The sequence below is a fragment of the Ipomoea nil genome, unplaced genomic scaffold (assembly GCF_001879475.1).
Source record: "Ipomoea nil cultivar Tokyo-kokei standard unplaced genomic scaffold, Asagao_1.1 scaffold0482, whole genome shotgun sequence".
In the NCBI taxonomy this organism is placed as follows: domain Eukaryota; kingdom Viridiplantae; phylum Streptophyta; class Magnoliopsida; order Solanales; family Convolvulaceae; genus Ipomoea; species Ipomoea nil.
In genome coordinates this window covers 1,007,197-1,069,282 of record NW_017616910.1, presented here as the reverse complement: position 1 = coordinate 1,069,282, position 62,086 = coordinate 1,007,197, and the positions used below count along the sequence as shown (strand labels likewise).

General features: G+C 34.1%; 8 protein-coding genes across 10 annotated transcripts; 5 read left to right on the top strand and 3 right to left on the bottom strand.

Moving 5' to 3' along the window:
- The first annotated feature begins 3,175 nt into the window (after nt 1–3,175).
- LOC109173495 lies at nt 3,176–7,102 on the top strand. Its single transcript, XM_019322733.1, has 3 exons — nt 3,176–4,878; nt 4,969–6,280; nt 6,545–7,102. Exons 1-3 carry the CDS (start codon nt 3,176–3,178, stop codon nt 7,100–7,102), a joined length of 3,573 nt encoding a protein of 1,190 aa, XP_019178278.1.
- Nucleotides 7,103–7,457: 355 nt separating this feature from the next.
- Nucleotides 7,458–20,002, top strand: LOC109173718 (tetraspanin-18-like). 2 transcript variants are annotated; one of them, XM_019323006.1, is made up of 6 exons: nt 7,458–7,940; nt 8,098–8,197; nt 8,961–9,041; nt 9,152–9,256; nt 9,475–9,675; nt 19,624–20,002. In XM_019323006.1, the coding sequence occupies exons 1-6, from the start codon at nt 7,645–7,647 to the stop codon at nt 19,666–19,668; spliced, it is 828 nt and encodes a 275-aa protein (XP_019178551.1). In that variant the 5' UTR covers nt 7,458–7,644; the 3' UTR covers nt 19,669–20,002. The 2 variants fall into 2 exon arrangements, with proteins under 2 accessions (XP_019178551.1, XP_019178550.1); XM_019323005.1 differs by lacking the exon at nt 19,624–20,002 and adding an exon at nt 10,293–10,664.
- Nucleotides 20,003–21,310: 1,308 nt separating this feature from the next.
- LOC109173494 (polyadenylate-binding protein 6-like) lies at nt 21,311–23,114 on the top strand. Its single transcript, XM_019322732.1, has 4 exons — nt 21,311–21,539; nt 21,740–22,061; nt 22,535–22,797; nt 22,921–23,114. The coding sequence occupies exons 1-4, from the start codon at nt 21,311–21,313 to the stop codon at nt 23,112–23,114; spliced, it is 1,008 nt and encodes a 335-aa protein (XP_019178277.1).
- A 2,965-nt stretch (nt 23,115–26,079) lies between these two features.
- LOC109173493 (polyadenylate-binding protein 6-like) lies at nt 26,080–27,459 on the top strand. Its single transcript, XM_019322731.1, has 5 exons — nt 26,080–26,296; nt 26,745–26,874; nt 26,991–27,067; nt 27,168–27,254; nt 27,368–27,459. Exons 1-5 carry the CDS (start codon nt 26,080–26,082, stop codon nt 27,457–27,459), a joined length of 603 nt encoding a protein of 200 aa, XP_019178276.1.
- A 963-nt stretch (nt 27,460–28,422) lies between these two features.
- LOC109173720 (photosystem I reaction center subunit IV B, chloroplastic-like) lies at nt 28,423–29,676 on the top strand. The gene is made up of 3 exons (XM_019323008.1): nt 28,423–28,774; nt 29,091–29,156; nt 29,451–29,676. Exons 1-3 carry the CDS (start codon nt 28,514–28,516, stop codon nt 29,553–29,555), a joined length of 432 nt encoding a protein of 143 aa, XP_019178553.1. The 5' UTR covers nt 28,423–28,513; the 3' UTR covers nt 29,556–29,676.
- A 394-nt stretch (nt 29,677–30,070) lies between these two features.
- LOC109173717 (protein LOW PSII ACCUMULATION 1, chloroplastic) lies at nt 30,071–33,008 on the bottom strand. 2 transcript variants are annotated; one of them, XM_019323004.1, is made up of 5 exons: nt 32,623–33,008; nt 31,086–31,658; nt 30,889–30,939; nt 30,409–30,583; nt 30,071–30,377 (listed from the first exon to the last, which is right to left on the bottom strand). In XM_019323004.1, exons 1-4 carry the CDS (start codon nt 32,856–32,858, stop codon nt 30,442–30,444), a joined length of 1,002 nt encoding a protein of 333 aa, XP_019178549.1. In that variant the 5' UTR covers nt 32,859–33,008; the 3' UTR covers nt 30,071–30,377; nt 30,409–30,441. The 2 variants fall into 2 exon arrangements, with proteins under 2 accessions (XP_019178549.1, XP_019178548.1); XM_019323003.1 differs by having other exon boundaries at nt 30,071–30,583.
- Nucleotides 33,009–36,972: 3,964 nt separating this feature from the next.
- LOC109173719 (monothiol glutaredoxin-S10-like) lies at nt 36,973–39,863 on the bottom strand. The gene is made up of 5 exons (XM_019323007.1): nt 39,368–39,863; nt 39,171–39,244; nt 38,296–38,370; nt 37,926–37,952; nt 36,973–37,343 (listed from the first exon to the last, which is right to left on the bottom strand). Exons 1-5 carry the CDS (start codon nt 39,670–39,672, stop codon nt 37,267–37,269), a joined length of 558 nt encoding a protein of 185 aa, XP_019178552.1. The 5' UTR covers nt 39,673–39,863; the 3' UTR covers nt 36,973–37,266.
- Nucleotides 39,864–48,792: 8,929 nt separating this feature from the next.
- LOC109173595 (probable indole-3-pyruvate monooxygenase YUCCA5) lies at nt 48,793–50,781 on the bottom strand. The gene is made up of 3 exons (XM_019322839.1): nt 49,980–50,781; nt 49,495–49,866; nt 48,793–49,385 (listed from the first exon to the last, which is right to left on the bottom strand). The coding sequence occupies exons 1-3, from the start codon at nt 50,640–50,642 to the stop codon at nt 49,161–49,163; spliced, it is 1,260 nt and encodes a 419-aa protein (XP_019178384.1). The 5' UTR covers nt 50,643–50,781; the 3' UTR covers nt 48,793–49,160.
- Nucleotides 50,782–62,086: the final 11,305 nt, after the last annotated feature.

The following is a 62,086-nucleotide window of genomic DNA, read 5'->3' as shown; positions in this document are numbered from 1 at the left end:
AAGGTAATTGCATCTATTTATTTACTATAATGTGTATTGCGCGATTAAATTTATGCCTAAAGATAAAATTTAAAATAAATAAATACTTAATATAATTTTTAAATATTAAATACTTAAATATAAAATAAAAATAATTATTTTTAATATAGTCAAAATGTGTATTTTTCAAATTGTAATAAAAATAGTAGTAAAGATGACTATTGTTGTACATAATTATAATCGATAATAAAAATGATGTCCTAACAATTTTTATATTAAAATAAATTAAGTATTTTAATGCGGCATTGATAAGTCAATAAAACTTAACTTATTTGTGTTAAAAGCACTACTAGGATTTAATCCTATGAACACCCATTTGAAAAGTAACTGATATGTCATTATACTACATAGTAGTTAGCTACCGCAATAAATAATGTTTGATTTAAGTAAAAAACGAGAAGACAATGCATTCCTATAATACCTTTCACTTTTTTTTTTTTTTTTTTTTTTAAATATAGTTGAAAGAAACAAATCAAATTAAGTAAATATTATTATATTTTAATTTTTATTTTATCATACAGAATAAAAGAGTTGAAAAAATAAAAAAAAAAATACAACAAATTGATATTAGTTCTTAGAGCTTTGTTTTCCTGTTAGTTACTAAATTATCTGATATCCAATTCTTATTGGTTTTTAAATTATTTTATTTTTCAAGTTGTTTTACTAGTTTGGCTTACTTTATTATGAATTGATATTTGGAGTTGTTTTGTTTTGTTTATGTTTTTTTTTAAAACAATATTTTTGGAGTTATTTTTACTTTTGATTCCACGAGTATGAGACTATTTTCACATTTGGTCTCCGACTATTAAAATATTTAAATTTAATCCTACAACTTTTAAATCATTTTTACATTTTGTCATCGACTATTAAAATTTTTATATTTGACCATACGACTTTTAAATTAGTGCCACATTTGGTCTCCGACTATAAAAATTTTCAATTTTGATCCCACTACTTATAAAATTTTTGCCACATTTAGTTTTCGATTATTAAAATTTCAGATTTGCTAGGGTGATTCTCTAATCTCAAAATTAACACCTAATATCCCTTATAATTAAATAATTTTTATTTTTTAACATTATTGACGTTTATATTTAATATTTTATTCTGTAATCATAATATCATTAATTCCACATCATATTAACTTATAAAGTTGATAAAAATCTATGGTTTATAACTTTATTTAGTTCCATTAGGGAAAAGAATGAAGAAAGTGATTTGGGAGGAAAACAATAAGTTCAAGAAAAATGTATTAGAAAAAGAACGATTTTACCCTTAAGATAATTTACTTGTCTGAAATTTTATCATTTATAACTAAAATTTAAGTTGGATGGATCAAATGTGACAATGATTTAAAAGTTGTGGGACTAAATTTAAAAAGTTTAATAGATAGGGACCAAATATGACAATGATTAAAAAGTTATAGAACAAAATCTTAAAATTTTAATAGTCATGGATCAAATGTTACAATAATTTATAAGTCATGAAATCAAATTTTAAAATTTTAATAGTTGAAGACCAAATATGAAAATAGTCACATACTCCTGAAATCAAAAGTGGAAATACCTCTCTAAAAAAATAAAATTTTCATGGACTTTCAAAAACATACTCCCAATTTGTACTCTCACTTGTATTCAAATTTGATTGGAAAAAAAAAAACAAATAACGAATAAATATCACTACTCCCTATTAAATTAAGTAATTAGATATGCCAATCTTGTCCTATGTTGGGGTCGTGGTGGACCAATGCAGGACTTCTATGTCATTACTTAATCGTTGCTCGTTAAATTATATTTCTAGGCAGGTTAATTTACATGCTTATATCTTTTGCCCCCCCCCCCCCCCCTCCCCCTCCCAACAATAAAAAAATTCTCTCTCTAGGGTAAAACTAGGGTTTCAGCATTCTCTCTAGGGAAACCTAGTTTTCTTGCGTTTTCCGGTCGTTTTCTCTATGGCGTGTGGCGTCGGATTTCTATGACGAGGAGCGCTGGCTGCTTTCTGACGTGGAGCGAGGCAGACAGAACGTAGCAGGCATGGCGGAGGAAAACAGTGACGTCGAGAGGTTGACAGCACGGTGGGAGGGTTTTGATTTGGAGGATGAACATGATGAGTTTGTGCCGGAGGGGGAAGGAGTCGGTGAACTCCAGGTTGATGACGAGGAGACGTGGGCTGTTGTCGGCAGGTTCCTAACTACAAAGCTGGTTAAATTGGAGTTCACGAAGCAGGTTATGGCATCCGTATGGCAACCGGTGAGGGGGGTGCAGGTTACGGAGATTCAACCGGGACTTTTCTTGTTTGTCTTTTATCATAAGATGGACATAGATTACGTCTTGGATGGGGGTCCATGGGGTTTCGAGAATAATACCTTGGTATGTCGGGAGGTGGTGGCCGGAGCGGTGCTGGGGGAGGTGGAGCTGAATTCAATTGATATGTGGGTTCAGTTGCATGGATTGCCGATGGGATATACGTCGGATACAGTACTTGAGCAGGCTGGGAACTTTATAGGCAAGTTTGTGAAGCATGATGAGAGGTTCGCGGGGGCACCATGGCTCACGTTATACCGAATTCGTGTGTCTATTGTGGTAGGGAAGCCGTTGAGGCGTGGCATGAAGTTGGTGAAACGAGATAAGTCGGTAAGTTGGATAACTTTTCGGTATGAACGTCTGCACAAACACTGTTCGTTTTGTGGGATGTTGGGTCATGTTCACATGTTCTGTCTGAAAGCACGTGAGAGGCCGACACCAGTTGAGATACACCCGTTTGTAGGGTTACGGGCGGGAGGAAGTAGGGGAGCGCCAAGGGCGGTGGGGGAAAATTGGCTAGTGCCGGTTGGGGGGAAACCGAAACCTAGGGTGAGGGAGGAGGTGGGGGAGGGTGTGGAAGGCGGCGGTGCAGGGGGGCGGGAAGAGGGGGAGTTAAGGGAGGGTAGTATGGGGGTTGGGGAGAGGGTGGAGGGAGTTGTGGCAAGTGTCAAGCGCCGCCGAGGGGCTGGGGGTGAAGGAGAGGATGTGGCTATGACCGATGTGTCAAAAAACTTGCGACCGGCGGGAACTGGAGCCCAGTCCCGCCCATCATCATGAGTACGATAAGTTGGAACTGTCGTGGCTTGGGCAATCCACGTACAGTTCGAGAGATTATGGACCTTGTGTCCGGTAAGAAGCCTGATTTTGTATTTCTAATGGAAACAATGGTGAAACGAGATCATGCGGAGAGGCTCCGTGTCAGGATAGGTTTTGAAGGTTTGTTTTATGTGGATAATGTGAGGAATGGTGGGGGACTGGCTTTGTTGTGGAAGAAGAATAATACAGCTACACTTCTAGGCTATTCGAAAAACCATGTGGATATTGAGGTCCGTATGTCATCAGGTGAGACATGGCGTATGACGTGTTTCTATGGCTTCCCTAAGAGTAGTCAAAGGCGAGAATCATGGGAGTTGCTGAAATCATTGATAGAGAAATCTCTGCTTCCGTGGGTTGTAATAGGAGATTTTAATGATCTCTTATTCCAGCATGAGAAAAGGGGAACCAATCCACATCCAGATAACTTTCTCCGGGGTTTTAGTGAAGCTGTGGATGAGTGTGGATTGCATCAGTTGCCTATGAGGGGATATCAGTTCACATGGGAGAAATATAGTGGAACGGATCAATGGTTGGATGAGAGATTAGATAAGGTGATGGCAACGATGGAGTGGTGTGATGTGCATGGAGGGGCGGGTGTGGAGAACATAATTACTAGTAACTCGGATCATTCAGCTCTGTTTCTTGATATGAATGCACGAAGAAGGGGAGGAAGAAGGGTTCCGAGGAGTTTCAGGTTTGAAATGGCATGGCTGCTGGATGAGGGGTGTAGAGAAGTGGTGGAAACTGCCTGGCAAGGGGGGAGGACAGAGGGGTGGTTGAATTGTCAGCAACGATGTGGGGATAGACTAATGCGCTGGGGCGATGACCATTTTCATAAGTTTGGAGAGCATATCCGGCGACTCCGCAAGGAGCAGGGGCGGATCCGTGGTAGGAGGGATCCGGCATCTTTGGCTCAGCTCCAGCTGTTGAATAATCAGATCTCCCAGTTAGAAGCCCAGGAGGATGTCTTTTGGAGGCAGAGAGCGAAGCAGGATTGGCTTCGTGGCGCAGATGCGAATACGAAGTATTATCACAGGTATGCTTCTGCTAGAAAGAAAAAGAATTTTATTTCTAAGCTGTTGAATGAGAATGGGGTATGGGTGGAGGGACAGGATATGAATAATGTAGTAATCAACTATTTCAGTATAATTTTTGCTACTAGTAATCCTGTGTGTGAGGACCCTTTATTTGATGAGTTTGGGCCCCGTGTGACGACTGAACAGAATGAGGCATTGTTGTGTCCCTATGATGTGGCCGAGGTCAAAACTGCTATATTTGCCATGTATCCTGACAAGGCACCGGGACCGGATGGAATGAATCCGGGATTTTATCAGCGTTTTTGGGATATAGTTGGAGAGGATGTGTCTGCTTTTGTTGTTAATTGTTTGAATTCAGGCGAAATTCCGAGTGATTTGAATGCTACCAATATTGTTTTGATCCCGAAAAAGAATGATCCTACAACTGTGGCGGATTTGAGGCTTTTTGCCCTGAGCAATGTCTTGTATAGGATTATGGCAAAAATGATTGCCAACAGGTTGAAACCTATGTTGGGGGATCTAATCTCAGAATCTCAGAGTGTCTTCATCCCAGGTAGGCTTATAACGGATAATATACTTGTGGCGGCGGAGGTGGGCCACTTTTTGAATCGTAAACAATGTGGAATGGCTGGGTGGGGAGCGCTTAAACTGGATATGGCGAAAACCTATGATAGAATGGAGTGGCCATTCTTGAAAAGGATGTTGGAGGTAATGGGTTTTGATGAAAGGTGGATTAAGCTGATAATGACATGTGTTACCACTGTATCATACAGTGTTATGGTGAATGGCGTGAGTGGAGGCCAGGTGCAACCAACAAGGGGTCTCAGACAGGGAGATCCACTTTCACCTTTCTTATTTATTATTTGTGCTGAAGGTTTATCCATGCTTTTACAAAAGGAGCAGGCAGTAGGATCTATTCACGGTTGTAGAGTGGCTAGGGGAGCCCCCCCAATATCACACCTCTTTTTTGCTGATGATAGTTTGTTTTTCTTTAAAGCAAATGTCCAGGAAGCTATGGTGGTCAAGCAGTGTTTGGAAAGGTATGTGGAGTTATCTGGTCAGTTGGTAAACTATCATAAGTCTAATATATGCTACAGTAAGAATACTGGGGAACAAATGAGAAAGGAAGTAGCGGACTGTCTGGGCGTGGAACGGGCGAGGAACTTTGGAAAATATCTGGGGCTACCCTCTTTTATAGGGAGAAATAAAATGGTTGTTTTCTCTTATGTAGAAGATAAAATCAGACAAAGAGTTTTCTCGTGGAACAAGAAATTGTTATCACAGGCTGGTAAAGAAGTGCTCTTGAAAAGTGTGGTTCAGTCTATGCCCACATTTTCAATGAGTGTTTTTTTGCTCCCTGAATCAGTTTGCGAGTCAATACAAAGGGCCATGAATAGGTATTGGTGGGGGAAAGGGCCAAACAGAGGAATCCACTGGAAAGCATGGAATAAATTGTGTATCCCTAAAAAGTTTGGTGGATTGGAGTTTAAAGATCTAAGGAATTTTAATCTTGCGATGTTGGGTAAACAGGCATGGCGTTTCTTAACAAATCCGGGATCTCTGGCAGCACGAATATATAAAGCAAGATATTACCCTAAAACTTCTTTTGTTGATGCAACGGTGGGAAATAATCCCTGTTTTTGTTGGCGAAGTATTATGGCTGCTCATGATTTTGTTATTGCCCACGTCCGCAGGAGAATTGGAAATGGCCAGGAAACTTTGATATGGGGTCATCCGTGGTTGCAGGATAATCCTAGTCCACTTGTTCAAACAGTGATGCCTGAACCATTAAGGGATGCAGTTGTGGCAGGTTTAATAGATCAGCAAACAAAAACATGGGATCCCCATATTTTAACGGATCTATTTGAACCTGAGGATGTGGATCGTATTTTGAAAATACCTGTGAGCCCAGACTATAAAGACACATGGTATTGGCATAATGACCCGAATGGTTGCTACACTGTAAAGGATGCTTATAGGCGTCTAATGGGGGAGTTTAATCACACTTTGGGAGAGTTTGATAGATGGATTACGTTGTGGAAGTTGAAAGTCCCACCCAAGTGGAAAATTTTTATATGGAGAGCGGTGTGTGATATACTCCCAACCACAACAAATTTGATTATAAAGAGGGTAGATGTGAACCCAACATGCATGTTGTGTGGTCTTACAAATGAGAATGTTATGCACTCATTAGTTTTATGTGATTATTCTAGAGCCGTATGGAATATTTCGGGATTGCCTATTATGAATGTTTTTTCTACGTCTTTCCCGAACTGGCTTATGACTGTTATGGATATGCTCACAGGCGAACAAGTCAGACGCGTTGTGGGGGTCCTCTATTTTTTATAGATGGCCAGAAACGAGGCGGTCTGGGAACATGCGGTACGGAGGCCGGAGGTGGTGTGGCGCCGTGCAGCGGCGAGGGAGGCGAGCTACACGGCACTCCATTCTCGTCCAGTGGCGGCACTGGCCGGCGTGGTGCAGGCAGTGGTAGCCGGGCGACCGACGTGCCACGTCGACGCCGGATACGATCCGAGAACTGGAAAGGCAACCTATGGGGCGGTCTTACTTGATCCGAATGGTTTGTTCAAAGCAGCGGCAAACGGAAAGCTCCCGGGGTGTTTAACCCCTCTTATGGCAGAAGCACTAGCATGCAAGGAAGCCTTGTCTTGGCTTAAAGACCGAAACGAGAACGAGGTGGATATTCTTACGGATTGTCTTGTCTTAAGGAATGCGGTTCATGCAGTTACTACACTGAACTTATCTTATGTTGGAATTGTGATTGAGCAGTGCAGGATAGCTATTAGTAGTTTTGTTCACTGTTCGCTTAGTTTTGTTCCGAGAACTTTAAATTTACATGCGCATACTCTTGCTAGTTTAGCCTATGATCAGGAACATTCTATGTAATGGGATTTAATCCCTCCTGACTCTATCATTCAATTTCTGAATTAATATACTGGTACGCCATATTTCAAAAAAAAAAATTTACATGCTTATACTCTAGCTTCTCTAACTTTTATTCATGATCATTCTATGTATTGGGATTCTATCCCTCCTGACTCTATTACTGCTTTGATTTATTAATACAATTAAAAAAAAAAAAGTAATCAGATATGCCATATTGAAAATAGAGTAAAAATTGAGAATCCAATGTAAAATTACTCAAAAAAAAAAAAAAAAAACTAATATAGTTGAGTCTTAAACATGCCTCACTGGTGACAACTCTTAAATGTGTCGTTGCCTACAGAATCACAACTAATTATTATATTGAAATTCAAATACGGAGTAATATTCAATTCAATCATTGCCCATTGACGAATCATCATCGTCCACAGGAGCACACAAAATCTGGCTTTCCCAGAAACCTAGCTTCACCATAACCGTACTTCGCCTTTCAGATAAGTCAATCCCGAGAAGACGAAGAAGAAGAAGAAGAATTGTTCAACGCAATGGCAACGCCATGTTGCCACGCCTTCCTGGCATTCGTCTTGAAATTCCTGAATTTTCTACAGGCTTTCGTCGGCATATCCATCATCGTATATTCAGCTTACATGCTCGAGCAATGGCAGCACCACGTCGCAGCTGCTCCTCTTCCTTCATCTTCCCCGTCCGCGCATTTTGCGGTAGCTCAATTGGCGAATTTCGACTCGGTTAGGGTTTCCGATGGCATCGCTTCCATCAATTCTGCATTTTCTGGTGTCGGAGATGGGATCAACATCAACTCCCATTCGCTCCCCGCCCCTTGGTATTATTTTTTGTTCCCTGTTTCAATTATTTATGAATTCCAGAGTGATATTAATGAGGGATGGAGATTTTTTTTAAGTCAAGATATTGTGGTATGATGCCCTGCTTCTGTGCTTCAGCATTTATTTGTTTATTTCTGTTTGTGTTTACCTTGACAGGTTCATATATGCATTTATGGGATTTGGTGCGCTGTTGTGCTGTATCTCATTCATCGGCCATGTTGGGGCTGAAGCAATCAATGGCTGTTGTCTTTGCTGTGTATCCTTTGATAATCATAACTATAGAAGTAGCCTTTGCCTTACAAACTTTCCACTATAGTAGTTGTGACACCACGCTGCTCTGCTCTTCCTTTCCAATAGCAGTAGCTTGTCTCACTGCAAATAGGACTAATTGAATTATCGATCTCTGGAACACTCTTTCTAGTCGTTCTTCAAATTAAAACTTACATGAGAATTCATCACTAGTACTTTAGTCGTAGATGTGGTGTTCTTTCTTTGCATTTCCAAATAAAAGTTGAAAGTTTGATTATATATGAAAATCAGGGATTTTTTTGGTTGTGCTAACGTTTTTTTTGATACGTGTCTATTCAAGTGAAGAGATTAGTTTTATAGGTTATAGCATATTGGTTTTGTCTATCAGAAGAATTACTGGCACATGGTCATCTGGGAATATGTTTTTATTTATGTCCATTTGATTTTGGTACAAATAAAAATAAGAAACAAGGAAAAGAAAAGGAAACAGATACTTCTTGCTTATATCATACTAAGTATTAGAGCTAAGGTGAACTTATTCCTTTAATCTAAAATACATGAAAAATTACAAAAGAGAAGTCAAACTGTGTAAAGAATTTTGAAAAGTTTTCCCCGTTTTCAGTAGTTATTCCTTTTCTCTTTTATTTGTTTCTTCTTTAGTTATATCTGTTGCATCTTTTTCAACATTCAGAACAAAAAAAGGACTTCACTGGATGATTATTAGTGCCCTTCTTTTAGTCTTGCTATCCTTGACCTAATGAAACTGGCAGTATTCTCTACTTATGACAGTGTTTGTTCTGTTGGAAGCAAGTTTGGTGGCCTTCATTGCACTTGATCACCACTGGGAAGCGGTATTTGTTTATTCATACTTGCTACAAATCTTTATAGAAATGTCTTTTCATACTTGCTTGTTGAAGTTTTGTATATCCTTGCTTATATACTTCTTACCATACAATTCTAGGATCTGCCACCTGATCCAACTGGAGAACTTGATAGCTTACGCAACTTCATTGAAGATAATGTGGATGTTTGTAAGTGGATTGGCATTGTGGTCATCATAGTTCAGGCATGTAACGGTCTACATTGGCTACCAATATTTTCAGCTCTTTCTGAGCTATGCTCTCTCTGTTGGTTATGTTATTTGTTTCTTTATTTATATAGTGTTTGCATATCAGTATTGTATATCATTGCTGCATACCTCCTATAGTCCTATATGCTCTTTGTTCAATGTATGATCTGTGATATGATACATGCTACTCTTGTATTATTTATACATTTTTCCAGGCTTCAACATTGTTTCTTGCAATAATCCTCAGAGCATTGGTCAACCAGCAAGTTGACAATGATATTGAGGGAGGTAATGATGCTAGAGAAAGAACCTGGGAGCCATTGCTTGATCCCTGTGTAAGCCAAACACCTGGGGTGGCAAAGGGCGATGGCAGTGCATGGCATTCTGACGTATGGAGTTCAAGGATGAGGTTTAAGGTATTGATCCTCCTTCCTACATAGTGTAAAACATCAGCATCTCATTGACACTTCTTTCTACCACTCAGGCTAGTGTGGTTGTCTAAATTGAAAGAGTGGAGTTGAAGTCTTGAACTTGTCCTGGCCACTTGCGTTGGGCTTGTTTGTTGATCTGCCTCTTGTTTAATCCATCTTGAATGATATATGAAGATGGGTAAAAAATATTAGAGATTAAATTGCACATCACTAATTCATGTTCCTTTAAGAGAACGACTCATATTTCTTCTTCTTGCTTTGCAATGTTCTACGAAATACTAGTGCCTTGGATGTGGTTAGGTTGGGGCTTAGGAGGAGGCAAGGAGCCATGTCAACATTATCACCCATAGTTGATACCTTTTCCTCAAAAATGGTTGTGTTATGGACTTATGGTTGTGAGATGTCTATCAACACACTCAATTTAGAGTACATGGTCCAAAAAAGGACTGGAAAGAAACATATTCTCAACAATATTTATGCTTTTGCCTTTACCATTCATGTTCTTTCGATAGTTTGGCAGCGAAGTTTCTAAGTATCGTAAGCAGGGCATTCTCCATTGGTTTCTTAACTCACTTCGGTTTGTTCCCAATTTTGTTTTGCAGTATGGATTCAACCGCGAGCACAGTACATCTAACCAATACACATGAGTTGCCTAGACCACACAGTAAGGATCAGAGAAGGTGACAAGTGACGGTATTCTACTGCGTGTAATTCTTTATTTATTCTTTCTCTTGTTGTGTAAACCAGTATATAGACTGTAAATATGTCAGCAGAAAGGTTGTTGATAATTTCGGGTCCAAGACAGGTATGGTAATCGTTAGAAGTAAAGCTGATGTAAGAAGGAATAGGTGAATCCTGAATAGCAAAGGTTTGTGTTGTGTAAGTAGTTGAGTGTGCATTATATTGTTGGTATTTCAGTGTTTGGCATTGTGGAATTGGAGTTTTAAGTAATATTTGTATTTTTATAGTTCTCACCCTACGCGTTGTTTTAGCCTCGGTTTGCATTCTCAAACAAAAGACGTAAAATGCAGATCAGATACAGATGTCAACACTGTGTTGCACGATAAAAATCCTGAAAATATCCAAAAAAAAAAAAAAACAAAATACAGATGCCAAGATGTAAACAATACTGCATAAAAATTTTTATGTTATTGCCTAATGGGGAACATTAAACCGATTTTAGCAAAGAATGAATGTTGACAACCTGTATACTGGATGCCTTTTAGTAACGAGATCCTCACGTGCCAATCTAACATGGGGGATTGGATGCAGATCTGATACGAGCTTCCTTAAATCGATGAAGAGATGATAGAAATTAAAATTAAGAGCCCTCGCGTGCCAATCTAACATTGGGGATTGGATGCAGTTCTGATACGAGCCTAGAAATTAAAATTAACAATTAAAAGGTAAAACTAACAGTATTACGTAAAGAATGAGTATGATAATTGGTCCATTCAAAATCCGAAAGATTAAATACTAAAGGTTAAAAAAGATAAAGGGAAGAAAATGATACGAAATGTGCTATTCCTCTTTGCCATGGGAATACTTATTCCCAAACAAATTAGTATTAGATATTTCTAATCCATCAAGAATATCTCTACAAACATTTATAAATAATCTTTCAAACTCCTAAAATTAATCACTTGGCTCTCTTTCTCTAAGAAGCAAAAGTTCTCTCTCACTTCACTCTCTTAATTAAAAACTCTTTTGTTAGTTAATTCCTAACCAATACGATGCCGGAGCTCCCAGAGGTGCCACCACTTTGGCTATTAGGGATGTCAGAAACTTTGTGGGGGCATACTCTCTACGTGGGTGATCTTCATCGGGAAACCACTACAGCGGACCTTGAGGCCGCATTTTCGGTGATTGGCTCGTTGGATTCCTTGGGGATTCGCAGAGATGCTGTGTCTGGGAAATCTCTTTGCTTTGCTTTTGTCAACTTCTGCTATGTCTCTCATGGTAATAAACTGTACCACTTTTCTACTGTTTATATATATTTGCGCTTAATCTTAAGTTCGGTCCTATTATTTTATATGCGGGGGCATGTAAAATAAAAAAAAAAAAACGTTCAATATGAAGTTATCATATATTTTTATAAATTGGTTGAATGATTATAATTCACAAATAATTATTTATATATATATATATATTTTTATGATCAGCTATGAAGGCTCTGGCATGCTTAAACCATACAACCCTGAGAGGAAAGCCAATGAGGATTATGTGGTGGCACAAGGAGCATAAGGAATCAATAGTAAGAAAATCTGGGATTGGTAATGTTTTTGTGAAGAACCTTGCTCTTTCTATCAACAGTGCTCAATTAGAGAACATGTTTAGCAAATATGGCAAAATACTGTCTTGCAAAGTCGCCGAGGACGAAAACGGAAGGAGCAAATGTTTTGGATATGTTCAGTTTGAAACACACAATTCTGCCAATTCTGCTATCACTTCCCTCCATGGAGCAGTGTTTCAAGGAAAGAAGTTGTAAGTTTCCTACTCACTTTTTAGTACATGCCAATTATTGACATAAAAATAACTGATTAGTGTTTAGTCTTAACATGTTTCGGAACTGTTAGGCCAGTTTCGTGTCTTAACGGGCCAACCCGAGCTTATAGATTTTTAATATGTGCTTTCCCATCAATTCTTTCTTTATATTAGAGCTGTTGAAACATGCCGGCGGGACGGGCTAAAAAGCCCGCCAAAATACGGGCCAAAGGGAGATTGGCCTGCCCCGCGGGCCTTGGTGGGAGCCCAACAAATTTCAAAAATTTTAAGTTTAAATTAAAATTAATATAAACAATATAATAAGTATAATTTGTATTAATATATTAAAATAAATAAATACAAATATATATATATATATATATATATATATATATATATATATATATATATATATATAGTATACTTTTGGTTACAGTTTACAGTTTATATATATATATATATATATATATATATATGTATATATATATATATATATATACTAATCCTAGTAATATAATCAAGTTAACAAGACATATTATTTAATGTATAAATTTACTAGTGTAACATTTATTTATTTTAATAATTTTTATAATTTACATTTGGCGGCTCTACTTTATATTATATATATGTTTCTGAATTTAGAATTTAAAACCTGTCCTTTCAGCTTGTAGATTTTAGGTTCACAATCTAACAAGCTAATTGATTTAAATTGTTTGTTATTTCTTTTGTTTGCTAATCTATCTGATCTGCATTATACGTCTTTTAATTTCTTTGAGCATGGTGTAAGTTTTGTTATTTCTTCTATTCTCGTGTTTTTTTAATTTTCCTGATGTTTTATTACATTTTCATCAAATCTTTCAGATATGTGTCCATATTTAAGAAGAAAGAAGAGAGGGTGATGGATGCATTTAAAGAGCAAAAATTTACTAATCTTTATGTTAAAAATTTCGATTGCAATATGACCGAGGATCTTCTAAGAGAGAAATTCTCCAGATATGGGAAGGTCAATAATGCTGTGATTATGAGGGATGAAGAAGGGAATTCAAGAGGTTTTGGATTTGTCAACTTTGATTCGGATGAAGATGCTAGGAAGGCGGTTGAAGCACTTAATGGTCAACTAATAGGTAATTATGTACATACATGCATGAATGCATGCTTTGATGCTTAATATTATGTAGTATTTTTTTATGCCTTGAATTTGATTGTATGCTAATGTAATTAATTTCTTTGTCATGTATCCCAGGATCAAAGAAGTTGTTTGTTGGGCGAGCACTAAAGAAGGCCGAAAGGGAAATACTTTTGAGAAATGACAACACACATGAAGAGATGTCTTCTAGTGTAGTGGCACCAAGTTGCTCCCCTATGTGGGAGGTTGTGCGTTTGAGTGGAGGTGGTATTGACTTTTTGTCTACCTTCAACTTGAGAAAGTAGTTACAATACTACATTGTAATAGATAGTACTCAAAAAAAAAAAAAAATTAATTAAAAATATTTCATTTAAAGTTGAAAAATTCATGTCTTGTGATATTTTTTTTTTCTTTTAACATTTGATTAGGACAGAAATCAAGAGGTTCGAATTCAAGTTTATTAATTACTTTTATATATATATATATATATATATATAATAATAATAATAATAATAATTACTGTGATTTACTATAAAGTTACGTCTCGGATCATCATTTGAAAATCAATTAAAATAATAAATAGATAAATAATATGAGTTTTTAAAAAATTCAAAAAGAAAATCTTTTTGTTAAAATGAATCAATGTCGTTTAGATACCTCACTTACGTGTTGTTTGTAGAATATATTGGGAATTAAATGTCTTCCGTTTATTAAAAAAAAAAATCTAGATTTGTTTTAAAAAAATTGCAAGAAAATGATTTTCAATTGTAATCTTTGATGTTCAACTTTGAATGCTCATAGTATATGCTCAACCATTATGCAACTCTGATTAGGATGCAATTAAATCTAAGACCTTGCATATATCGAAATAAAGGAGTAAGAAAAAACTTAGAAATAATAAATAGTTAACGGAATATTTCAATACGGAAGTATTTAGAAAAAGTAAATGATATATAATATAATAGAGGGTAATGTAGAAAAAATAATAAAAATACTAAAATCAAAATAATGCGAACCATTCGTATCAATAAACAATTACACCAACATTTTTTAGTTCCGATATATGCATAACTTTATTAACTCTTATTAAATTATTATATATCTAAAAACATAATAGGTCTCAATCAATTTTATATTCTTGATTTATGTCTCACTTTTGTATGCTAATAAATGTATAAATTTTCTTTTAAATGTTGTACACTTCAATGTTATTAGATAAAATTGTTCTTACTATATTTTGTTAGACAAAACTACGTTTACACCTTTATAACTCTGTTACTTTTTAATTCTAACATTAATGACTCCATCATTATTAACATACACATGTATCTATTATCATATTTTTTTGGCTAAAGTGTCATCCCGCATCATAAACTATATTGAATTTTTCATGCCACACCCTAAACTTTTATAAGTGTTATTTGGATCCATAAACCATTAAATTTTTTTCGTCTAGAATATTTTACAGGTTGCAGGTAATCTATGTTGACATGGACTTTTTTTCTTTCTTCTAATACCTTGCCCATCGTCCCGGAGCTCCTTCGATCTCTCAAGCTCTTTCCTCAACTCCCCTACGTTTTCCGACGGGTTCACCTCCACCGAAACTTCTTCCTCTCACATTGCGACAACACCATTATAGGAAGCTTCTTCGAACTGTTCATATTCCCGGAGGATCCGAATGAGGTCATTGTAGTCGCTGGCAATGGCTTAAAGCTCCCATCCACTTCAGAGTGATAGGAGAGTTGGTAGTCGTGCAGTGCCCGGTCGTTTAACAACTCAGCTCTATTGACGTAAAATGTTATTCTACTCACCAGAGTGCCTGCCATCCGGAAGAGTGGACAACCTGAAACCACCATAAAAACAACAACTTAACCCCTCGGCCCTCTCCATTATACTGCAACTCCTCCCGCTGGTTTGAGTCAAACTTTAATAAAAACACACACCATTTTATTTAAAATTTAATTTATAAGAACTCATCATGCCGTTATGCGGTATGCATCCAGAAACTACAATTCATCTATTTTTGGAATGTAGTTCAGTAAAAAGAATTTGGCGTGAGCTTGTGGAAACCTCTGGGCTGATCACCACCACTCCCTTTGAAACCTTCTGGCCTTCTGGCTCTCATATGCATGATTGCATGTAATGAAGCAAAGCTCTCTGGACATCAAGCTAAAATGCATATCAACGTGCTGGTGTATCGGGAAGTCGCGAAATAATCTTATATGATGGGAATTATCTACTTATATACATGAAAATGAAAAAGGTGTATACGCCCAAGAACATCCCATCATAATAGACATGCCAGTCCACTATGCTTAAGAATCGCGGTTCAAAGCAGGCTGCTGAATTCAACAAGTATTTGAGATTCACTTCGCTCCTATAGATAGAAAGTTATATATATGCATAAATTGCAAGATGGCTTGTGGATGGAGGGAGACAATGAATTACAAGAGAGAGTTCATTTACATGGAAGGAATTGTTTGATTTTGTAGTTCATAACGGTATATTGCACCCATCGCAAAGGGCCTGTTGCAGTCAACGATTCTATGGGGTTGACTTAAAAAGAAGTCTAAATCAGCTTAATAACATGTGACATGTCATCATAGTAACCTGGTAACCTGTAAAAAATTCTAGGCGAAAAAATATTAATGGTTTGTGGATCGAAATAGCAGTTATGAAAGTTCGTGGTGTGGCATGAAGAATTGAATATAGTTCATAGTTCGAGATGACACTTTAGCCTATTTTTTTTTATTCTTAAATTATTTTAATGGTAAATTATATATGTGTGTATAAAATACATATAAGGAAAATTACACTTTTTACTCCTGAGTTATATACTTATAGCACTTTTCCCCCCTCAATTATTTAGGTAAGCACATTAGCCCCCTCAATTATTCTAAAAGTGGTGTTTTTTCACCCTGATATATTAAATTGACATTTATACCCTTAAAGTAAACATTTTATTTATTTTACTACTCCAACAAATTATTGCATATACGTAAGGAGACCACGGTTCGATTTGAATTGAACCGGATACTAAAGCAATCGAATTAATAGTTTACGGTTATAATTCAAATCTAGAACCCAATATTTAAATGTCAATTTATTAAAATTATGTATCAAAAAAATTGAATCTTGAACCGTGAACCGGCGGTTCCGGATCTGATTCGCGGTTTTGAACTGTCTTTATTTTAAAATTTTATTTTTTATTTTAAAATAATCTAAATTCAACAATAAATGTATTTTATTTTTTCAGTTCGGAACATGAATCGTCCGTTCCGGTTCACGATTTTAATAAACTCTAAATATCGAATTTCGATTATAAATTGTAATTGGAATATTTCGGTTTGGTTGCTATAGTGTTTGTTTAGTTTGAACCAAATTATGGTCATAATTTGTTGGAGAAAAAAATAAATTAAATATTTAGTTTAAGGGTAAATATGTCCATTTAACATTTAGGGGAAATACAGCCACTTCAATAATTTAGGAAAAAAAAATACTATCGATATATAATTCAGGGAGAAAAAATGTCATTTTCCCATACATATATTATTTGTGTATATATAATTCGAATTATAATTTTAATTACTTATATTTATTAAGGTTTTAATACTGTGCATAAATTTTCGCGCGCTTACAAAATGCTAGTACGATAGATAAGAGTCCTACAAATTGCTTGAAATTCCTGAATTTTCTACAGGCTTTCGTCGGCATCTCCATCATCGTATATTCAGCTTACATGCTCGAGCAATGGCAGCACCACGTCGCAGCTGCTCCTCCTCCTTCATCTTCCCCGTCCGCATTTTCCGGTAGCTCAATTGGCGAATTTCGACTCGGTTAGGGTTTCCGATGGCATCGCTTCCATCAATTCTGTATTTTCTGGTGTCGGAGATGGGATCAACATCAACTCCCATTCGCTCCCCGCCCCTTGGTATTATTTTTCGTTCTCTGTTTCAATTATTTATGAATTTCAGAGTGTTATTAATGATGGATGGAGATTTTTTTATGTCAAGATATTGTGGTATGATGCCCTGCTTCTGTGCTTCAGCATTTATTTGTTTATTTCTGTTTGTGTTTACCTTGACAGGTTCATATATGCATTTATGGGATTTGGTGCGCTGTTGTGCTGTATCTCATTCATCGGCCATGTTGGGGCTGAAGCAATCAATGGCTGTTGTCTTTGCTGTGTATCCTTTGATAATCATAACTATAGAAGTAGCCTTTGCCTTACAAACTTTCCACTATAGTAGTTGTGACACCACGCTGCTCTGCTCTTCCTTTCCAATAGCAGTAGCTTGTCTCACTGCAAATAGGACTAATTGAATTATCGATCTCTGGAACACTCTTTCTAGTCGTTCTTCAAATTAAAACTTACATGAGAATTCATCACTAGTACTTTAGTCGTAGATGTGGTGTTCTTTCTTTGCATTTCCAAATAAAAGTTGAAAGTTTGATTATATATGAAAATCAGGGATTTTTTAGGTTGTGCTAACGTTTTTTTTGATACGTGTCTATTCAAGTGAAGAGATCAGTTTTATAGGTTATAGCATATTGGTTTTGTCTATCAGAAGAATTACTGGCACATGGTCATCTGGGAATATGTTTTTATTTAAGTCCATTTGATTTTGGTACAAATAAAAACAAGACACGAGGAAAAGAAAAGGAAACAGATGCTTCGTGCTTATATCATACTGAGTATTAGAGCTAAGGTGAACTTATTCCATTAATCAAAAATACATGAAAAATTACAAAAGAGAAGTCAAACTTTGTAAAGAATTTTGAAAAGTTTTCCCCATTTTCAGTAGTTATTCCTTTTCTCTTTTATTTCTTTCTTCTTTAGTTATATCTGTTGCACCTTTTTCAACATTCAGAACAAAAAAAAGGACTTCACTGGATGATTACTAGTGCCCTTCTTTTATTCTTGCTATCCTTGACCTAATGAAACTGGCAGTATTCTCTACTTATGACAGTGTTTGTTCTGTTGGAAGCAAGTTTGGTGGCCTTCATTGCACTTGATCACCACTGGGAAGCGGTATTTGTTTATTCATACTTGCTACAAATCTTTATAGAAATGTCTTCATACTTGCTACAAATCTTTATAGAAATGTCTTCATACTTGCTACAAATCTTTATAGAAATGTCTTCATACTTGCTTGTCGAAGTTTTGTATATCCTTGCTTATATACTTCTTACCATACAATTCTAGGATCTGCCACTTGATCCAACTGGAGAAATTGATAGCTTACGCAACTTCATTGAAGATAATGTGGATGTTTGTAAGTGGATTGGCATTGTGGTCATCATAGTTCAGGCATGTAACGGTCTACATTGGCTACCAATATTTTCAGTTCTCTGTTGGTTATGTTATTTGTTTCTTTATTTATGTGTTTGCATATTAGTATTGTATATCATTGCTGCATACCTCCTATATGCTCTTTGTTCAATGTATGATCTGTGATATGATACGTGCTACTCTTGTATTATTTATACATTTTTTCAGGCTTCAACATTGTTTCTTGCAATAATCCTCAGAGCATTGGTCAACCAGCAAGTTGACAATGATATTGAGGGAGGTAATGATGCTAGAGAAAGAACCTGGGAGCCATTGCTTGATCCCTGTGTAAGCCAAACACCTGGGCTGGCAAAGGGCGAGGGCAGTGCATGGCATTCTGACGTATGGAGTTCAAGGATGAGGTTTAAGGTATTGATCCTCCTACATAGTGTAAAACATCAGCATCTCATTGACACTTCTTTCTACCACTCAGGCTAGTGTGGTTGTCTAAATAGAAAGAGTGGAGTTGAAGTCTTGAACTTGTCCTGGGCTTTTTTCTTGATCTGCCTCTTGTTTAATCCATCATGAATGATATATGAAGATCGGGAAAAAAAATATTAGAGATTAAATTGCACACCACTAATACATGTTCCATTAAGAGAGCGACTCATATTTCTTCTTCTTGCTTTTCAATATTCTACAAAATACTAGTGCCTTGGATACGGTTAGGTTGGGGCTTAGGAGGAGGCAAGGAGCCATGTCAAGGTTCTCACCCATAGTTGATACCTTTTCCTCAAAAATGGTTGTGTTATGGTATTATAGTTTGTAACGGGATGTGATGGCTGTGAGATGTCTATCAACACACTCAATTTAGAGTACATGGTCCAAAAAAGGACTGGAAAGAAACATATTTTCATCAATATTTATGCTTTAGCCTTTAGCATTCATGTTGTTTCGATAGTTTGTCAATGAAGTTTCTAAGTATCGTAAGCAGGGCATTCTCCATTGGTTTCTTAACTCGCTTCTGTTTGTTCCCAATTTTGTTTTGCAGTATGGATTCAACCGCGAGCACAGTACATCCAACCAATACACATGAGTTGCCTAGACCACACAGTAATGATCAGATCAGAGAAGGTGACAAGTGACGGTATTCTACTGCGTGTAATTCTTTATTTATTCTTTCTCTTGTTGTGTAAGCCAGTATATAGACTGTAAATATGTCAGCAGAAAGGTTGTTGATAATTTCGGGTCCAAGACAGGTATGATCATCGTTAGAAGTAAAGCTGACCTAAGAAGGAATAGGTGAATCCTGAATAGCAAAGGTTTGTGTTGTGTAAGTAGTCGAGTGTGCATTATATTGTTGGTATTTCAGTGTTTGGCATTGTGGAATTGGAGTTTTAAGTAATATTTGTATTTTTATAGTTCTACCACCATTGTGATTTCTGCTTGAAAAACGATATTTATTTTTTTGAATTAATTAGATAATATATTAATCTTAATATCAAAATATATTAACATATAATTGTTGGGTAATTTGTATATGAACTACTATTCAAATTTTAAAACAGTTAGATATTTAAAGTAATGGAAGAGAGCAGGTGGGAAGCAGTGAAAGATGGGTTGAAATCTGAGTCTAGATCAAATCTAGATCAATAACTCAAATGAAGAAAAAAAAAAAAAAAGGACCTACAAGATTTAATTTTATAGCATCTGAAGACTATAGTCTGTATTCAATTCTAAAGCCTCTGAAGATTCTATAGTCACGTCACTGCAATGATCTCAAATTGATTTTCAAAGTTATAAATCCAAGCACCTTAAATTAAAAAAGTGACGCACTTTAAGTTTTAAATATACGCACCTTAATATTTCAATCTATTGGAAAAATTAACAACAAATAACATTTTAAGTGGTCATTTTGAGATAATATTTTGAGTAAAGTTCACCCTCAATTTTGATCGGTCAAAGTGAATTTTGGTCCTCCTAATTAAGAAGATTAGTTTAATATATTATACGTTTTAAAGTTTGCTCAAACCCATTTGGTTAATAAGGAATCTATGTATCAAATAATAATAATAATAATAATCAGACAACACATCCGATGTAGGGAGTGTAATTATAAGGATATTTAGCATAGTCACATTAAGAAATTAATAATTTTCTTATATGTGGGTAATGTGATCACACACACAAAGTACTGTGATTTATTAAAATTACACCTCGAATTTTAATTTCTAAAATCAATTAAAATGAAAAATAGGTACCATATGGCTTGTGGTCCATTGGTATTGACTTGCTCTCCTATGTCGGAGGTCTAGGTTTTGAGTCTCGTTGTAGGCGTAGTTTGTATGGGTATTCCCCTTCCTTTGTAATAAAAATTTAAAAAAAAAAAAAAACTTCTTGTTGAAATGAAAAATCCAAGTTCAGAAACGGATCGATGAAAAACAATCTTACGGTGAAAAATCTTACTTACAAATGATGGAAGAGGCAACGAATGATAACAGCGAACACATGCAAAATGTACTCTATTCCTTTTTGCAATGGGAATAGCTATTCCCAAGTCTATTGGTATTAGGTATTCCTAATCCATTAAGAATACCTCTATAAACCTTTATAAATAATCTCTTTCAAACTCCTAGGATTAATCACTTGCCTCTCTATCTCTAAGAAGCAAAAACTCTCTCTCCCACTTCACTCTTTTAATTAAAAACTCTTTTGTTAGTTAATTCCTAACCAATACGATGCCGGAGCTCCCAGAGGTGCCACCACTTTGGCTGACGTTAGGGATGTCAGAAACTTTGTGGGGGCATACTCTCTACGTGGGTGATCTTCATCGGGAAACCACTGCAGCGGACCTTGAGGCTGCATTTTCTATGATTGGCCCGTTGGATTCCTTGGGGATTCGCAGAGATGCCGTGTCTGGGAAATCTCTTTGCTTTGCTTTTGTCAACTTCTTCTATGTCTCTCATGGTAACAAACTATACCACTTTTCTACTGTTTATATATATTTACGTTTAATCTTAGGTTCGGTCCTATTATTTTATATGCGGGGGCATGTAAAAAAAAAAAAAAAAAAAAAGTCCTACATGAAGTTATCATATATTTTTATAACTTGATTGAATGATTATAATTCGCAAATAATTATTTATATATATATTTTTTATGATCAGCTATGAAGGCTCTGGCATGCTTAAACCATACAACCCTGAGAGGAAAGCCAATGAGGATTATGTGGTGGCATAAGGAGCATAAGGAATCAATAGTAAGAAAATCCGAGATTGGGAATGTTTTTGTGAAGAACCTTGCTCTTTCTATCACCAGTACTCAATTAGAGAACATGTTTAGCAAATATGGCAAAATACTGTCCTGTAAAGTCGCCGAGGACGAAAACGGAAAGAGCAAATGTTTTGGATATGTTCAGTTTGAAACACACAATTCTGCCAATTCTGCTATCACTTCCCTCCATGGAGCAGTGTTTCAAGGGAAGAAGTTGTAAGTTGCCTACTCCCTTTTTAGTTCATGCCAATTATTGACACGAAAATAATTGATTCGTGTTTAGTCTTAACGTGTTTCGGAATTGTTAGGCCAGTTTCGTGTCTTAATGGGTCAACCCATTGAGCTTATAGATTTTTAATATGTGGTTTCCCATCAATTCTTTCTTTATATTATATATATATATTTCTGAATTTAGAATTTAAAACCTGACCTTTCAGCTTGTAGATTTTGGGTTCAAATTATTGTTTCAATCAAACAATCTAACTAGCTAATCAGTTTAAATTGTTTGTTATTTCTGTTGTTTGCTAATCTATCGGAATTGTTTGTTATTTCTGTTGTTTGCTAATCTATCTGATCTGCATCTTACGTCTTTTAATTTCTTTGAGCATGTTGTAAGTTCTGTTATTTACTCTATTATTGTGTTTCTTTAATTTTTCTAATGTTTATTACATTCCCATCAAATCTTTTAGATATGTGTCCATATTTAAGAAGAAAGAAGAGAGGGTGAAGGATGCATTTAAAGAGCAAAAATTCACTAATCTATATGTGAAAAACTTTGGTTGCAATATGACTGAGGATCTCTTAAGAGATAAATTCTCAAGATATGGAAATGTCAATAATGTTGTGATTATGAGGGATGAAGAAGGGAATTCAAGAGGCTTTGGGTTTGTTAACTTTGATTCGGATGAAGATGCTAAGATGGCGGTTGAAGCTCTTAATGGTCAACTAATAGGTACTTGCTACGTACATACATGCATGAATGCATGCTTTGTTGCTTATTATTATGTAGTATTTCTTATGCCTCGAATTTGATTGTTTATGCTAATGTAATTAATTTCTTTGTCATCAATCCCAGGATCAAAGAAGTTGTTTGTTGGAAGGGCACTAAAGAAGGCCGAAAGGGAAATACTTTTGAGAATGAACGACACACGTGAGGAGATGTCTTGTAGTCTAGTGGAATCAAATCGCTCCCCCATATGGGAGGTTGTACGTCCAAGCCTCAGTGGAGGCGGTATTGACTTTTTGTCAACCTTCAAGTTGAGAAAGTAGTTACAATACTACATTGTAACGGAGTCTGTAGTATTAAAAAAAAAAAAAAAAAAAAAACTTAAACTTTTAATTGTGATGAAACACATATTACAATTAAAGTTACAAATTCATGTCTTGTGATTTTTTTTTTTTTTTCCTTTTAACATTTGATTGGACAAAAATCAAGAGGTTCGAATTCAAGTTTATTACTTATACTTGTTTTCACGCGTATTGCGCGAATGAGATAACGTCATTGTTTATTTTTGAATAAATACTTTAAAGTATATCAATGCAAGATTATATTGCAATTGTTAATGCATAGATAATTGAATGTTGAATTTAAGTATTTAAATAGGTAATTTTAAGTTTATGAATGCAAGATAATATAGTCAATATTGATTATAATTGTCAATAAAATAATTGCATTGTTTGCAACTTTGTAAAAACGTCTAAAAATAATAGTGTAAATAAAACTACATTTGATTTAAATTTATCTAAGTCTTTTTAATTCTCTTTGAGTAGCATTATCATTCTCTTCATCTTCATTACTTGTACATCTTCTTTTTTATTGCCACAAGAAAATAACTTATAATCAAATAAATGACCACATTTTATTTCAAGGGAAATTAAAAAAAAAAAAAAAAAAAAAAAGAGTAATCGCCATCTTCTAATGATGCATAACTAAAAGTGCACTTAATATTTACCAAATTAAAAATATAATCTTCTACAAATGTGCATCACCACTCAAAATTAGATACAATATTGAGATTTCTCATTTGTTATATCTCAGGAACATTTGCCAAGAGAGAGTTCTCCCACTTAAAAGTTAGAAATCAATAAGATCGGCCAATACAATAGTTCTAATCAAATTTTAGATAATTGTAAGAGATTAGAGTTGGTAGAAAGCGAGCAGTATCTTAAGCAAAAGAAAACTAAAGTTCTTTTGAGACAAATTATCATATATAAAGAAAAAATTAAAAATGAATATTTCATAAGATCTGTTCATTCAAGAAGAAAATTACAAAAGGGGTTAATTTACAAAAACCACATCTCTTTCAGTTCAGAAGCTGTCGAACACAAAAATAAAGAAAAAAAAAAAAAGGAGAATTACAGTTAACTTCACAAAACGATCAAAAAAAACTATAAAAGGCCCAATCTCAGTTCAGGAACTTCATGAATTCACTTGTCCCACTAAAAAACCAGCATTAAGCAAGCTAATTCTATGAATTACAAATACATTAAATCCATAATTCTATTCAAAGATTTAATACATACCAGACGGATTTCCCATCGACGCAGATCAGTGTCGAGATCTCCACCAAAGGGACTCTGTGAATTTTAACATTTGCGCAATGTGTGGATGTTTTTTATATGTTGGAACTGAAGGCAGATAATCGCAATAATGTAGAAGAATACATGGCGGAGATTCGTGATGTTAATGTTCGAAAGAAGGATTTGGTGGCAGCGGAATCACGGTGGAAGTGGCGGAAGAGAATCCATATAGGCTGGCGGTAAAACTGTCCAGAATTTGGGTGCGCAACGGGCGGAGTAAAATCCTAGCGATTATCGGAGAAGATATAATAATATTAACGGAAAGTTAATACGGATAATCATATAATTAAGAGTTAATTTCAGCAATGGTCCTCAAATTATTGCTCTTTTTTTAAATTGGTCATCGATTGTTTATTTTGACAAAAAAAAAATACTTGACTTTTATATTTGTTCCGGCAACGGTCCTTTCGTTAAATATCAGTTAAGGTGGCGTTAAGTAGAGGGGTAGTATAGTCATTTTTTTAATTGCTTTCTTCTTCTTCTTGCAAATACGTATCCAGACCAACCTCCTCACCCCGACCACCTTTCTTCCATTGCTCTTCAACTCTCCTCCATCCTCTTTCTGTTTTCAAGATTTTCACATATACCCTCTGCATCTGCTACAACCATCTGTGTCTGTCTTTCAAGAATTGAACCAGGCTGAGTGAGATTTCGGTGGTATTCTGAGAAAACAAAATGATGGTGGGAAAAGAAGATTTGGGGTTGAGTTTGAGCTTGACATTAAAGCCTAGTTGAGTTACACGATTGTTATGCCGTGAAACTGTGTTCACCTTGCAAGGTGGACACGGTTCTATATTCATAATTACTGAACTCTATGTTCATAATTATAAAATTCTATGTTCATAATTTTTTAACTTCATATTCACAATTATTGAACTCTATGTTCATAATTATAAAACTCTATGTTCATAATTATTGAACTCTATATTCACAATTACAGAACTCTATGGTCATAATTATATAACTCAGGACCGGATTTTGGATTGTGCAATTAATAGCATGGGCCTCAAATTTAAAAGGACTCAATATTTAATTTTTACCTATAACTAGTTAAAGATATTAAAAAAAAAAAAATGTGAAAGACTTTGTGGAGGAATGGTAGAAATGTGTATTTAATGTATTTCATCTTGGAGATTGAGGTTCAAGTCTTATTAGTTATTTTGTGCATATCTGTTATTATTATTATTATTGTCTTACGCACACAATATATCATGCATATAACTCAACATTTGAGATGGCGTGAGTCCTCAAATCTGAACAAAGGGATCCCAAGTAATGCTCCATAAGAATTAAAAGGTAAATCAATATTACGTAAAGGAGTGTGTTGGTCCATTGAAAACCAGAAATTCAGAATGATCAGATACAAAAGGTAATGAAAGACGAGCTGAGGGAAAAAACAAGAGGGATGAAGAAGATTCGAAATGTGCTATTCCTCTTTGTCATGGGAATAGCTATTCCCAAGTCCATTGGTATTAGGTGTTCCTAATTCACCAAGAATACCTCTACAAATCTTTATAAATAATCTTTTCTAACTCCTAAGATTAATCACTTGCCTCTTTATCTCTAAGAGCGCAAAAGCTCTCTCGATCTCTAACTTCACTCTGTTAAAAACTCTTTTGTTAGTTCCTAAACAATCCGGTGCTGAGAAACACAAATGGCTGAGGTGCCATCACTTTCGCTGTTAGGGATGTCGGAAACTCTTTGTCAACATACTCTCTACGTCGGCGATCTTCACCCCGAAACCACCGTAGCAGACCTGGAGGCCACATTTTCTGTGATTGGCCCACTGGATTCCTTTGGGATTCGCAAAGATGCTGAGTCTGGGAAATCTCTTTGCTATGCTTTCGTCAACTTCTTCAATATCTCTCATGGTAATAAATCATACAACTTTTCTAATATATATATATATATATATATATATATATATATATATATATATATATATATATATATATATATATATATATATATATATATATATATATTTGCTTTTAATCTTAAGTTCGGTCCTATAATTTTATAGACCAGGGCATGTAAAATAAAAGGTCATGAAGTTAACATATATTTTCATAATTTGGTTGAATGATTATAATCCGCAAATAATTATTTATATATATGTATTTTTTTTATGATCAGCTATGAAGGCTCTGGCATGCCTAAACCATAAAACCCTGAGAGGAAAGGCGATGAGGATTATGTGGTGGCATAAGGAATCAAAAGTAAGAAAATCTGGAATTTGAAATGTTTTTGTGAAGAACCTTGCTCCGTCTATCACCAGTGGTCAATTAGAGAGCATGTTTAACAAATATGGCAAAATAGTGTCCTGCAAAGTCGTCGAGGAGGAAAATGGAAAGAGCAAATGTTTTGGATATGTTCAGTTTGAAACACACAATTCTGCCATTTCTGCTATCACTTCCCTCCATGGAGCAGTGTTTCAAGGGAAGAAGTTGTAAGTCGCATACTCCCTTTTTACTACTTGTGATGTAGTAAGTTCCGTTATTTCTTATGTTTTTGTGTTTCTTTAATTTTCCTTATGTTTTATTGCATTCCCATCAAATCTTTCAGATATGTGTCCATATTTAAGAAGAAAGAAGAGAGGGTGATGGATGCATTAAAGGAGCAAAATTTCACTAAATCTGTATGTAAAAAATTTCGGCTGCAATATGACAGAGGATCTCTTAAGAGAGAAATTCTCTAGATATGGGAATGTCAATAGTGTTGTGATTATGAGGGATGAAGCAGGGAATTCAAGAGGATTTGGGTTTGTCAACTTTGATTCAGATGAAGATGCTAGGAAGGCATTTGAAGCTCTTAATGGTCAACTAATAGGTACTTATATACATGCATGCATGCATGCTTTGATGCTTATTATTATGTAGTATTTCTTAAGCCTGAATTTGATTGTATGCTAATGTAATTAATTTCTTTGTCATCAATTCCAGGATCAAAGAAGCTGTTTGTAGGAAGGGCTCTAAAGAAGGCCGAAAGGGAAATGCTTTTGAGAATGAACGACACACATGAGGAGATGTCTTGATGAGTGTATAATAGATAAATGTAAATGTATTTTTCAATTGTAACTTAAACTTTTAATTGAAATAGGCACATACTTCAATTAAAGTTATAAATTCATTTAACATTTAATTTGGTTTTGGGACAAAGATCATGAGGTTCAAATTCAAATTTTATTATTATTATTATTATTATTATTATTATTATTATTATTATTATTATATAAAATGGGTGGGTTCCTGTAAGATCACATTTTCATATGAAATTTTGAGATTAAATCGAGAGCATTCATCAAAAAAATATTATTAGTCACAATTTACCTATTTTCTCAATTTAAATAAAATAAAATAAAATTCCAGACTTCCATCGGTCCGAAAAAGAAATCATTGTAAATTGAAAAAGAAATTAATCAACCAATAATTTCAGTTAAAATATATAATTCAATTATAATTTAAACTTTTAATTGAAATGGGCACATACTTCAATTAAAGTTACAAATTCATTTAACATTTGATTTGGAATTTGGGACAGAGATCATGAGGTTCAAATTCAAATTCAAATTTATTATTATTATTATTATTATTATATAAAATGGGTGGGTTCCTCTAAGATCACATTACCTATTTTCTCAATTTAATTAAAATTTAAAAAAAAAATCCAGGCTTCCAGCAGACCGAAAAAGAAATCATTGTAATTTGAAAAGAAATTAATCAACCAATAATATCAGTTAAAATATATAGTCAAGACAACTTAAAATAAACTTTTTGTATGAAATTAACTCCAAGTCGAACAAACATTTTACAACAGAAAAGAAAAGGAAAAAAAGAAAGCCAAACAAAACAGTATCAAATAGTAGATGCCATGACAAAGTGACATTATCCAAAAGAATGGGATATGGTACGATGTGGCAGCATCCTAGTGGTCAGGCCAAATGGCACTCTTGTTCTGGAGCGATTGTAATCCACTAAAAAGATATCCAATCACCCCAAAGCCTCTCAAATCTTAATCTCTGTTGTTCAGATTCAGATTCATACTTGTATTTGCCACAGCGATTTGTTAAGAACGCAGACAGGAAAACCATGGCGAGTTGCAGCTTGGCTTCGGCTGCATCAGGGTTGGTGACACCTAATGTTGTCACCTCCAACAACAACACCACACAGAGGACTAGCATGCTCATGTTCTCTTCCAAGAACACATCCTTCCCTAGGCTTGTTGTTAGGGCCTCCGAAGAGACTGCGCCGCCGGCTGCAGCCACCACAACCGCCACCCCCGAAGGTGGGGCTGCTCCTGCTCCTAAGGCTGCCAAGCCACCACCGATTGGACCCAAAAGAGGAGCCAAGGTAAGTATGGTAGTTAAACATAATATATACATGTATGCAATCCTGGGCTACAGCCAAGTTGGTCAGACTGTTGGCTTAGTAACTACTTTCTTGGATTGATCCGATCAGATATGACAACCTAGGCTGGTTTAGCTCCTTGTGACTGGCTTACTTTGTTAGCTATGGTCACAAGACGGGGTTTACCTAGTGTATGCAGTCTCGGTGTTGTTTTAATTGAGACGAAACATATACTTTGATTTGGTATAGAGTCAAGCGAAATGTCAAAAACATACTTTAACTAAGGGTATGCATGACTTGGTATACTTATTGTTGGCAGGTGAGAATTCTGAGGAAGGAATCTTACTGGTACAAGGGTGTTGGATCAGTTGTTGCAGTTGATCAGGTAGGCTTCTCTTTTTGCTATGGCCATCTTTTTGTAGCTTGATACTAATAGGAGAAAGGGTAGAGGTACAGAACAAAAGTGAAAAGTAGTTTAATGTTGTTAAGACAGACTAAAGCAAGCAGTTATGACAGTTAACATTTCACAAAAGGTTGAATGAAAATGCACAATTCATATAGCCAATCCACAGTATGAGACTGAAGCTTTGTTGAGATGATAAATTTCCTGTCGTTTATAGGGAAGTTTCTATGTCAATGGGGCTGGAAATCTTAAATGAATACCCTTTGTGCTATGCAGGACCCTAAGACTCGCTACCCGGTGGTTGTGCGGTTTAACAAGGTGAACTACGCAAATGTGTCAACCAACAACTACGCATTGGATGAAATTGAAGAAGTTGTATGAGTCATGTTTTGATGTTGTAATATCGCGTCTTGTGTGATTATATATTCTCATGCTTAATGGCTAGTTCTATTCTAAATGGTGTATCATACTTCTCAGCAGTGGCTTCCGTCTCTTTCCCATCTGTTCTCTACTCAATCTGTGCTATAATAAATACATATAACGAAACGACAATTGCTTGCAAGTGAAATAAAGAGATGATTTTAAAGACTGTCACGGTCTAACATTCAGGCCTAGAGTTCATTAAAATGGCCAACTATCAACAATAGTTTAAAGAACTCTAACGTATGTGAACTGTGTGCTAATGAAGAAGATGAAGAGTAAAGGTGTTACCTGATGAGATGGCAAATTTATATACTGAACTGAGATATTCAAGACATTAATAAGTTGATGTCTCTTTGAAGTTGTTGCCGGTGTTCCAATCTCTGGTCTGGCTGCTGGCAGTGCTAGAATTAAGGACAATAATGTGTTAGATATACACAGGAATAATGATACTGATATAACAATAACATGGAAGATTTCAGTAATGACACATAAGGATAAAAGTAGAGCAGTTTGTATCTATGAAGGAAAATTCTTCTATACAAAGCATCGAGGTTTACGACAAGGATGACTACATATTATATCCAAGACTAGAGGCATTTCATTGGTGTTTTGCACCCCAATCATGTGGAATGCCCAAACTAACAATCAAAACACGGGAAGCCCCTTTATATTCCAACCATGCCTGTCGTTTGTAAATATGCATGCTCTCCTGTAGCCTTGCATTCAACGAAAGAGCAAGGAAAAAGGAGTAGAAGGTAAACATGGAAAGAAGGGGAGAACAAATTCTGCTAACGCTGACTGACGAGTGATCTCATTCATGCTCATAGTAAAGTCTAATTTCAGTTCAAAGAACTCTTCCATCCATGCCATCGAGCAGACCAGACCATAGTCCCTTTACAGGTGGAAGTTGCACAACAAAAGCATTCCAAGGAGGGTATCCGACACCACTGCCACGAACACGACCATCCAAGCGTAGAGAAAGATACCTATGCACACCATAAACGTAAATATCTCAACATTCAATATTTTGCCTTAACAACTAACACCCACATAAAATCAAATCTAGATTTCTGAAATTGTCAGAGATATACAAAGACCATATAAAAGATTGTGTTTATGATTTGAAAGTATGCAATTGGAAATAGAGTTTCACAATTTGATTTATGACAACATCCTAAAGATAAGGGAATAAACAATTGTCCATTTGTTCTTGAGGTAAAAAGTTTTTATCTCAAAAGTTAAATTCAGTGTATTAAAGAGGAAGATCATCATAGAAGGGCAGATTACTCACACAGGAGACTCAGGGGAGACATTAGCCATATTCTTTTGTTCATCTATCCATCTGCAATCAACAGAAAAGGCATAAGAATCTTTTTTCCTCCATCATAGATTTTTCAGCACTATATTGAAAATCATCACAAGCATGCTTGAAAAGGATATTATATTACGAAAGCAGACTATCTTAGTTATTTTTTAATAGTAACTTACTTGATCCAGTCAGTTACATAAACCGGAGAAAGCTGCCATAGCCTTTTTCTCCGGGCGTTCTTTTCCCTCATCTCTTCATTTTCCTCAAACTCAAAACTAGGTGAATTCCCATCAGTAGCAAATGGAACAACAAGCACTCCTCTTTCTACAAGGGCATCAGTAAATGGTTCACTGAGTTTAAAACACTCAGAAATGAAAGATGAAGGACCAGCAAGAATGACCAGACGAGCAATTCCTCTAAAATCACTAACAGGAAGAATTCTCTTCTCATCCACACGAAGCTTTAGATTTGAGAGGTTCTCTTCTCTTGAGAGTTTAGCTATTTGAGCATTTTTAGCTCTATTCTCCCTGTAATAAAGAAAGGCAAATATGGAGACTGCTCCAATGTCTATAGCAAGACCTTGTGCGATCTCTGGAACTTCAGCAGCTCTTGATGAATTTGCCAGTGCTCCAATCAGCCGTGATGTGGCTATAAATCCTCCAAGAGAACCACTTCCAATAAAAGCAAGATAGAAGAACATACGGAGGGATCGAAAAGGAGAAAGAACTTCGCTTCTTATCTTGGCTGTAGAACTAAAAAAAATTAATCATAATGGTTACAATGGAGTTTCACTTGTAAATGAGAACCTCATAAATCATATATTGATACAAAGACAGATACATACAGCCTTTAAAGCCTGATGACTTAAACATAACACCTGAGAAATTGCCTTTATAAAATAATTTTACAAAGGGGTTCATTCACTTATCAGTCATGTCTCCTACATCATATTTAAATGTAGAACCTGATCTGGAATTAGTAGTAGTGTGATACAAATCCAGGGCTATAAATTTTACCAAAGAATGTACAATTCTTTTGGCCTTCTACTGTGTCACATAAAGAGAAGGAAATTTCCATGTAAAGGCTTTTAAAGACGAAGTACAAGATGACCCTACAACCTTACCATATCAATTCATATAGACTGTTGAGTAATTCGAAATATAGTCCTTGACCCCTCACTTTTAGTCTATATTATGTAATTTCAGAGTCCATGACCTCCAAAGTAGCAACCCTGGATAATGGTTTCCTCACCTTTGTCTGGTCAAGCTTGGCTATTTTTTGTCTATGAAGCCAAATTTGCTCATAAAAATATCAAGATGTAACACTTGATCATACATTCTTCCTATAATTTCAAAAAGATTTGTGCTTAATATGCTTTCTATTCACTCCTAGAATAGATGACAGCTCCTTTATCAGGAATAGCCAAGGTGTATTGCAAATGTCTACAGGCTCATTTATTGAAAATTTACTCCTAATGTGTGCATAATTGTATTGGCAAGAGTGTGTTATTCTTCTATTTTGCATTCTTGCTGCTAAATTAGTACAATAAAGAGTGTTTTGCAAAGCTAACCACCAAAGCACCTCAATGATCGTCACAGCAACAACTTCAACACAAGCTATAAACACAAAATTGGATCGGGGAAGGAGAGAGAGAGAGAGAGAGAGAGAGAGAGAGAGAGAGAGAGAGAGAGAGAGAGAGAGAGAGAGAGAGAAAACCTAATTTCTGATGATGGAGAGGAATTATTGGAAGCAAAACAGGTGACATAGGATGTCCTTCGCACTCCACGGCGGCGTGAGGTTAGGCCAGTGACGGCTGAAACGTCGGAGCTCCACTTACAGCCATTGATTTGGCGGCAAAGTCCGAGATGTTTCCTGTCGGAACGGAATTGGGGGAGACTAACCGTCGTAATAATGTAGTGACAGTAGTGCGTGGCGGCGGAGACGGCGGCCATGGGTGGATGGAATATCTCCGGTCAGCTTTAACCTTCCGAAATGCAGTTACGACGGTTAGCAGTGGACATGGTCACAGTGAGCTCGAAAATCCGTTACGGCCATTGGTTCGGTTGATTTGATTGATCAGAATACCGCCACGAAGCCCACCGTGGTCATGGTCTTTATTTTTTATTTTTTATTTTTTTTATTTTTTTATTTTTATTTTTGGTTGGGTTGCGAATTTAGACCTGGCAATTATAGACACGACCCGTTAACACGACACGAAACCGGACACGAAAAAAATGGGTTAGTGTTTAGCCTTAATGTGTTCCGGGTCGTTAACGGGTTGACCCGTTAAGGACCAGTTCTGTTTCGTGTCTTAACGGGTCAACCCGTTAAACCTATTAAGAACCCGTTAATATTATCGTGTTAACCCGTTAACATGAACCCGTTTACCCAACCTGTTTATAACTCGCTAAGAACCATTGTCATGAATGAGATTACAAAAGATATTATGAACATGACTAAGAATGAATTTACTATGTTAGGCCAAGATCTTACACACCAATTATTGATGTTCAACAATTTAAAATTTGAATTTTTATTATGTTCAATTTTATTCTAAAAACTAATGTGAACTCCTTTAATTATAATTTTTAGATGTTATTTTATCATTTTATGAACGTTATGAATTAAATATTTTTAAATTTCTTTAATAGATTGAACTTTAGGTTTTTTTTTTTTTTTTTTTTTTTTTTTTTTTTTTTAGAACTTAACTTTAAATTTTAGTTTTTTAAATATATTAATAGAAATAGCGGGTTTAAACGAGTTTCGTGTCATATCGTGTCGACACAACTTGAAACCTGTTAACGAAACGTGTCAACCCGTTTAACCCGTTAACAAATCGTGTTCGTGTTCGTGTTAAGAATTTGAACCTGTTAACCTTAACGTGTCGTGTCCGTGTTTAGCCTTATCGTGTTCATGTCGTTATCGTGTCGACCCGTTAATGGACCCGTATACACGAATTGCCAGGTCTAGTTGCGATATGAATAAGAGTAAATACTCAAAATGGTCCCTCGACTATAGCTAAATTCACAAATTGATCATTGACTTTCAATTTTAACCAATTAAGTCCTTAACTTTGCAATTTTAACACGATTTGGTCCTCCATCTATTTGACCGTTGTTGACTGAGATTTTTGAGGATATATATGTAATTTCATGGTCCATCGTCGATTTTTTAAGGTTCCGGTTGCATTTTCAGACCGCACTGTTACATTTGAATCCACCGCCGAAAGCAATCTGCCAAATCCTGTCGCCTTTCTTCATCCTCCCTTTGGATTCAATGTAGTTGAGTTCGTACCAGAGTGAAGAAGACAACGTGTTTCCGAACCGGTGCAGCGTCATCCTGGAGGCCTCCATGTGCTCCGGTGAGAGCTGCGGGTATTACTGGAGATCGTCGATGACGGCGCGGGCGCCGGCGTTAATGCAGAAGTGTTCGAAGGACCAAATCGTGTTAAAATTGCAAAATTAAGGACTTAATTGGTTAAAATTGAAAGTCGAGAACCAATTTGTGAATTTAGCTATAGTTGAGGGACCATTTTGGGTATTTACTCTATGAATAAGTGCGTTGTATTGATTGATATCGATACCAAATTACCAATAATATCATGTGAAATTATATATACTATTTTTTTTTAAATTGTATTGAGTACTATTAAGTTTGGCTATGTTTGGTAAAGCTTATTTAGGAACTTATAGGGCTTGTTTGGCAAACAACGGTTAGCGATTAGCGGTAGCAGATTGTATTAGCGGTTAACAAATAGCGGATTGTGTTAGCAGGTTTGACTAGCGGATTGTATCAGCGGTTATATAAAAAGATGTTTGGCAAAATTAGCTGTTTAGATTAGCGGTTAACATATAAAATGACCAAAAGGGTATACATATAATAATAATAATAATAATAATAATAATAATAATAATAATAATAATAATAATAATAATAATAAGGGTATACATAATACATAATAATAATATAATAACATCATGCAATAAATTGAATACATAATAATAATAATAATAATAATAATAATAATAATAATAATAATAATAATAATAATAATAATAATAATAATAATAATAATTATAATTATAATTATAATAATAATAAATATTAAAAATATTATTAAAAAAAAAAAAAAAAAAAAGGAAGTGGAGCAGCTTGGCTCCTCAAATGAAACCATTAGTTGGACGGGCAACAGTGAGGAGTCGAAATGGCTTCTCAAATGGAAGTTTAATTTTTATTTATTTATTTATTTATAAGTAGGGGTGTTTTGGGGAGAAATCTATTTCTCCCCAAAACGCTAAAGGCAAACGCTGCAATATGCAGCGTTTGTAAAAGCAGCGGTTGAGTAAATCGCTGTTTAACCAAACGGGGTTTTTGGCGGTTTGACATGGTCAAATCGTCAAAAGTGATGGATTCGTCAAAAAATTGACGGATCCGCTATTAACCAAACATGACCATAGTTTATTTTAATCTACTAATAAGCTATAAGCTCTGTTAGGTAATGTTCTCAAAATAAGCTCCTAGCTTAAACTAAGAGCTTATTTTGAAACGCTATCTTAGGTAGCGTTTCAAAATAAGCTCCTAGCTTCCTAACTTTTTTTACATCTTTATCGTTATTATTTTAAAGAAATGACATAATTTACCCTTTCCAATTAAAACCATTTTCTCTTCTCCTTTATCAACTTTCACCACAATTATTATTATTATTATTATTATTATTATTATTATTATTATTATTATTATGATATTTGCAACAATATTGCTACTTCATTATGAGAAGCTAGATCATGATTATGCTAATAGTTTTATTTCAAAATGTTAATTTTTTTTAAAGACAAAATGTTAAATTTTAATATGTAAACAAACTAATTTAAATTTTATGAAGACGTCCTTTTTAGTCTTTTTACATTTATCAGCTTATAAAAAAGTTAATTTTACCGAACACTTTCAATCATAACAGCTAGTTTAACAGCTCTTCAGTTTTCAGCTTTGAGCTTATAGCTTTTCAGCTTTCAGTTCCTTTTCAGCTGTCGACTCCTAGCTTATAGCTTTTCAGCTAGATTTACCAAACAGAGCCTTTATCTGACGACTTTCTACTGGGTATTGACGGCCGATGACAGGTCTTTTGCAGCAGCGATGAACGGGCCATTACAATGCACCCAAGATTCATTAATGGCGGAGGTTTGTGCAGTGCGGGAAGCCCTCTCTTGGATTAAGAACAAGGGTTCTCCAATATATCCTACTACAGTTGGATTGTCTCAATGTGCTCTTGGGCCTTTTACATGCAAGTTCAGATCGTTCTTATATTGGTTTAGTTCTTCATATGTGTAATCAGCTTATTAGTCCTATTAATGATTGTGCAGTTCGTTATACTAGTAGGAATTGTAACCGTCATGCCCACCTCCTCACTAAGAATGAAGGGGCTATGGTGTGTCATACTCTGTGAAACGTTGTCCCTCAGGGTTTCTTGCATCTGAGTTTGCTTAATGAAATTCATTTTCCTTCAAATAAAAGTATATCATTGTCTATGCCAATAGACTATAGCTTATTAGTAGTTTAAAATAAGCTATAACCTCCTAAATAAGCTCTGCCAAACAGAGCCAAAAATAATACAAAATACAATCATGCATGGTAGTCATGAATGGGAGGAACATAATTTCAGTACCAAAAAGTCAAGAGTTCTATTTTTACTAACACTCATTGCACAAGGTCTTCTTATTGTCTTGTGTAATTTACGAGTTATTACACAAGATTAAAATTTACTCAATAGTGTGTGATATTGGTTGTAGATTTCTCTCATCACCCAAAAATTTTGCGATGCTAATAATATTGGATACAACTCTATATGATGTGAAAAAAAAAAATAAAAAAATACATGTATGAGTTCATGTCTCACCCTTCATTTGATTTGCCATCACTTTCAACCCACATAAACACATTATCCTCAATCATCTTAACCTAGCTAGCAAGTTATTCCGCAACCATTCAAGGTTCAAAATTGATTTGCACAACCATCATAGGTTGTCATAGCTGACTAGCTCAAACTAAAAAGACTAATAGACAACTCACACGAGAAGTCGAACTTAAAACCTTGTGGTTACCAATTCAACTGTCCTGGCTGGGTTGCCCCAAGTACTAGAAAATCTATTAGCAAGGTTGTCAGCAAGGCCATAAGAACCAAAGAGAATGAGTGTTTGTTCTGGATTGGGGTAACAATCTGTTTTTTATTGAGACAACAATAAGGCTAAGTATAAAACAATGTACAAATATGGCAAATCATGAAGCCAGATCCTAGGAGCAAATAATCAGTACACGACTATGAGAACAAGGATAGTTCAAACTTCAACGCCACGCTCTTGACAGCTAGCTCTCCGTTTTCCTGGCGCTAGCTTCAGAGAGCAATGGTTCAAGTTCTCCTTTCCGGTATAGCTTAATGGTATCTGCAATAAAATACAAGAAGGAGAAGATCAAACTTCTTCATTCAAGTTGTTTGCATTCAAAATTCGACAGTTCTATTCGTTTCGCTAAGGTGGATGAAATTCCAGACCGCAAAAAATGGCTTTGAAGAATGAAGAGAACACCCAAACGAACAATTTTAGATACTTTAGGATGTTTTCTTAGGTGAAATATGCATGAAGTTTGGGCGTGTGTAGGACGTATATTAACGAATAATTGGAAGTTACTTAAAGAATCAATATAAGAGCTAAAAACAAAGCCATTTGAATCAATAGATATTCTAGAAAAAAGAGGCCTTAACCAAAAAAAAAAAAAAAAAAACTTCAACACTAGAGCAAAAGTGGTTTTTGCCTCTTATGTACTCCTATAAAAGCTCATCTACCATTTTAGAGACAAACTTCTATATTTGTAGTGACTAAATCAAAAACCGCATTCAAATTTGCAACCCCTGAGTTGTTGGCATTCTCACACGGGCAATAATGCCGAAATGGAAAGAGAGGAAATGCATTTCTATTTTCACAGAGTATATAGTGTTAAAAGAACTAGGCTTGAGAAAGTGAAGTTACCTGTACAACCTCCAATGTGTTTGCCCCCTGGTCAAGGAGAAGAACAAGTACCGGTTAAAACGACTTCTCATTAAATTCTTTCATCTAATACTAAAGAAGCTTCAGATAGCTCTTTAATTATTTGCTATAGAAAGAAATGGCAGATAGGTGGATTGGATATTATCTTAAGTGAGGCTAAGAAAGCAGAGAGTGACAGCAAATGCAAAGGTTGTACGGTAATCAAATTTTTAAGGTACGGTTTTTGTTCACAACAGCCTACATAGATTCATTTAGTCGTAATAAACATCAAATAAGCAGATGGTTCCTTAGGACCAGTTTGCATGATCTTGCAAAACTTCAAAGCACCATATTATATTTCCACGCTTCTTACCAATAAACACATTCGGAACAGTATGCTGCCCTGTGAGCCTTTCCAGCACCTTCTGCAATTGCGGTCCTTGGGGACCTGAAACAGGCATATATAATTTAAGCCAAAACACTCATGGGGATATCACTTACAGTAGAAATAACCGGAAACCATCACCAAGGTTACACCTTTCTAACCAAAATAAGCTAATCAGAGTGATGGAATATAAGATACCAGCTCAACCCACAAACCACTACCGGGAGAAAGCTGAAAGAAGTGGCCCACCGCCCACGTTTCAGCCTGTTGAGCATATAACCATTAATGTGCAATCTAAGGGCTTTTAGTTGAGATGGAGCACATGCTTCAATTTGGTATCAGAGCCAGACCAAAGGTGCAATCTAACTATCAGCTTAGGCCTGATCTACATATAGCCAAGGCCCGAGAGGCCACTACTCTGCTGGAATCCAGAGAGAGCAAACTTCAGACCTTGGTCAGACACACCCGGGGATAATAGTACTAGCAGGCCATACCACCATACATGACCACTTATAGTTCTTCTTCATTCATACAACCATTGTGGCACTTTGCATACAATTTTTAGTACCCAGATGGACTAAACCCGTCATTGACTATGTTCAATTTTGTATGACTTATTCTAACATAACTGTGTGATCATGAATTTTCACACTGATAAGGCCATCAATTGAACATATATAAGACTCATTCAAACAAAATTCATGGATTTCTTAAGACTGCATTCCCCAATTCCAACCAAAAAACAAATATGAATGGAGATATCAAGCAAACAGACCTTGATCAACCCAGAAAACTACAGATTGCAGAGAGTAATATAAAGAAACCTACAAAATGTAAAACACAAATGATTAATCAAAGCTTACCCATTTCATCCAATTCAATAACAAGCGGCTCCACTCCAAGTCTCTTGAACAAAACCTTCACTTCAGATGAGTACCTAAACAGCAGAATTAAGAGCTCAAACTTCAGTTCTCCATTTAATCAAACAAATAACATACAGAAAAAAGGCAAAGACACTAAGACAGCAAGCATTGTCAAAGAAACGAACTTTACGACTTACGAGCACCAAGTCTTGGAGTATACAACGACGGGATTCTCGCCGACAGTCCTCTTGACGCTCTCCTCCATCCGGGACCCGAACGAGCCCGACACGGCTCGAATCTGGGTCGGGCACTGTTTTCTTGAGGAAAACTTGGGGAATCTCGATTCGGTTCCAAAGAATCCGAGTTTGGAGGTGCAATTGGAGGAAGTTGAAAGGCTACGGCAATGGAATAGAGCGCGAGGGCGAGGGGAAGGAGCGGGAGAAAGCGAGGCGAAGACTCTGGTCAAGTTCGTAGTAGAAGTAGGAGTGGAAATCCCCGCCATTGATGGCCCAATCGAAGTTTCTGGTTAGTTATTATGGAGTTTTAGCTTCGTTTTCTTGAGGTTTTGGGGTCAGTAGAAAAATTTGGGTTCGCAGCTTTCTGGTTTGAATCGGCGAATCAGAATCCTCTGTGCGTGCCAGCCTTGTGAGGTTGGTTAGTTGCTGAATCTCAGCTCTTTTACGCCTCTTTTCTGGTCAAAGTAACCGTAAAGTTACAATCATTAACTTTTTTAAATGAGGGTTGTGTGACACTCTATTTTGATACAATTTTATCATGACATGTGTAGTATTTTTAATTAAAATATACGGAAATTTTAATATTTTATAAATATATAGAAAATTATTAAATATCTCATAAAGGGACAGTCTCACGAAAGATTTATCATTAAGTTGATCATTAATTTAATTAATGTAACATTAACAAGTTATCATGTTTGATACGGTTATTAGTAGATCTACTTACATAATAATTTATATATATTGTGGTTAATTCTGGGATCTTCTAAGTCAGTGTGGTTGGACAACCCGCCACTGCACCTAGGTTTGGTGCTGCTGGTTGAACATGTTAAATCTACCGCAACTACACCAACTATCACGTCTACAATCGACACATATTACTATTAACTTGAGCATATATCTAGCAAGGAGTTGTGCACATTAGACTTGTTAGGAAGTTTCTGATGTGTTGTTCTATGCTTAACTCAAAAATATTATTTGGACTCCAAAAACATACTCCCACTAAGTGTTTAAATTTTATTGGAGTAAAAAATCAATAGAAATGAATAAAAATTATGACCTCCTTTATATTAAACAATCAAAGCATGTCACATATTAAAATGTAGAAAATGAGAGAGAATTTTAATTCAATTTTATTATTAAAATTTAAAAATAATTAATTTAATCAACAATATATTAAAGAAAAATTGACATGCATAATACTCCACATCATTATAAAAAGTTGGTGTAGTAGCTAGAGATAAATAGTCTAAGTTTCAAATCACTAAGTCATGAAGTTTGATTGAGGTTTAGAGGGTGAGGAGAAATGAGAGATAAAATTTCATTATTAACGTTGATTAATTATAATTTGTAAAAAATAACAATAAAAAATTTAACAAACTCATTAATAGAATAATTAAAAACACCACTTTATTAATAATTCAAGAATTAAAGTGGTTACCTTATCACTAAAGATGGTAAATACAAATTTTCTACAATACATAACTAGCGGATTCCTATGCATTAAAAAAAAAAAAAAAAAAAAAAAAAGAGATAGAAGGGCAGATTATATCACGCACCATGGTGCATGATCAATCATGCACCGCGCGTCCTTTTTTTAAATGAAAAGAAACGGTGTTTGTTTTCCGTCATTTTGCACCTTTTCGCAAAAGGTAATCTTATTATTCAGTGTCATTTTGTATACACTGCAGTTTCAGTTCAACACAACTACAGTTTCATTTCGATATAACTATAGTTTCATTCGATATTTATAGACTCAAATATGTGAAAATGTTATTTAATTTTATTTTATATACATTATAGTTTCATTAAAACACAACTACATGATCATTTTGATATAATTACAGCTTCACTGTACAATATACACTCAAATATATGAAATGTTATTCAGTTTCATTTTATATACACTGCAGTTTCATTTCACTATAACTACAGTATCATTTCGATATAATTGCGGTGTCGGTTTAAATATACTGTAATGTCAGTTGATGTTTAATACACCAAACAAGCGGACTCTGTTAACTATAATGGCGGACAGTTTCTTTACTTAAAGAAATGTGCATCGCGGTTTATGATATAACGACTCAGAGAGAAGCTAGTTGACTCAACATCAACTTGACAAGCACAGAATTTCATATTGGGCCCAATAATAATTCATGTAACAAAATTCGGCTATAAAGACCGTTAATGGGCCTACCTATCCGTAGGCCCCAAAAGCAAACAAATTATATTGTGAATAATAATCAATCATGGTCAATGTTTCAATGTAGTTCACCGATTAATGTTTATTTTTAATATATTAAAAGTCCATTGTAATATATTGTACGTTTATTTTATTATACTACCTAAAATTAATTTGTAAAAAATGAATTTTTAAAAATTGAACTTGTAATACATTAAATGAAAAGTCTCACTTAAAGACTAGCTTCTAGCGGTATGCTGGTATAGTGGGAATTCGATTCCTTCACGAACATTGGGGGTTTGGGTTAGGCTCTTTGTGCGCATGATTATACAGTTTGGTATTAAATCATAAAGTTAGATTGATTTGATTTATCCCATTATGGACATGAGGTGGGTTCATGAGCTCTAGGATATAGCCTAGTGAAACGGCAGATCAAAAAACCTAAGTCATTATAGAAAAAAACAATTGTCAAACTGTCAGTATACTAAAAATAAACGTGCATGTTAATAATCTATCTTGCAATGTGGACTAGGGTTTACAATATAATGATTGCTCCAACCACGAGACAAGGATTGCAGGAGATGCCGAGGGTACAAAATTAGAAGCAACTAGCAAGGACTCGAGGAGTGTCGTTGGAATGAATATTTCTCATAATTCATATGAGTTTTGTATGTTGGAGCATGATTTTGATGTTGGGATAAATATAAAATATTGGTAGGGGCTAGTGTTGGTAGGTTGTTGGTTATGGAGGTATATATATCTATCAATGGTGGAGTCTCTTAAAATGAGGTTTCAAAGAGATCGTTATTGGATGGTTGATGTAATCGCATTGCCCCTAGTCAATCAAACCGGCTTGATTTTGAGATAACTTTCTAGTGAGACGGTTTCAATTATTCTCTCAAACAGAGCCTTAGAATGCATTATATTGCTCCCATATGACTTTTACCAGTTCGATCTCGAGTTGAAATTTCTATAGTTTGACAATGCACCAATCACTCTAACTACAATTTATCCAAACGACCCTTTAGTGAAATTAAAGGTTAGGCTTTAAAGAGGTTTTGGTGATCATCCATTACTGGAAATTATGAAATTTCTGACCACCTGAAAGTGATCTTAAATTAAGTCGAAAGCCTTGTTCCGATCACTTTTGGTATCTGGAAAAACTATTGTTGTTATTTCCCACCACTTTTTGCTTTCGACTTGATTTAAGATCACTTTCAGGTGGTCGGAAATTCAATAATTTTCAGTTTGGGTTAATAAAATTTCTATAGTTAGACTGCTTTAACAAGCCATTCTCCTAAATAGAGCTAGCCTACCTTAAGAGTACATTCAAGAAAGTTGTGAGATTAGAACGAACTGTCTAACCATCAACTAAACTTTTACTACTCTAATTTAAAACTCCAATGGTTAAGACGACAAACCCCTCCAATCGACAACACTGTCAAATAGGTACTTAATTAACAACCAACTATCGCTCCAATCATACCAGTCTCACCGATGACGCAAGATTATATATACTATATATACCAATCTATATGAAGCACACCCCCATGTGCAAAACCTGGCATTGGAGTGAGGCCATGTTGGGAGAGCAAGGAAGCAAGGGAAGGGCCTTAGTGACCAATTGAGACAACAATGGAAACAATAATGGTAACACTACATAGGAGAGACCAAATAGATGAGGTTTAGGGACATGACATGCATGAAGCAGTAAATACAATGTTGGATGGAGCAATTAAAGAGGCAACATGGCGCAGAGGCAATATTATGTATTATTGGACCATGTGGTGTGTGAAGCAGTATCGGTGACCTATGGGCCATGCGATTTACTGACCACTCGGGGTTTTCTCCTACGTTTCAACTCTTGTACATTTTTGTCCATGTGACTTGTTCTTTCATTTGTTTAATGTAATTTTCTCTGTCTTGGCAGCTAAAAGGAAATAAATAATTTATTTCATTTAATTTGGCAATGTGTGTTTTCAGATTGAGCAAGGTAGGCCAAATACGACCCATCTTGCGTTATTTTATTTTATGTTGTGTGTTCGGGATGGGAGGAATTGAAGAAGCTAAGGAAAAGCAACTAGATAAAACTAGGTCGAACAACACCAATAGGGTTGGTAAAAATTAAAGCCTTTCTAGAATGTCTCTGGTGGGGCTTTAATTTGAAGAAGGGGAAATTATAATTGAGGTGCTCATGGTGTGTTGTGATCGGGGTAGGAGTTTGTTTCTTTATGAATTAGTTATAGGCAACTCACTTGTCCTATGGAGCTCACTAGTATATTTTTTGACCTTATTAGTGTATTTTTTGATCTTTTTAGTGCACTTATTGACTTCAGTAGTGCATTTTTCGATCTTTCTAGTGTACTTTCTGACTTCAGTAGTGTATTTTTTTGACCTCAGTAGTGCTCTTCTCGACATCAGTAGTGTATTTTGCAACCTCAGTAGTGCTATTCCCGACTTCAGTAATGTACTTCCCGACCTCAGTAGTACAGTGTATTTTTTTTACCTTGAGAGGATATATGCCTACTTTCCGGACCCACTATCGTTAGAGTTTCTCGGTCTCATTATTAGTTGACCTTCCTGGTCTCATTATCATTAGACCTTCCCGGTCTCATTATTAGTAGACCTTCCCGATCTTATTATTAGTAGACTTTCCTGGTCTCATTATTAGTAGATCGACCTTTTCGGTCTCATTATTATTAGACTTCCCGATCTCTAAGCGTCCCTCCACGTGTCAAACCTCTAAGGACACTTATCAAGCATAGATTCACCGTCCGACCTCCTTAGGACACGTGGAGGAAATGTCGATCACTCGACAAGGATGTGTCCCCTCTTCCCCTGTATATATAGGACATTTATTGCACCTTTGGTTCCCAACCTACTCTACTTCACTCGGAACCTCCCGACCACTATGGTCAAATCCCTATATAGATTCCCAATCACATTATTTTATCTTCTAATAAATTTCCCGGTCACATTCAACCTGGTCCGAAAAAATTATTATACTCTATCAGTCAAATTTGATCAGGCAATTCCAATCACAATCAAAATATCCTGAAAGCAGCCATCATAAGGGGATTGATATCAAGAATGAATATCTAACGCTTTACTCCTAACTTATATATGTTGCATGGAAACGAAAATGGAGAAACGAAAAACAGGAAACAACTAATTCAAAAAAAAAAAAGGTAAGAAATAAAACCTAGGGTCCCAACAAATTACCAGCTTATGGTAGATGACCCAAAACTCAACCAGTAAAATGAATGTTATACCCATCTTGTACAATTGTTATACCATGGACCATGATTTAGATTGCATTGCGAATCTTAATACAAAAATTATGTACCTCTAGTTAACACATTTTGTACCTACAGTTAACAGTTTTTGTACATATAAACAAATAACTTAATAATTGTTGACACATAACATGATAGTTACAGGTACAGAAACTATCAATTGCATGTACATAATCTGACATGATAATTGCTAACACATAATATGATAGATACAGATACAGAAACTATCAACTGCAGGTACAGAATCAAAAGTTTATTTTTCGATCAAAGTCTACAATGCGAGATAGTACGACCCTGGTCCATAGTATAATTTGTCCACCTAGTACGTAAAACCTCCCAACCAAACTCCTTTAACTAGGGGTCGGGGTAGCCCTAGTTGGCCTCTAACACTCCCATCAAAGTTAAGCTTAATACATGGAGATGTCCGATCCGATCCCCACCACAACCAGCCTTAATTGGTTTCTCTCTAATAACGTACACTCCCATCAATCTTAAATTTAACACATGAAGATGTTAAACTAACGTTACTTTATTTAAACAATTCATATATAGCAGAAACTTAATCATATTTTAATAATCATTTCTCCGATTTTAATTATTTTTATATATATTTTTTTCAGTTCAAGAGCTTAACTAAACTAAGTTTATATATGATGCTAACTAACCTGCCTCAAGAATCTATGTGGAACAGTTCAAATACTTTAGTCTTTCTAGGAACAGCTACTTAATCACATGCTACAGATTAACACAATATAATACAGCTTTTGTAGGGGTTAAGTTCATAGCAAAGACAGCTAATAACACTACATACAGTCAGATAAGAGTGGAGTTCAATTTTTAACATTTTTTTTTGTGTGCTCCAAGCTAAGATTGTTCTGAGCTTCTGAATTGTGAAGGGTCAATTAATACATACAGGGAAGATAGATACAAAGTGCATGTAATGAGTCAGTCCATGTGCTTAAAGACAAGTGAGAGAATATTATCTGATATTATACCTCAATTAGAGAGGAGTCAAATACTAATTTAATGATGAGATACTTATCACAAAAGTGTGAGGTAGATAGCTACTAGTATGTGGTCATCTCCTCTACCTAGAATCATGATATGAACATGCATCAACCCTGAAAGGGTCATTAAGTGTGTGAAACATGATTCTAGTACTTAAAAATTACAAATTTAATTCTTGTCAACACTCTCTTAGTTGAACTCGTCACATAAGATTTTTCTAATGCAATTTTCTTTTTCTGTGTGATTTGCGAACTATGTATAGTTTACTCAATACACACCCTTGGGTAATTGTTAGGGTTTTCCTTGCCACCCAAAAAAAGAAAGATATGGAACATCAACTCCGATCCAAATCACAATTTAATTAGTTGACCAATTCAAAATAAGTTCAGTTGGGCGTCAATCAGGTTGGTCGAGTTCAGCCACTGCTCGATTCGAGATGTGACGTTGTGGCTTACCATGGAGGGATGTGGTTAAATGGTTAATGTCTACCTACTTATCGCCAATTAATTTTAAGTAGGATATGACAACCAGTCAAAAGACTCTGTGGTTAAGCATGCTTAACTTATAATAATAACAAGATAGGTGACTAGGAACATGATAGGTGACTCCTTGGGAAATAAGCATAGTGCAGCGTTGAGATCCATCAAATTCAAATCTCATTGAGAAAAGCACCTAATACATTAAACGCTTACTAGTACATCAAAAGTTATAGCTAATAATGAAATCGCATGCAACTTTATTCCCTTATATGGTATAATAGTCATCAATGACATATTGCAATGTTTAGATGCTAGGTTTGATCCTTTATGTCCCGCTCAACAACAAAAAAAAAAAAATGTATGAATTTTCGAATTTGAAAAAAAATTATTTCTTATTACATTATTATTTGGGCAATCAGTTTCTTACATGTCCCCTATTGCTTCATGAAGAACCCCTATGCACATGCAGTCTTATAAAGCTTTGTAACCAGTAATATTGGCAACGAATAATACATGCTTGTTCTAATCATTGACAAGTTGGTAATAACCCAATCAAGTTTCAATGATAGGAACATTTTGAAAATAGCTACCATTGCAAATAATACTAAGATCAGGATAAGAATAATCCATAATCTTTGTTTGTTTATGTTGAAAGTGAGATAGAATGATTGCTTTTCTTGGTGCAATAAACTCAAAATAAGAAAAAATTCGTATATAGTTTTCATTTGACTATTCACTTAAAAGAAAACGATAATATTGTCCTCATTAATACAACCAGATTGATCAATAAAAGTTATACTTTGACTGGTCTTTAAAGGAATCTATATTTTTCATTAATATATATGTTTCATATGAAATTGAAATGGATAATATTATTGCGTATGCACTTTTAAACAACTTTTTGCGTTTGTAATCTTATAACTTTATTAAAGAGCGAAACCAAGATAAAATGTTAAGATAATGGGTACTCTTGATCACAGAATTTGCCATAGAATTGATGGCTAGGCCAACATTTGTCATACAATTGATCACTAGTTGGATGTTGCCATCAAAATTTAGTATCTTCACTCATTCAAGCTAAGAAAACAATTGAATCATGGAAAGTTTTATTTTGACCGGTCTTTATAAAGTAATTCATAATTTTGGTTAATATACTTCATATGAAATTGAGATTATAGGTCATATTTTTTTTCCATTTTAGTTATAGATGGTTGATAATCTTGAACTTATTAAGGAGCAAGGAAACTTAGATAAAGAGCTAATTAAGATCATGGGTGGCCTAAATCACAAAATTTGCCATGGGATTGATGACTAATTGTGCCTATTGCCATCAAAACTAAGTAACTTTACTCACTCAAGCAATGAAAATAACTGAATCACAATAAATTTTACTTTGACCCGTCTGTATATATATAGAGTACTCCACAATTTCCACTAATACATTTCAAATGAAATTAAGATTGATCATTCTTATTCCATTTTATTTTTAAATAATTTCATATGTCGACAATCTTAAACTTTATTAAAGAGTGATGAAACCTAGATGAAATCATAGAATTTATGACTAGTAGCATGTTACCATCAAAACTTAGTAACTTCATTATTAAAGTTATATATGAAAACAATCAAATTATAGAATGTTTTACTTTGACCAATCTTTATAAAGTAATTATCATTTTCACTAATTTGTTTCATGTGAAATTTTTAAGATTGATTTTTCTTGCCAAACACCTTGTGCTCAAATGGCATGTAGTGACTTCTTTCATGTGGGAGGTTATGAGATTGAGCCTTAGATGTATTAGAGTCAGTAGCATTAAAAAAATATTGATTTTTCTTGATTTAGTCCTAAATGTCTTTTTGTGCTTAATTAGGCCATCGACATTGATAGTTTTACCCAATTGAGTGCGATTGTTAGAATCAATGACTAAATCGATAAAAATTACTATAATCGAAGATTAAATTGCACAAAATTACTATAGTTGATGACTAAATTTAATATTAATAAAGGTGAAATTATCAAGCAATTTTAACGAAGGACTCAATTGAGTAAAACCATCAAAACCGAGAACTTAATTAAGTACAAAAAGTCGTTTAAGGATAAAACGAAAAAAAAAAATCATTATAATCGATGATTAAATTGAGTATTAACGCTATAAAAACTTTGTAACTTTACTTGTCAAAACAAGAAAAACTTTATCGACTATCCAGTAGTGGATTGAGACCATAAGTAACCCTGATCATAGAATTTTCTTGAACTTGATAACTAATTGCCTATTACCATCAAATCATAATAACTTCAGTCATTAAAATCATGAAAACAACTTGACAAGTAAGACATTCCTTACATTTCCAGCAGTTCATGTTATGTCAAAAGACTTTTCATATCATGTACACCCATCACAATCTAAAGAGTCATTTTCTCACTGAAAGATTGCATTTTTGATTAATCTGTATGGGTAAAAAGACATAAAACGCCTCATCATCCTAGTATACAAAACGCCCAACCTTAACAAAACTCCTTGGGCTTTTCTGGAGAGGGCTAACCAATCCTAAACTACAATTTAGGATAACATACTCTAAAACTGTACTTTCTTTTTTGCTTTACACACTTAATTAATTATACACTACTAACAGTCACTTTCTTTACTTTTTTGTCCTACTAAACTTGGGTTAATTATGAATTGTCGGAATAATAGAAGGCCGGATCGGATATCATGCCAGCATTTATCCGTTGAAACAGATGAATCCCGACGTGATATCTCGAGAATACTTAGGGACTTTTTGGGTAATTAAAAAGTAGAAATGCATCGTCGATGTGTAGGGACTTTTTGCTTCTTTTGTTTCAGATCTTCTTTGTAGACTTTGCTGATGTCTTGTGCTATCTTGACTGCATCAGCCGATGCACCAGAAAGCCCTCTCCTTGTAAACCCGACGGCGTATAGCCCGGATTTGCCCTTCCAGCTATTTGGGAATGGTGCGTTTGGGTATCCATTTTTGGAGAAAAATTCTGATTCCTGAAACGTTAACATATGGAAACATCATTAGTCATTTAGTCCTATGTTTTAAAAATTGGAAAATCCGAAAAAAGGAAAAAGAATATGACCAAACAGGACTTAGTCGCACCTGAAGCCAGTATGGAACATTGCTACGGTATCCGGTGGCGAGAACGACGGAGTCGATTTCGAGGCGTTCGCCGGTGACGAGCTCGACGGTTCCGGCGGAGAAATTCTTGATTCCGGCGACGACTTGGACTTTTCCGGATCTGATCTTTTCCAATGCGCCAATGTCGAGAACAGGGGTTTTCCCTTGTGTGTTCTTGAGTTCCAGTGGGCCAGTTGTGGGGCGTTTTAGGCCGTACTTTTCGATGTTTCCGAGGATTATCCATGCCAGTACGAGGAGAATCTTGTCCACTAGCCACAGAGGAATCCATTTCATCATGAACACCGCCAGTTCGAACGTCGATTTTCCCATGATTTCTCTCGGCAATACATGAACCTGAAGGATAAAAACAGAGGAAACGTCATTAGAATCAACAAGTTTTTTTTTAAGGTTAAATTTTAGAAATTTGTTTGTTTTTTATTTGAAAAAAATTGAAATGATATGCTTACCGAGCTCCGGCAGACCATGGCGGGTTTAGCGTCGTGATTGCAGAGGTCAAGAGAAACTTCCATGCCGGAGTTTCCACAGCCGACGACGAGAACTTTCTGGCCGCGGAACTTCTCGCCGGACTTGTAATCGCAGGCGTGGATGACCTCGCCGTGGAAATCCTTGAGACCGTCAATTTCCGGCACCACCCGGTCCGCATTCTCGCCGGTGGCGACGACGAGCCACTGGCAAATATACTCGACCTCCTCGCCGGCGGGAGAGGCGGTGGTGACTCGCCACACTCTGCAAGCCTCGTCGAACTTCGCCGACATCACGCACTCATTGAACTGAGGATTAAGGCCGAAGTGGGTCGCGTAGGATTCGAGGTATTCCACGAAGTGTTTTTTGGTCGGGTACTCCGGGAAGTGGTCGGGGAAGGGGATTTTGGGGAGCTGACAGAACTGCTTAGGGAGATGAAGTTTGAGGCGATCGTAGGTGCGGTTCTGCCACAAGGAGGCAATGCAATCCGCTCTTTCCAGGATCACGAACGGAACTCCTTGCTCTTTCAGGCAAGCGCCGACGGCCAGCCCCGACGGCCCGGCGCCGACGATCACCGGCCCGTTTACCCACACGCACCGGCGGGCAAACAAATCTTGATTTTCCGATGAGAAGCTGAAGTTAAACATTTTTGCTCTCTGGGATATGATTGTCAAGAAATGTGTGTTCGTTTTTTGTTGTTGTGATTTGTTTGGAGATTGAAAGGAGAAGATTGGGTTTGAGGTTTTTGTTAGAATCGGAGAAGAGAATGAGAGATGTTTGGTGAATTTGATCGAAGGAAATGGAGGCGAAGAATGGGTTTAAATAGAGAGAGTCCGTAGAGCATTGTAAAGTGCCATGTGAGCTGAGTTAATACTTTGTGTGGGCCACTAAATTATATGCTAAAGTATTATTATTATTATTATTATTATTATTATTATTATTATTATTATTATTATTATTATTATTATTTTTATTATTATTCTTATTATTATTTGGTATTCAAAATAGTTTAAAACAGGAAAAGAAAAACAGGTTAGCTTATTTTAGGAAAAATAGCATTTTTGCCCCTATATTTATGTGACATTACAATTTTAATCCTCTGATTATTTATATGAGTATTAATTTTTCAATATATTTATAAATTGGCTACTCTGATCTATAAGTAAGAAAAAAAAACTTAATAATCAAATATAGAAATGGAGCCAATTAAGATGTGTTACATCAAAAGGTAAATATTAGGATAGAGATAAGTTTAGAAGTAAAATGTATTATCACTCAAATGCGATATGATTATTTTTAATTTTGACCGCATAACTGTTATTTCACTTGTGCGTTTAGTCCTGGGTATTATCTTTATCATACTTGGCACACAATTTTTATTTTAAAACCACATTCATTCATTCTGACCAAATCTTAAGTAAAAAATTATCAGAACACATCACATTTTGAATTCAGAACAACACCTCTGGTGTTGGAGCCGTTGGTAGAAAACAAATAATAATCAAATAAAATATGACTATTATTTTCTGGAAAGAAGGGAAGAAAAGATGAAAAAATTTGGCTAGTGTTTGGTGTTGGGTTTTTGCAAGAGTCAAGTGATCACTCTTTCCTTAAAGCCTTATTTGCCACCTCCCAAAGATGCTAGGAGCTTTGTGGCCTAGGCTTCCCAGGATAAAACTTGCTAGTAATTCAATGTTTGAGCACTCAATCAAGGAATCCGGCGAGCAAGACGAGGTTATGAACACAGTATGGCTAAGAGAAGGAGTAGAACCAGAATTTTGAAGGTGGAAAACAAAGTTTCGTGTAGTGTGCTTGTTGTTCTTTTTGCTTTTATTTTGGCATTAAAAGGCGCCCCCACAACTCTTGTAACAGCAACCACTACCTTGAGTTTTAATTCAAAATTAAAATTGGAATTAATTTCAAAGAATTAACTCCGTAACAGCTGAATTAAAACCCCAACTGTCACAGAAGGAGCTTCAATTTAGCCACGAAAAAAAAAAGCCGAAGTCACCTCAGTGGCGTGGCTCTCTGTGTTTCGTGCCGGCGCACACGAGCTCGGGCTTGAATCAAGCCTTTTTCAATCTCTTCTAGTTGGAATTTGATTTGCACCCCCCCCCCCCCCTGCGCGAGAGAGCCTCTATGCTATACAATTCTACAAGCTTCAAAAGAGCTCTTGTATATAAGGGGGGCAAATCCTCTTTCCAAATCAATGTGGGACAAAAGCTCACTTTTTCCCTTCATTTCCCAACTAAAATGGGTTTACTTTGAGAATCAATATCTCATTCACCCATTATCCGTTTTGAGCGTACAATATATCAATATCTTCGTCTCACTACGAAGAATCCGAATCCACTTTGACCCGACCCAAATCGGAAGTGGACCTCACTGATAATTGTACTACAAAATAGCCACTTAACATGTCATTTTATGCTATTTTTTAGCTATTTTTTCCAACATCTTGAACTCCCTGGTCTTTACTCTTTAGGTAGTGAAAATGTATAGTTTTCATTAACAAATATAAAATATGTTTATTATTTTGTATAAGAAATTTTTTTAGAAATATCCAAGTGTAATAAAAAGATATGGAGTAAAAATTATATACCAAATGTATCAAAAATAATACGAACTAAATGTGACAGTCACATAATAATCTATCGAAAAATCAAAAATAAAAATAATTTGATCTAACATTGGAACTCACATGCTACTTGTCATCAAACCACTCTTACACCTTAGCTAGGTAAGTTGGTGATGTGTGTATAGGGATGCACCAAAAGGGCAAATAAGGAGTTCCATGAGAATAGGAAAGACATTAAGCCAATTATATTAGAGGAAAGGAACATTTCGAGATCACCAACACTACCTTAGTATACACTGTACTACTTTACTCAACCCCCCCCCCCCCCCCACCCACCTTGTTCACCTTATCCAACTTGCTTGTACTCAAATACTTCACAATTATCTGTGTACTTAGCTCAATGCATTGAACCCTAATCAATAACTTATAAACAATAATGACATTTTTCTACCGAATAAAGTGACTGAGTGACTGAAATATAATTTTCATAATATATAATTTACGACCCATTACATATTAGCGAGCGCAACAGTCAATATTGTGGTGGACTTACATTTTAAAAACCAAGCTAGCAACTAGCAAGCATATTGGAATGCATGTTATCATGCATTATTCAACTTCAATTCCATCAACCCTCCATTCACACATACATGCACACTTTGGATAAGGACAAATAAGGTAGTTTGGAAGTTAAATCAAGATAGTTATGGTTACGATATAGTTAGGCTATGATCGTTATTATCATATTTTAAATGCATTACTTCTTAACATACTCAATTTAACCATAATAAACCATCAATTTCCTTATCTTAATAAACATGTTAATTAATAATCTATGGGACAAAATATACTTATTCCTTACTGAAAAAGTGGTGTTATATATGTAGTACAAGCATGCACTAGTGTTGTGCAATACAAAATTGTGTAGTACTTATGCTACCATCGGAGGGTACGTTTGAGGAGTAGTAAGCTCCCTGTCAAGCTAAAGTTCCATGCAGTATAATTCTACCTAGATGACAATGAATAATGAGATCTAACGGCACTCATATTTCATGCAAAATTATATTCAGTATTATCTTTTATATACCTAATATGTTAACAATTTCTCCAATATTTTATATACATATATGAATCCATGAACTAAATTCTCTTTACTGTATACCATTTAATATTTATATTTTAACAAAATTAATTTTATCAATTATAAAATATATACTCACAAAATTAATTTCTACCAATGGGAATAAAAGAAGAAGGAAGCATGTGATCAAACCTTGGTTACATGGAGTTTTCTCTCCTTTTCATGGAAAAAGATTTATGTGGTAGATACCTAGGGTTTATAGTTTGGCCTTTCTAATTGATCATATATGATTTGTATGTCACCTAGCTAGCTAGGTCAAATCTGATTTGGATTCAATCAATTCATTCAGAGAGAATTAACAAAAAACTAAATTGAATTATATTAAATTTTCAAATATTAATCTTAAACTTTTAAATTAAAAGTAATTAATTAACAATAATTTTCTTAACGTGTAAAATTCTAAAAATTTATTATTGTTATAAGTGAAGGTTTAGAGGGTTAAATCTAGCATCATGTCATCAAAATGTGAAATCAACTATTACACAAGTATTATGAAATAAAATTTAATGTCATTAAATCATGTATGTCGTTCCCTAAAATTAATTACCGACAAAATGTTAAAAAAAAATAAGAAGTAAAATAAAACTACGTGAAATAGAAAATATAGAGTTAATTTCACCAGAGGTCCTTTGTTTTTGGGGGAAATTCTAAATTTAGTCATAGACTATCGTTTTTTTCATTTAACATCTCAGACTATTATTTTATGGACACTTTTAGTCATTCTCATGACTTTTCCTATTTTTAGTAAGGACACTTTTGTCTTTTCATATTTTTCTTTTGTTATTTTTCTGATTTCAACTGGTTTAATTGGTTTAGGACTTTAGGTAACCTTTGATGTTTAGTAATCATATTTTTCAATCAATTTGAAGTAAAGTCCTAAATCTATTAAACTGATTGAAACCGGACAAAAACAACAAAACAAAAATATGAAGAGACAAAAATATCCTTACTAAAAATATATGAAAAGTCATAAAAAGAACTAAAAGTGTCCAAAAAATAATAATCTGAGATATTATAGGACAAAAACAATAATATAGTAAAACTAAATTTAAAATTACTACTAAAGACAAGAGACCTCTTATGAAATTAACCCATAAAAAGATATCAGTCATATCCCATGCATGATTTGGTAGGGATGTGAGGTATTATTTTGTTTGTCAATAGTTTCCAACCAGGCTTTGCCAGCTAACTAGCAAGCTCACAACCTCATTTTGGCAACCCTACTTACTACTTTTAGAAATATATATATTTTTATTTTATAAAAAAATATATTTAAATGTATTTCTTAGCTTTTTCTTCTTGTTTCTTGTAAAGTAACAAGGGTGGGCTGTAGTTATCAATGCTCCAGTGGTATTTTTCTTGTAATTAGCCACAAATGGTACTAATTAATTCAAGAAAATTAAAAGTTTTGATGAAATCTATAAGGAATTCCATCACGCGTAAAGCAAAGTTCAAGAAAGATTAATTAATTAATTAATAATTACTATAAACACTAATCCATCGAAGCTTAGCTGCAAGCCAACTTATTCACTCCGCATGAACAAAGTTCATATTTCAATGTGTACTTGTTATTGAGATTATTAAGAAATTATTTAAAAAAAAAAAAAAAAACTTTACTTTTTGAGAAATATAGTTATAATAATATTTATAAAATAAGTAGTGATTTGGTTATTGCATAACATGCATTCCCCCGCGATTAGCCAAGTAGAAATTATTTTTTTTAAAAAAAAAAAAACTTTACTTTTTGAGAAATATAGTTATAATAATATTTATAAAATAAGTAGTGATTTGGTTATTGCATAACATGCATTCCCCCGCGATTAGCCAAGTTTTATTAGGGAGTTATAGAAAACTCATAAGAGATCAATGTACTAGAAAAGTGAATCTATCGTATTCTGTAAAAGCGAAGTGAAATCGATATGTTGATAATAAAGATGAGCAATTTTCTTAATCTCAAAGTGATTGAAAACTCAATTTAACCTCATAATTAAACTCTAGATTTTCAACTACCGTTAGGTGAATGGAAACCTCAAATTTTATAACAATACATGTGCAATGAAACTATGTACTTTGGGAGGATATATGAAAGGAATATAATTGATTACGACTTTTTTTTAAATGAAATATCGAATATCATATACTATATATACAACAAATTAAATGTTCAGTTCAATTATTAATTTATACTTTTAGTTGAGATGCAACATATCGTTCAATTTGATATCAAATATATCTATCTATAAAATGTATATTTTTTGGTGTAAAAAGAACTATTAATGATCATTCACCAATAATTGTGTATTTTTTTAAAAAAATAAAAAAATAAAAGGGAAGCTAGTTTAATTATTTGTTATATAATACGTATGTTATTTGCCCATATTTGCATAAATATCATGACAAGATCCTCAACAATCATCGTCATGATATTGGATAACATAAATTTATTTTTATTATGCTCATTAATAATTTAAATAGTAATTAAAATGTAATTATAAACTACTTTTATAACCTTTAATTGAAATGTGGGTACTTCAATTAAAGTTTTTTTTTTTTTTAATCATTCCCCGAATTATCTTCTTTTTTTTTTTTGTTACGCCAAATTAAATGTTTCCTCGGTTAAGAACTCAGGGCACACTAAGACATACCGAGACTAATCATTTTCATTTTGTTTGTGTTGAGTAGGGTGGACCCACCATTGATCCTGTTTGTGTTGGGTAGGGTGATAAAGCGCTCCTTCATGAATTTTAAGGTAACTGCTTCCCGACCAAGGCTTGAATCAAAGACCTCTAGTTAAGTTGGAAGATACTCACGTCATCTCATCCACATATAACTAGACCATTTTATAAAGGGCACGCAAAAAAATGTATTTTTAAAATTTTTAGAAGGGTAAAATGTGAATATTTAGTATTAATTAGAAAATATTAAGGTTGTTTTCATTTATGTTTAATTGCTCAGGTGATTATTTCTTAAAACCCTGTGGAAAGGCACTTTCCAGGAAATATCATAGGAATATTTACGTAGAATGTTAGTGCATGATTTGCTTAGAATGTTGGGCGCTGATTACAAGTCAGCAATTAAGGATTAATTAATAATCTATTAATTAACAGATGTATTATCTTGCTGCCACGTCATAATTAATTAGATTTTAACAACTTTAAGTTGTTAATAATCTATTTTAATTTCTTTTTGTTTAGGTGACCCTAGCTAGGCTAAAAGCTAGTTTTTGATTTTTGTTTGGTGATTTTTTTCAAATTTATTGAGTGGATATTAATATAATAATATATCATACTCGATTATATTAATTAAATAGACTTCAAAAGTGTATTAAAAAAAAAAAAAAAGACTTCAAAAGTAGTGATTCATAAAGATGCTGAGTATTAAAGAATTTCTATAAAAAGAAATACTTAATAATGTGAGAGTTGGGACAACTGATTTTCCCTTATGTTATTATTATTACTAGTATTTTCGCCCGTGCAATACACGGGATAGATTTGTTATAATATATTAAAAATATTTAGATTGATATATAATTATTTAAATTAGAACATTAAATATTATACAGTGCAATTGAAGATATGTTTTGAATTATTTATGTGTTTTGATGTTATCATTGTTTGAATTTGAGCAAATAATTGCTCAAATTAATAGCTTATGTGTAGATGTACGCATGCGATGCTGTAACTTTGGAGATTTTATTTATCATTGTTTAGTATTTTTTTTATATAAATTAGACAAATGTGTTCGTTCTCTAGCAACTCAGTTATAGGAATGAATTGCTATCTTAATTCATTTGTATGGAATATATATATATATTTTTGTCTAGATATATAGCAATTTTGCCATTTAAAAAAAAAACATAATATCAACGATTGTATTTACACATTATTGAAACCTGTTTGTAGATGACATCGGTTGTAGTAACGCAATCCTGTCCATCATCGTATAGAGCTAACACCTTCAGTCCATCAAGATAGGTGACTCGGGTGAAAATATATAATGGTAGAGTATTAGTCAATTAGCGATCCTTTTATATTTTATTAAGTCAATTAGTAATATCAAATTCATTTTCAGCAAATTATTCTTTTATATTTTTAGTCAATTAGTCAATTAGTCAATTAGAATAGATATTTTTACCTAATTTTTGTTCAATTTTTAATTGATAATGTATAATATTATTATTGAAATATTTACGTTCCATTTTTAATTTATCTTTAATATTGTTTAAAATATGCATTTACTATTCATGATGTAGAATTATTATTGAAATATTTCCGTCAAATTTTAGTTTCCGTTCCATTTTTAATTAAAATGCAATGATCTAACCATTTATTTTTTTCATATTAATCAATTATGGATCATTTTTTATTTGCAATCAACTATTAGTATTCATTTCTTTTTATATTTCCAGTCAATTTGTAATGCCATATTCATTTTTAGCCAATTATTCTTTTTTTATTTTCATTCAATTAGTCAATTAGAATATCAGATGCAGTGATATTTTTACCTAATTTTCATTCCATTTTTAATTGATGATGTAGAATATTATTATTGAAATATTCCGATTTCATTTTTAATTTACCTTTACTATTGTTTAAAATATGCATTTACTATTGATGATGTAGAATATTATTATTTAAATATTTCCTTTTCATTTTTAATTTACATTTACTTGATGATGTAGAATATTATTATTAAAATATTTTTGTTCTATTTTTAATTTTCATTTCATTGTTTAAAATTGTGAAAGATTTATGACATAATTGTGATTTGATGTATTATACTGGAGTTAATACCCAAAATTGTCCTCGATTATAGTGGTTTTTCTCAATTTCGTCCTAAACAACTTTGGTGACCTAATATAGTCCCAGACTTTTGTGTTTCGCTCAATTTAGTCCTCCGTTTGTTATTCCGTCAAATTGGTGTTAAATAAAGGGACAATTCAATAATATCAATATTGATCTCTCTTTACTTTCAACCTACGAAGTGAGAAATCTCTCTTTCTTACACGAATTACACCCAGAGTTACTCTCAGACCTACGAATCAAATTTTATATTCGCAGCTTTAGAAGTGATTATGGGAGTAATTCGTAAAAAAAAGAGGGATTTCGCACTTCACATGTCTATGAATAAAGAGATGACAATATTAAAATTACTGAATTGTCTATTTATTTAACAACAAATGGACGGAATAACAAATGGAGGACTAAATTGAGCAAAAACACAAAAGTCTAGGACGAAATTGAGTAAAAACACAAAACTATGGGACTACATTAAGTCACCAAAGTCGTTTAGGATAAAATTGAGAAAAATCACTATAGTCGAAGACGATTTTGGGTATTAACTCTATTATACTGTATAATATTATTGTGAAAAATTAAAATGCAATGATCTGACCATTTCCTTTTCCATTTTAGTCAATTATGGATCATTTTTATTTTCAGTCAATTATTAATATTCATTTCCTTTTCCAATTAACCTAACTTCAATTCTTTTTTTTCATTTTTAATTTTCAGTAAATTATTAATATTCATTTCTTTTTCCAATTTACCTAATTTCCATTCCATTTTTAATTGATGATGTAGAATATTATTGTGAAATATTTATGTTCCTTTTTTTTTCATTCTTTTTTTAATTTACCTTTACTATTTACTATTGTTTGGACAGGAAATCAAGTAAATATGATTTTGTTTTTAATTATAGTATAAATTCTACCGTGAGGTTGTAACATACATATATGATGAATTGGCTATATTATAAATTGTTTAAATTTGTTATATAGGGTATTATGTTACGTGAGAGCATTGAATATGGAAACAATATTACCAAGATTTTAGTTGATTTCTACTTTACATTGGCTTACAAAATAAATTGTATTAAATTAGTTGGTGATAAACATCCAAAAATTCTATACGGTAATACCATACATAATATTACCAATTATGCTATTATGTTATTACCTAATTAATTAATGTCTTTTCTACAGGGTATTATAAATATATAAAAAAAATACGGAGAATTTGCAAACAATAATGTTACCAAAAATATTATTATATTAAAGAATATAATTAATATATCTGGAAGATCATATAGGGCACTCTTTGATCCTAAATCAATAAATAATTAGTTATATACACATTTAGCAGTACCAATGTTATTACTAATACTTTATATATATCTGCAGTATTGAACCTTTAATGTGAGATAAGAAAGAAATAATCAGTTAAATGATCCTTTATTTGGATGCAATAAGACTATTACAATGCTCCATCACTTTGCAAACATGTACAACTTTGGCTTTATTTTATACTTTAAATTATACTTTGCTTATCCTTTAGATTTTAATGTATTATTTTAAGCTAATCTATTTATTAACATTAAAAATACATTTTAAACTGTGACAATTTATACTAATAAATCATTTTAAAAAGTGGCAAAAGATGATTTTCTAATTTGTTGCCACTGCATCAATTTAAAAAAAAAAAAAAAAATTGTTGCTATTGTTTACCTCGATCATCTCATAAATATCCATACTTTTTATTAGAGGGGTCTAATCAACACATAAACTGGAAAAAAAAAATGACAATCATAAACAAAATATGTACAAAAATAAATGATAAAAATATTATGATAATGATTAAGACATAATAAATTTACATTTCCAAAAAATCACACAACTCTGAAAATCCTGATTGAAAAGGAACTGTGTATCAAGAGTTACATATCTTGACATAACTGGCTAATCAAAAAAACATTCATTACTTGTCCTTATTCAAACACTTTCAAATATAAAGAAAAATTAAAACACTTGTGTTTAGATTAACTCTTCATATCATTCTTAACTCTACACAATTGCATAAGAACAACCATAGGATTTGCAAGGCCAAAAAAAAAAAAAAAAAAAAAAGGTTTCAACTCTTGGCCTTGGTATATGTTGATCCCACACTGTAGCTTTCAATTGATTGTCCCTATAAACAAATAAACTATGGAGTATTTAATAAAAAATACATATAAAAAATACAATAAAAATAACAAAATTAGATAATTTACTTTGTATCCACGTACAATTAGAAAATCAATAAGTTAAGAAGGCTTCCCTGCAATGATTTTATCCAATGGGGAGTATATCTCAACGACCCTACCAATAACGTCAAACATGTTAATAAAAAAAATTGAGATGTAGATTAAAATTGTAAATGAAACTTACCAACGAATTGTTTATCATCTACAGACTTCAAAGATGAAAATGATTTCAATAAATAAATTTGTCTAGAAAAGTTGTCATTTTTTTTTATATTATTTAACCAAAGTAGCATAGTGAAATTACAACATAAAATAATGAGTGCATTTTGTGAAAATATAGAAATTACTTATCACCATAAAATTTTTAATGGCATAAACTTTTCATTGTTTGAAAAGCTTACAGTACTTACCAACATGTTCCCTTGGTATATGAGAATGAAGTTCTCTACAATGAAGTAAAAAAGAAAATTGTTATTTTGTAATTTATTTTTGCAGTATAGGAAGCAGCTTTGTAATGCATCTTTTTCTCAATTTCATATACAACACGAGTTATAGAAAAAAATAAAATCGAAAAAAATACCATTTGATAGGAAAATATGCACTCTCTAGATTTTATGAAATCACTCCATTTTCTCTATGTGACTTCATATAGGTGCACACCAATCACCATCTAATAGCTCTGAAAGTCTTCAATAGAGAAATATCCTAGGCAAGAATAAACATTGGAGTCGTATAAAAAAGTAAAATTGAAAAAAAAATACCTCTTGATCGTGAAACATGCACTCTCTAGATTTTATGGATTCACTCCCCTTTCTCTTGTGACTTCATATAGGTGCGCACCAATTGCAGTCTAATAGCTCTGCAAGTCTTCAATGGAGAAATATCCTGGGCAAGAATAAACATCGAAGCCGTAATAGTTGTATGTTAGTATACATATCTATATCTCTATATATAATTACTCAATATAAAAGAATGAATAAATGAATATAAGGAAAAAATATTATCAATTAATAGATTTACCAATTAGGTTAATACATGAATATGGAAACAATATTATCAATTAATAAAATTTAATTAATTTTTATTTTACATTTGATTACCAAATAAGTTTTACGACAAAAGTTTGGGCGGGAAAATGAAATATGAGGATTTTACTTTTATATATATATAGATTATTATACAAAGGTTCTATTTGGTAACATAGTTAGTTTATCAACTAATTTTGATTTATTTAATCAGTATTAGTTGCTTAATCATGTTAAAAAAATTAATATGAGTATTTTGATTAATTAGCGTTTTGTAATAGTTTATTGCTCTAAAATGCTAAAATTCAAAAAGCGACACAAAACAGC

What these genes read in the sequence shown, in the direction of transcription:
- LOC109173495 (XM_019322733.1), top strand. Translation starts at nt 3,176, where the DNA reads ATGGACCTTGTGTCCGGTAAGAAGCCTGATTTTGTATTTCTAATGGAA. An exon ending in ACCTATGATAGAATGGAGTG is followed by an intron (nt 4,879 to 4,968) that starts GCCATTCTTGAA and finishes TGTATCATACAG; the next exon opens with TGTTATGGTGAATGGCGTGA. An exon ending in AAATTTTTATATGGAGAGCG is followed by an intron (nt 6,281 to 6,544) that starts GTGTGTGATATA and finishes TATTTTTTATAG; the next exon opens with ATGGCCAGAAACGAGGCGGT.
- LOC109173718 (XM_019323006.1), top strand. Translation starts at nt 7,645, where the DNA reads ATGGCAACGCCATGTTGCCACGCCTTCCTGGCATTCGTCTTGAAATTC. An exon ending in CATTCGCTCCCCGCCCCTTG is followed by an intron (nt 7,941 to 8,097) that starts GTATTATTTTTT and finishes TTACCTTGACAG; the next exon opens with GTTCATATATGCATTTATGG. An exon ending in GTTCAAGGATGAGGTTTAAG is followed by an intron (nt 9,676 to 19,623) that starts GTATTGATCCTC and finishes TTTGTTTTGCAG; the next exon opens with TATGGATTCAACCGCGAGCA.
- LOC109173494 (XM_019322732.1), top strand. Translation starts at nt 21,311, where the DNA reads ATGCCGGAGCTCCCAGAGGTGCCACCACTTTGGCTGACGTTAGGGATG. An exon ending in CTTCTTCTATGTCTCTCATG is followed by an intron (nt 21,540 to 21,739) that starts GTAACAAACTAT and finishes TTTTATGATCAG; the next exon opens with CTATGAAGGCTCTGGCATGC. An exon ending in GTGTTTCAAGGGAAGAAGTT is followed by an intron (nt 22,062 to 22,534) that starts GTAAGTTGCCTA and finishes CAAATCTTTTAG; the next exon opens with ATATGTGTCCATATTTAAGA.
- LOC109173493 (XM_019322731.1), top strand. Translation starts at nt 26,080, where the DNA reads ATGGCTGAGGTGCCATCACTTTCGCTGTTAGGGATGTCGGAAACTCTT. An exon ending in GTGTTTCAAGGGAAGAAGTT is followed by an intron (nt 26,875 to 26,990) that starts GTAAGTCGCATA and finishes CAAATCTTTCAG; the next exon opens with ATATGTGTCCATATTTAAGA. An exon ending in TCTTAATGGTCAACTAATAG is followed by an intron (nt 27,255 to 27,367) that starts GTACTTATATAC and finishes CATCAATTCCAG; the next exon opens with GATCAAAGAAGCTGTTTGTA.
- LOC109173720 (XM_019323008.1), top strand. Translation starts at nt 28,514, where the DNA reads ATGGCGAGTTGCAGCTTGGCTTCGGCTGCATCAGGGTTGGTGACACCT. An exon ending in GACCCAAAAGAGGAGCCAAG is followed by an intron (nt 28,775 to 29,090) that starts GTAAGTATGGTA and finishes TATTGTTGGCAG; the next exon opens with GTGAGAATTCTGAGGAAGGA. An exon ending in CAGTTGTTGCAGTTGATCAG is followed by an intron (nt 29,157 to 29,450) that starts GTAGGCTTCTCT and finishes TGTGCTATGCAG; the next exon opens with GACCCTAAGACTCGCTACCC.
- LOC109173717 (XM_019323003.1), bottom strand. Translation starts at nt 32,858, where the DNA reads ATGGCCGCCGTCTCCGCCGCCACGCACTACTGTCACTACATTATTACG. An exon ending in TATGTAACTGACTGGATCAA is followed by an intron (nt 30,940 to 31,085) that starts GTAAGTTACTAT and finishes TGTTGATTGCAG; the next exon opens with ATGGATAGATGAACAAAAGA. An exon ending in GTCTCCCCTGAGTCTCCTGT is followed by an intron (nt 30,584 to 30,888) that starts GTGAGTAATCTG and finishes TGGTGTGCATAG; the next exon opens with GTATCTTTCTCTACGCTTGG.
- LOC109173719 (XM_019323007.1), bottom strand. Translation starts at nt 39,672, where the DNA reads ATGGCGGGGATTTCCACTCCTACTTCTACTACGAACTTGACCAGAGTC. An exon ending in TGTTCCGAATGTGTTTATTG is followed by an intron (nt 37,953 to 38,295) that starts GTAAGAAGCGTG and finishes CTCCTTGACCAG; the next exon opens with GGGGCAAACACATTGGAGGT. An exon ending in ACACATTGGAGGTTGTACAG is followed by an intron (nt 37,344 to 37,925) that starts GTAACTTCACTT and finishes ATTTTATTGCAG; the next exon opens with ATACCATTAAGCTATACCGG.
- LOC109173595 (XM_019322839.1), bottom strand. Translation starts at nt 50,642, where the DNA reads ATGTTTAACTTCAGCTTCTCATCGGAAAATCAAGATTTGTTTGCCCGC. An exon ending in CCATGGTCTGCCGGAGCTCG is followed by an intron (nt 49,867 to 49,979) that starts GTAAGCATATCA and finishes TTTATCCTTCAG; the next exon opens with GTTCATGTATTGCCGAGAGA. An exon ending in ATGTTCCATACTGGCTTCAG is followed by an intron (nt 49,386 to 49,494) that starts GTGCGACTAAGT and finishes TTAACGTTTCAG; the next exon opens with GAATCAGAATTTTTCTCCAA.